The sequence below is a fragment of the Colias eurytheme genome, chromosome 8 (assembly GCF_061535395.1).
Source record: "Colias eurytheme isolate Ceu_HAF_F1 chromosome 8, ilColEury1 Martin Lab GWU primary, whole genome shotgun sequence".
Taxonomy (NCBI): domain Eukaryota; kingdom Metazoa; phylum Arthropoda; class Insecta; order Lepidoptera; family Pieridae; genus Colias; species Colias eurytheme.
In genome coordinates this window covers 683,450-755,538 of record NC_142987.1, presented here as the reverse complement: position 1 = coordinate 755,538, position 72,089 = coordinate 683,450, and the positions used below count along the sequence as shown (strand labels likewise).

At 32.9% G+C, this 72,089-nt stretch overlaps 1 protein-coding gene across 1 annotated transcript; it reads left to right on the top strand.

The window, feature by feature from the left end:
- Positions 1-17,225: 17,225 nt before the first annotated feature.
- Positions 17,226-23,206, top strand: LOC149906237 (C-type mannose receptor 2-like). The gene is made up of 7 exons (XM_090104253.1): positions 17,226-17,271; positions 17,599-17,712; positions 19,592-19,735; positions 20,854-21,048; positions 21,762-21,895; positions 22,460-22,580; positions 22,897-23,206. The coding sequence occupies exons 1-7, from the start codon at positions 17,226-17,228 to the stop codon at positions 23,079-23,081; spliced, it is 939 nt and encodes a 312-aa protein (XP_089960379.1). The 3' UTR covers positions 23,082-23,206.
- Positions 23,207-72,089: the final 48,883 nt, after the last annotated feature.

The window sequence follows — 72,089 nt, the reverse complement described above, 5'->3', positions numbered from 1 at the left end:
TTCAAATTCAAATTTAAATACAAATACAAATTCAAATTCAAATTCAAATTCAAATTCAAATTCAAATTCAAATTCAAATTCAAATTCAAATTCAAATTCAAATTCAAATTCAAATTCAAATTCAAATTCAAATTCAAATTCAAATTCAAATTTGAACACGAACACGAACAAATTCAAATTCAAATTGAAATCACAAACACGAACAGCGAACAGCGAACAGCGAACAGCGAACAGCGAACAGCGAACAGCGAATAGCGAACAGCGAACAGCGAACAGCGAACAGCGAACAGCGAACAGCGAACAGCGAACAGCGAACAGCGAACCGCGAACAGCGAACACGAACACAAACTCTCAAATTACAAATTCAAATTCAAATTCAAATTCAAATTCAAATTTGATCACGAACACGAACAAATTCAAATTCAAATTCAAATTTGAACACGAACACGAACAAATTCAAATTCAAATTGAAATCACAAACACGAACAGCGAACAGCGAACAGCGAACAGCGAACAGCGAACAGCGAACAGCGAACAGCGAACAGCGAACAGCGAACAGCGAACAGCGAACAGCGAACAGCAAACAGCGAACAGCGAACAGCGAAAAGCGAACAGCGAACAGCGAACAGCGAACACGAACACAAACTCTCAAATTCAAATTCAAATTCAAATTCAAATTCAAATTCAAATTCAAATTCAAATTCAAATTCAAATTCAAATTCAAATTCAAATTCAAATTCAAATTCAAATTCAAATTCAAATTCAAATTCAAATTCAAATTCAAATTCAAATTCAAATTCAAATTCAAATTCAAATTCAAATTCAAATTCAAATTCAAATTCAAATTCAAATTCAAATTTGAACACGAACACGAACAAATTCAAATTCAATTTGAAATCACAAACACGAACAGCGAACAGCGAACAGCGAACAGCGAACAGCGAACAGCGAACAGCGAACAGCGAACAGCGAACAGCGAACAGCGAACAGCGAACAGCGAACAGCGAACAGCGAACAGCGAACAGCGAACAGCGAACAGCGAACAGCGAACAGCGAGCAGCGAACAGTGAACAGCGAACAGCGAACAGCGAACAGCGAACAGCGAACAGCGAGCAGCGAACAGCGAACAGCGAACAGCGAACACGAACACGAACTCTCAAATTACAAATTCAAATTCAAATTCAAATTCAAATTCAAATTCAAATTCAAATTCAAATTCAAATTGAAATCACAAACACGAACAGCGAACAGCGAACAGCGAACAGCGAACAGCGAACAGCGAACAGCGAACAGCGAACAGCGAACAGCGAACAGCGAACAGCGAACAGCGAACAGCGAACAGCGAACAGCGAACAGCGAACAGCGAACAGCGAACAGCGAACAGCGAACAGCGAACAGCGAACAGCGAACAGCGAGCAGCGAACAGCGAACAGCGAACAGCGAACACGAACACGAACTCTCAAATTACAAATTCAAATTCAAATTCAAATTCAAATTCAAATTCAAATTCAAATTCAAATTCAAATTCAAATTCAAATTCAAATTTGAACACGAACACGAACAAATTCAAATTCAAATTGAAATCACAAACACGAACACGAGCAGCGAACAGCGAACAGCGAACAGCGAACAGCGAACAGCGAACAGCGAACAGCGAACAGCGAACAGCGAACAGCGAACACGAACACAAACTCAAATTACAAATTAAAATTAAAATTAAAATTAAAATTCAAATTCAAATTCAAATTCAAATTCAAATTCAAATTCAAATTCAAATTCAAATTCAAATTCAAATTTGAACACGAACACGAACAAATTCAAATTCTAATTGAAATCACAAACACGAACAGCGAACAGCGAACAGCGAATAGCGAACAGCGAACAGCGAACAGCGAACAGCGAACAGCGCACAGCGAACAGCGAACAGCGAACACACGAACATAAACTCTCAAATTACAAATTCAAATTCAAATTCAAATTCAAATTCAAATTCAAATTCAAACTCAAACTCAAACTCAAACTCAAACTCAAACTCAAAGTCAAATTCAAATTCAAATTCAAATTCAAATTCAAATTCAAATTCAAATTCAAATTCAAATTCAAATTCAAATTCAAATTCAAATTCAAATTCAAATTCAAATTCAAATTCAAATTCAAATTCAAATTCAAATTCAAATTCAAATTCAAATTCAAATTCAAATTCAAATTCAAATTCAAATTCAAATTCAAATTCAAATTCAAATTTGAACACGAACACGAACAAATTCAAATTCAATTTGAAATCACAAACACGAACAGCGAACAGCGAACAGCGAATAGCGAACAGCAAACAGCGAACAGCGAACAGCGAACAGCGAACAGCGAACAGCGAACAGCGAACAGCGAACAGCGAACAGCGAACACGAACACAAACTCTCAAATTACAAATTCAAATTCAAATTCATATTCAAATTCAAATTCAAATTCAAATTCAAATTCAAATTGAAATCACAAACACGAACAGCAAACAGCGAACAGCGAACAGCGAACAGCGAACAGCGAACAGCGGACAGCGAACAGCGAACAGCGAACAGCGAACAGCGAACAGCGAACAGCGAACAGCGAACAGCGAACAGCGAACAGCGAACAGCGAACAGCGAACAGCGAACAGCGAACAGCGAATAGCGAACAGCGAACAGCGAACAGCGAACAGCGAACAGCGAACAGCAAACAGCGAACAGCGAACAGCGAAAAGCGAACAGCGAACAGCGAACAGCGAACAGCGAACACGAACACAAACTCTCAAATTCAAATTCAAATTCAAATTCAAATTCAAATTCAAATTCAAATTCAAATTCAAATTCAAATTCAAATTCAAATTCAAATTCAAATTCAAATTCAAATTCAAATTCAAATTCAAATTCAAATTCAAATACAAATTCAAATTCAAATTCAAATTCAAATTCAAATTCAAATTCAAATTCAAATTCAAATTCAAATTCAAATTCAAATTTGAACACGAACACGAACAAATTCAAATTCAAATTGAAATCACAAACACGAACACGAGCAGCGAACAGCGAACAGCGAACAGCGAACAGCGAACAGCGAACAGCGAACAGCGAACAGCGAACAGCGAACAGCGAACACGAACACAAACTCAAATTACAAATTAAAATTAAAATTAAAATTCAAATTCAAATTCAAATTCAAATTCAAATTCAAATTCAAATTCAAATTCAAATTCAAATTCAAATTCAAATTCAAATTCAAATTCAAATTCAAATTCAAATTCAAATTCAAATTCAAATTCAAATTTGATCACGAACACGAACAAATTCAAATTCAAATTGAAATCACAAACACGAACACGAGCAGCGAACAGCGAACAGCGAACAGCGAACAGCGAACAGCGAATAGCGAACAGCGAACAGCGAACAGCGAACAGCGGACAGCGAACAGCGAACAGCGAACAGCGAACAGCGAACAGCGAACCGCGAACAGCGAACACGAACACAAACTCTCAAATTACAAATTCAAATTCAAATTCAAATTCAAATTCAAATTTGATCACGAACACGAACAAATTCAAATTCAAATTCAAATTTGAACACGAACACGAACAAATTCAAATTCAAATTGAAATCACAAACACGAACAGCGAACAGCGAACAGCGAACAGCGAACAGCGAACAGCGAACAGCGAACAGCGAACAGCGAACAGCGAACAGCGAACAGCGAACAGCGAACAGCGAACAGCGAACAGCGAACAGCGAACAGCGAACAGCGAACAGCGAACAGCGAACAGCGAACAGCGAACAGCGAACAGCGAACAGCGAGCAGCGAACAGCGAACAGCGAACAGCGAACACGAACACGAACTCTCAAATTACAAATTCAAATTCAAATTCAAATTCAAATTCAAATTCAAATTCAAATTCAAATTCAAATTTGAACACGAACACGAACAAATTCAAATTCAAATTGAAATCACAAACACGAACACGAGCAGCGAACAGCGAACAGCGAACAGCGAACAGCGAACAGCGAACAGCGAACAGCGAACAGCGAACAGCGAACAGCGAACAGCGAACAGCGAACAGCGAGCAGCGAACAGCGAACAGCGAACAGCGAACACGAACACGAACTCTCAAATTAAAAATTCAAATTCAAATTCAAATTCAAATTCAAATTGAAATTGAAATCACAAACACGAACAGCGAACAGCGAAAAGCGAACAGCGAACAGCGAACAGCGAACAGCGAACACGAACACAAACTCTCAAATTCAAATTCAAATTCAAATTCAAATTCAAATTCAAATTCAAATTCAAATTCAAATTCAAATTCAAATTCAAATTCAAATTCAAATTCAAATTCAAATTCAAATTCAAATTCAAATTCAAATTCAAATTCAAATTCAAATTCAAATTCAAATTCAAATTTGAACACGAACACGAACAAATTCAAATTCAAATTGAAATCACAAACACGAACACGAGCAGCGAACAGCGAACAGCGAACAGCGAACAGCGAACAGCGAACAGCGAACAGCGAACAGCGAACAGCGAACAGCGAACACGAACACAAACTCAAATTACAAATTAAAATTAAAATTAAAATTAAAATTCAAATTCAAATTCAAATTCAAATTCAAATTCAAATTCAAATTCAAATTCAAATTCAAATTCAAATTCAAATTTGAACACGAACACGAACAAATTCAAATTCTAATTGAAATCACAAACACGAACAGCGAACAGCGAACAGCGAATAGCGAACAGCGAACAGCGAACAGCGAACAGCGAACAGCGAACAGCGCACAGCGAACAGCGAACAGCGAACACACGAACATAAACTCTCAAATTACAAATTCAAATTCAAATTAAAATTCAAATTCAAATTCAAATTCAAACTCAAACTCAAACTCAAACTCAAACTCAAACTCAAAGTCAAATTCAAATTCAAATTCAAATTCAAATTCAAATTCAAATTCAAATTCAAATTCAAATTCAAATTCAAATTCAAATTCAAATTCAAATTCAAATTCAAATTCAAATTCAAATTCAAATTCAAATTCAAATTCAAATTCAAATTCAAATTTGAACACGAACACGAACAAATTCAAATTCAATTTGAAATCACAAACACGAACAGCGAACAGCGAACACGAACACAAACTCTCAAATTACAAATTCAAATTCAAATTCATATTCAAATTCAAATTCAAATTCAAATTCAAATTCAAATTGAAATCACAAACACGAACAGCAAACAGCGAACAGCGAACAGCGAACAGCGAACAGCGAACAGCGGACAGCGAACAGCGAACAGCGAACAGCGAACAGCGAACAGCGAACAGCGAACAGCGAACAGCGAACAGCGAACAGCGAACAGCGAACAGCGAACAGCGAACAGCGAACAGCGAACAGCGAACAGCGAACAGCGAACAGCGAACAGCGAACAGCGAACAGCGAACAGCAAACAGCGAACAGCGAACAGCGAAAAGCGAACAGCGAACAGCGAACAGCGAACACGAACACAAACTCTCAAATTCAAATTCAAATTCAAATTCAAATTCAAATTCAAATTCAAATTCAAATTCAAATTCAAATTCAAATTCAAATTCAAATTCAAATTCAAATTCAAATTCAAATACAAATTCAAATTCAAATTCAAATTCAAATTCAAATTCAAATTCAAATTCAAATTCAAATTCAAATTCAAATTCAAATTTGAACACGAACACGAACAAATTCAAATTCAAATTGAAATCACAAACACGAACACGAGCAGCGAACAGCGAACAGCGAACAGCGAACAGCGAACAGCGAACAGCGAACAGCGAACAGCGAACAGCGAACACGAACACAAACTCAAATTACAAATTAAAATTAAAATTCAAATTCAAATTCAAATTCAAATTCAAATTCAAATTCAAATTCAAATTCAAATTCAAATTCAAATTCAAATTCAAATTCAAATTCAAATTCAAATTCAAATTCAAATTCAAATTCAAATTCAAATTCAAATTCAAATTTGATCACGAACACGAACAAATTCAAATTCAAATTGAAATCACAAACACGAACACGAGCAGCGAACAGCGAACAGCGAACAGCGAACAGCGAACAGCGAATAGCGAACAGCGAACAGCGAACAGCGAACAGCGAACAGCGAACAGCGAACAGCGAACAGCGAACAGCGAACAGCGAACCGCGAACAGCGAACACGAACACAAACTCTCAAATTACAAATTCAAATTCAAATTCAAATTCAAATTCAAATTTGATCACGAACACGAACAAATTCAAATTCAAATTCAAATTTGAACACGAACACGAACAAATTCAAATTCAAATTGAAATCACAAACACGAACAGCGAACAGCGAACAGCGAACAGCGAACAGCGAACAGCGAACAGCGAACAGCGAACAGCGAACAGCGAACAGCGAACAGCAAACAGCGAACAGCGAACAGCGAAAAGCGAACAGCGAACAGCGAACAGCGAACAGCGAACACGAACACAAACTCTCAAATTCAAATTCAAATTCATATTCAAATTCAAATTCAAATTCAAATTCAAATTCAAATTCAAATTCAAATTCAAATTCAAATTCAAATTCAAATTCAAATTCAAATTCAAATTCAAATTCAAATTCAAATTCAAATTCAAATTCAAATTCAAATACAAATTCAAATTCAAATTCAAATTCAAATTCAAATTCAAATTCAAATTCAAATTCAAATTTGAACACGAACACGAACAAATTCAAATTCAAATTGAAATCACAAACACGAACACGAGCAGCGAACAGCGAACAGCGAACAGCGAACAGCGAACAGCGAACAGCGAACACGAACACAAACTCTCAAATTACAAATTAAAATTAAAATTAAAATTAAAATTCAAATTCAAATTCAAATTCAAATTCAAATTCAAATTCAAATTCAAATTCAAATTCAAATTTGATCACGAACACGAACAAATTCAAATTCAAATTCAAATTTGAACAAGAACACGAACAAATTCAAATTCAAATTGAAATCACAAACACGAACAGCGAACAGCGAACAGCGAACAGCGAACAGCGAACAGCGAACAGCGAACAGCGAACAGCGAACAGCGAACAGCGAACAGCGCACAGCGAACAGCGAACAGCGAACACACGAACAAAAACCTTCAAATTACAAATTCAAATTCAAATTCAAATTCAAATTCAAATTCAAACTCAAACTCAAACTCAAACTCAAACTCAAAGTCAAATTCAAATTCAAATTCAAATTCAAATTCAAATTCAAATTTAAATTCAAATTCAAATTCAAATTCAAATTCAAATTCAAATTCGAATTCAAATTCAAATTCAAATTTGAACACAAACACGAACAAATTCAAATTCAATTTGAAATCACAAACACGAACAGCGAACAGCGAACAGCGAACAGCGAACAGCGAACAGCGAACAGCGAACAGCGAACAGCGAACAGCGAGCAGCGAACAGCGAACAGCGAACAGCGAACACGAACACGAACTCTCAAATTACAAATTCAAATTCAAATTCAAATTCAAATTCAAATTCAAATTCAAATTGAAATCACAAACACGAACAGCGAACAGCGAACAGCGAACAGCGAACAGCGAACAGCGAACAGCGAACAGCGAACAGCGAACAGCGAACAGCGAACAGCGAACAGCGAACAGCGAACAGCGAACAGCGAACAGCAAACAGCGAACAGCGAACAGCGAAAAGCGAACAGCGAACAGCGAACACGAACACAAACTCTCAAATTCAAATTCAAATTCAAATTCAAATTCAAATTCAAATTCAAATTCAAATTCAAATTCAAATTCAAATTCAAATTCAAATTCAAATTCAAATTCAAATTCAAATTCAAATTCAAATTCAAATTCAAATTCAAATACAAATTCAAATTCAAATTCAAATTCAAATTCAAATTCAAATTCAAATTCAAATTCAAATTTGAACACGAACACGAACAAATTCAAATTCAAATTGAAATCACAAACACGAACACGAGCAGCGAACAGCGAACAGCGAACAGCGAACAGCGAACAGCGAACAGCGAACAGCGAACAGCGAACAGCGAACACGAACACAAACTCAAATTACAAATTAAAATTAAAATTCAAATTCAAATTCAAATTCAAATTCAAATTCAAATTCAAATTCAAATTCAAATTCAAATTCAAATTCAAATTCAAATTCAAATTCAAATTCAAATTCAAATTCAAATTCAAATTCAAATTCAAATTCAAATTCAAATTCAAATTCAAATTCAAATTCAAATTCAAATTCAAATTCAAATTTGAACACGAACACGAACAAATTCAAATTCTAATTGAAATCACAAACACGAACAGCGAACAGCGAACAGCGAATAGCGAACAGCGAACAGCGAACAGCGAACAGCGAACAGCGAACAGCGCACAGCGAACAGCGAACAGCGAACACACGAACATAAACTCTCAAATTACAAATTCAAATTCAAATTCAAATTCAAATTCAAATTCAAATTCAAATTCAAACTCAAATTCAAATTCAAATTCAAATTCAAACTCAAACTCAAACTCAAACTCAAACTCAAAGTCAAATTCAAATTCAAATTCAAATTCAAATTCAAATTCAAATTCAAATTCAAATTCAAATTCAAATTCAAATTCAAATTCAAATTCAAATTCAAATTCAAATTTGAACACGAACACGAACAAATTCAAATTCAAATTGAAATCACAAACACGAACAGCGAACAGCGAACAGCGAATAGCGAACAGCGAACAGCGAACAGCGAACAGCGAACAGCGAACAGCGAACAGCGAACAGCGAACAGCGAACAGCAAACACGAACACAAACTCTCAAATTGCAAATTAAAATTAAAATTCAAATTCAAATTCAATTTCAAATTCAAATTAAAATCAAATTCAAATTCAAATTCAAATTCAAATTCAAATTCAAATTCAAATTCAAATTCAAATTCAAATTCAAATTCAAATTCAAATTCAAATTCAAATTCAAATTCAAATTCAAATTCAAATTCAAATTTGAACATTTTACATTTGTCAACATTAGGTAAGATGCTTGAATACCAGTAGATAATAATTGATGATTCTTTTTTTATTTGAAAACTAATGCCTATTTCAATTTTGTCCAGTTCTGACAGTTCATTTTAAGATGGTTTAGCTTATTGATTCAAAATAATTATTCGTAGTCACAAGTCGCTTTCCGCTGTCTGTGTGTCTCTATGTTTAGATCTTCAAAACGGCTAATTAGATCTAGTGATTGTATTTGTTACACAAATGTGAAGATAAATATGTAAATAATGTAAAACTGTTATTGCTTTAGCCATACTCTTTTATATTTACCTTGCATCATTTAATAACATGAATCTTGTGTAGACCTTTGTACAGGCTGAGTGTATTGAATGCAAACTTATGGAGCAAATTGTTTGATGTCTTACGGAAATGAAAATATTCTTATAAATTATAAAATAAATATTCTTATAAATACGAGCGTTTTCTTTCTTCCTACTGGTTACATACTTGTAAGTTGAAAATATTGTTTCATATTATTTATATTAGATACTAATATATCTTATAAAGAGGTTTTTTATGTTTGTAGGGGGTAATCTTAGGAAGTATTTGTACAACGATGAAGTAGGAAATGTTATGGTCTGGTAAGATCGGTAAAATTTTTATTGAAATAAATATTTTTGACTATTTCCAACCATTCAGAAATACTATAGAGCTCCATATTTCCTTATTACAATATTATGTCATATATTAATTTTGCAGAAAAACATTAGCAACACAATCTTGGATTGATGTCGTTCAAATTATATTAAGAAGCGCGGTCAAAGTATAGAGTATCCTTACAAAATATATGATAGGAATATTTCCTTTTCACTCAAAGAAGACGTATGTAATAAACCAAAATACATTTATCAGAAGGGCAATGTGTAATGTAATTAATGTTCTAAGAATTCAAAAGAAACATTAGCTGTTTGATGAAATGAAGCCATTATTGCTAAATACGTTTTGTATGAAGATATTATTATATTTGTATATTTCCTTCTTTCAAGTCTTTTTTGAGTCTATTAAACTTCTACTTATACCTTTCATTGTTTTATGTAAAAGTTTTATTTAAGACGTTGAAAAATTATTAATCAATATAATACCTATATAAGAATATCTGACACTTGTTGAGCTCAACTTAGCTATATAGTACAGACTTAACTACTGGTTTTATTGGATATTTGAAATTTTGTAGCATTCTTGCTTTTTAGTATAAGAGAGCTCGTATGAAATTCCGTTAGTTTTGAAGCTAAATCGATAAAATATTGTTTGACCAATCAATGTAGAGTGAAGGAACAAATCTGGCTTGATGTTGTTGATTGAAATTTATTAGATTTTCATGTATACTCCATCCCAAAATAGAAGCTATTTGAAAATAACTTACAAAAACCATTGACAAGAAACTTTCTTTATAAGGACAAGGATCGCTGAATTAGCCGTATAAACAAAATTGTAATCATTAGTTGAAATATTAAAAATTTGGTCGAAATTGGCGTTTAAAAATTTCAGTCACGCGAATGAATGAATGTGGAAAATAAATCCATTATTACCGTTTATTTCACGCTTAAAATTCAACACAAATTAATTTCTACGCTCCATGTAACTTGAAGCTAAAATAAAAATTTCAGAAATAAGACTTTATTTTTAAATTTTGCTATTTTATTGTCGTTTATTAGATCTGTGGGAAGGAAACGATTGCACTTCTAATTATTTTAACTCGTATTTTATTTAGGGAGCCATTTTTATTATTTAATCGGATAACACTAATATGATTTTAGAATCCGCATCTGTTGTTTAAGATTGTCTGTTCTATTGTATCTCCGTAATTGCTAACAAGTTTAGATTTAAACAAATTTTTGTTTATATTTAAATTAATATTATACCTATACAAAAATAATAATATCCTTAAATAAATAAATAAATGTTTGCGTATCAAGTATCAACTATTGGTTTCATTGTATTCATTGCAAATTTTTTTTTCGGTCTGTCACTTAAAATAGTGCCCACATACAAAATTAAAAGTGATAATTATAATACCCAATGACCCTTTGACCTTCCATAACCTAATTATTTCTATCAATGACAAGATTGCGATTTTTCTCGGTGAATATTGTTTATTTTACCGGTATTATTATTTATCGTTATACAGTAGAGATAAAAAAGCATTTTACACGAGACGATACAGTTTTTTAAATACTGATAATTAATTATTTTAGAGATATGGACATCATGACCATGCATGCAAAATTATTAATTTTTTAACAATTTCTGTTCACATAAATAAAGCTATTAATATACATAAGTATATGGCATAATGGCATATGGCATAATGGCATATGGCATAATGGCATATGGCTTTTTGTCATAAACTTTTGTATTTATTGTAATTTAAAAGCAAATTACATGTTAGCATTGAACTTAGGAAAGTAAATAATCGTGTACATAATTTAAAAATCTCTTCATGCAGAGTTTTATCCAAATACATCCATTGTTTATTACATCAAAAAGCATCAATGGATACGATTATCGTGTTGTATCGTTTATCGTTTCATGTAAAAGTATTAATAATAAGTTTATATTACACTGTTCACTATCAAAATATTTAGTATTCGCAATGAAGAACTTAGTGCTAATTATTTTCTGTGTTATCGGCTCTCTCCGTATGTAATTATAATAACCTATTAAATTGCATTAGTTCACGTTTTCGTAGCCAGCAATTTTTAGTAACTTGTGAAGAAACAAATAATACTTATTTTATATTTTCATTCTTAATTTAATTATTATTAACAAAAACATAATATTTAGTTTGTGAATATAAAACTAACATTTTTAACCAATATTTTTATCACTTTTATATTAAACTGTTTTTAGTGTAGTTTGAGAAAGTTATTTTAATTTATTGGTTTATAATTTTTTTTTCTTGTACCTACTATATTTTTTTCTCTATTTTTATGGTACTCTAGATGGAAAAAGGTTCAGATGTGACTATCGATATTCTCAAGGTGCCCAGGGTTACTTAAAGTTGCACAGAATACCAGCCAATTGGAGAGAAGCAAGATTAAGATGTCACCTTGAAGGTAAGATTTATTAAATTACTAAAGTCACAATCAAATTAAACAACTTGTTCATATTCATTTGCAAATATGAAGAGGTCATAAAGACCTCACTAAAATTGAAATAAACATATTATTTTAAAAAATAATCTAAAATTATATAGCGTTTAGAATAAATACTGTAATTTGCGTTAATTGTAAATTTTTACGAGTGACTCTAATTCAACTCTAATAGAGTCAGTCACAATCTGTCTGTTTGTCTCGATTTCACGCTTGAACCACTGAACCGATTTTGATATAATTTCGTATGTAGATTGAGGGCAAAGTTAAAAAACTTTTCACCCGATCTCTCATCCGATTACAGAAAAAAAAGACGGGTTGCACTCCGGGAGTGCCGGCAGAAGTGAAAACTTGATTATTAACGTTGAGCATGTTTGATATTTTGGTATGGTATCCGTCTTACGCTTTTTCGATCAGGTCACGTGTCCTGACCTGATTTTTCCTGAAAAACTTGACGACTTTATTTGTTTGCAGGGAACCTTGAGGGAAATGCCAGATAATTTTGAAGCTCGTGTGGTATTCGGGAGATTATTTTTCCGTCCCAAATGTCGGCCAATAATTTCATAATTGAATTCAACCTGTCAGTTTGACGTAAACGACCAGAGAAAATTTTCAAAAAATTATCAGTATAATACCATGTAGGTTGTACCACGTGACGTCGAATAGTGCAATTCTATTGGTCGATATTTGGGTCGGAAAAATAATCAGGACAGGTCAATCCAAATTCAAATTCAAATTCAAATTCAAATTCAAATTCAAATTCAAATTCAAATTCAAATTCAAATTCAAATTCAAATTCAAATTCAAATTCAAATTCAAATTCAAATTCAAATTCAAATTCAAATTCAAATTCAAATTCAAATTCAAATTCAAATTCAAATTCAAATTCAAATTCAAATTCAAATTCAAATTCAAATTCAAATTCAAATTCAAATTCAAATTCAAATTCAAATTCAAATTCAAATTCAAATTCAAATTCAAATTCAAATTCAAATTCAAATTCAAATTCAAATTCAAATTCAAATTCAAATTCAAATTCAAATTCAAATTCAAATTCAAATTCAAATTCAAATTCAAATTCAAATTCAAATTCAAATTCAAATTTGAACACGAACACGAACAAATTCAAATTTAAATTCAAATTTGAACACGAACACGAACAAATTCAAATTCAAATTCAAATTCAAATTCAAATTCAAATTCAAATTTGAACACGAACACGAACAAATTCAAATTTAAATTCAAATTTGAACACGAACACGAACAAATTCAAATTCAAATTCAAATTCAAATTCAAATTTGAACACGAACACGAACAAATTCAAATTCAAATTGAAATCACAAACACGAACAGCGAACAGCAAACAGCGAACAGCGAACAGCGAACAGCGAACAGCGAACAGCGAACAGCGAACAGCGAACAGCGAACAGCGAACAGCGAACAGTGAACAGCGAACAGCGAACACGGAACAGCGAACAGCAAACACGAACACAAACTCTCAAATTGCAAATTAAAATTTGAACACGAACACGAACAAATTCATATTCAAATTCAAATTTGAACACGAACACGAACAAATTCAAATTCAAATTGAAATCACAAACACGAACAGCGAACAGCGAACAGCGAACAGCGAACAGCGAACAGCGAACAGCGAACAGCGAACAGCGAACAGCGAACAGCGAACAGCGAACAGCGAACAGCGAACAGCGAACAGCGAACGCGAACACAAACTCTCAAATTACAAATCCAAATTCAAATTCAAATTCAAATTCAAATTCAAATTCAAATTCAAATTCAAATTCAAATTCAAACTCAAATTCAAATTCAAATTCAAATTCAAATTCAAATTCAAATTCAAATTCAAATTCAAATTCAAATTCAAATTCAAATTCAAATTCAAATTCAAATTCAAATTCAAATTCAAATTCAAATTCAAATTCAAATTCAAATTCAAATTCAAATTCAAATTCAAATTCAAATTCAAATTCAAATTCAAATTCAAATTCAAATTCAAATTCAAATTCAAATTCAAATTCAAATTCAAATTCAAATTCAAATTCAAATTCAAATTCAAATTCAAATTCAAATTCAAATTCAAATTCAAATTCAAATTCAAATTCAAATTCAAATTCAAATTCAAATTCAAATTCAAATTTGAACATTTTACATTTGTCAACATTAGGTAAGATGCTTGAATACCAGTAGATAATAATTGATGATTCTTTTTTTATTTGAAAACTAATGCCTATTTCAATTTTGTCCAGTTCTGACAGTTCATTTTAAGATGGTTTAGCTTATTGATTCAAAATAATTATTCGTAGTCACAAGTCGCTTTCCGCTGTCTGTGTGTCTCTATGTTTAGATCTTCAAAACGGCTAATTAGAACTAGTGATTGTATTTGTTACACAAATGTGAAGATAAATATGTAAATAATGTAAAACTGTTATTGCTTTAGCCATACTCTTTTATATTTACCTTGCATCATTTAATAACATGAATCTTGTGTAGACCTTTGTTACAGGCTGAGTGTATTGAATGCAAACTTATGGAGAAAATTGTTTGATGTCTTACGGAAATGAAAATATTCTTATAAATTATAAAATAAATATTCTTATAAATACGAGCGTTTTCTTTCTTCCTACTGGTTACATACTTGTAAGTTGAAAATATTGTTTCATATTATTTATATTAGATACTAATATATCTTATAAAGAGGTTTTTTATGTTTGTAGGGGGTAATCTTAGGAAGTATTTGTACAACGATGAAGTAGGGAATGTTATGGTCTGGTAAGATCGGTAAAATTTTTATTGAAATAAATATTTTTGACTATTTCCAACCATTCAGAAATACTATAGAGCTCCATATTTCCTTATTACAATATTATGTCATATATTAATTTTGCAGAAAAACATTAGCAACACAATCTTGGATTGATGTCGTTCAAATTATATTAAGAAGCGCGGTCAAAGTATAGAGTATCCTTACAAAATATATGATAGGAATATTTCCTTTTCACTCAAAGAAGACGTATGTAATAAACCAAAATACATTTCTCAGAAGGGCAATGTGTAATGTAATTAATGTTCTAAGAATTCAAAAGAAACATTAGCTGTTTGATGAAATGAAGCCATTATTGCTAAATATGTTTTGTATGAAGATATTATATTTGTATATTTACTTCTTTCAAGACTTTTTTGAGTCTATTATACTTCTACTTATACCTTTCATTATTTTATGTAAAAGTTGAAAAATTATTAATGAATTCATACTAATATGCGAAAAGTAGCTCTGTCTGTCTGTCTGTTACTCAATCACGCCTTAACTACTGAACCAATTTGCATGAAATTTGGTATAGAGATATTTTGATACCCGAGAAAGGACATAGGATAGGTTTTATCCCGGAAATCTTACGGGAACGGGTTTTTCTTTGAAAACGCGGGCAAAGCCGCGGGCGGACAGCTAGTATACCTATAAAATAATATCTGACACTTGTTGCCTTAGCTCAACTTAGCTATATAGTACAGACTTAACTACTGGTTTTATTGGATATTTGAAATTTTGTAGCATTCTTGCTTTTTAGTATAAGAGAGCTCGTATGAAATTCCGTTAGTTTTGAAGCTAAATCGATAAAATATTGTTTGACCAATCAATGTAGAGTGAAGGAACAAATCTGGCTTGATGTTGTTGATTGAAATTTATTAGATTTTCATGTATACTCCATCCCAAAATAGAAGCTATTTGAAAATAACTTACAAAAACCATTGACAAGAAACTTTCTTTATAAGGACAAGGATCGCTGAATTAGCCGTATAATCAAAATTGTAATCATTAGTTGAAATATTAAAAATTTGGTCGAAATTGGCGTTTAAAAATTTCAGTCACGCGAATGTATGAATGTGGAAAATAAATCCATTATTACCGTTTATTTCACGCTTAAAATGCAACACAAATTAATTGCTACGCTCCATGTAACTTGAAGCTAAAATAAAAATTTCAGAAATAAGACTTTATTTTTAAATTTTGCTATTTTATTGTCGTTTATTAGATCTGTGGGAAGGAAACGATTGCACTTCTAATTACTTTAACTCGTATTTTATTTGGAGAGCCATTTTTATTATTTAATCGGATAACACTAATATGATTTTAGAATCCGCATCTGTTGTTTAAGATTGTCTGTTCTATTGTATCTCCGTAATTGCTAACAAGTTTAGATTAAAACAAATTTTTGTTTATATTTAAATTAATATTATACCTAAACAAAAATAATAATATCCTTAAATAAATAAATAAATGTTTGCGTATCAACTATTGGTTTCATTGTATTCATTGCAAATTTTTTTTTCGGTCTGTCACTTAAAATAGTGCCCACATACAAAATTAAAAGTGATAGGTCGATAATATAAAACGATTTTGGGTTTTCCGCTTATCATGGTTACCATGATTAACCGGGATAATTATAATACCCAATGACCCTTTGACCTTCCATAACCTAATTATTTATATCAATGACAAGATTGCGATTTTTCTCGGTGAATATTGTTTATTTTACCGGTATTATTATTTATCGTTATACAGTAGAGATAAAAAAGCATTTTACACGAGACGATACAGTTTTTTAAATACTGATAATTAATTATTTTAGAGATATGGACATCATGACCATGCATGCAAAATTATTAATTTTTTTAACAATTTTTGTTCACATAGGTAAATAAAGTTATTAATATACATACATAAGTATATGGCATAATGGCATATGGCTTTTTGTCATAAACTTTTGTATTTATTGTAATTTAAAAGCAAATTACATGTTAGCATTGAACTTAGGAAAGTAAATAATCGTGTACATAATCGAATGATTTATATGCTTTAAAAATCTCTTCATGCAGAGTTTTATCCAAATACATCCATTGTTTATACATGATAAAAAGCATCAATGGATACGATTATCGTGTTGTATCGTTTATCGTTTCATGTAAAAGTATTAATAATAAGTTTATATTACACTGTTCACTATCAAAATATTTAGTATTCGCAATGAAGAACTTAGTGCTAATTATTTTCTGTGTTATCGGCTCTCTCCGTATGTAATTATAATAACCTATTAAATTGCATTAGTTCACGTTTACGTAGCCAGCAATTTTTAGTAACTTGTGAAGAAACAAATAAATACTTATTTTATTATTACATTATTAATAAATATTTTCATTCTTAATTTAATTATTATTAACAAAAACATATTTAGTTTGTGAATATAAAACTAACATTTTTAACCAATATTTTTATCACTTTTATATTAAACTGTTTTTAGTGTAGTTTGAGAAAGTTATTTTAATTTATTGGTTTATAATTTTTTTTTCTTGTACCTACTACCTACTATATTATTTTCTCTATTTTTATGGTACTCTAGATGGAAAAAGGTTCAGATGTGACTACCGATATTCTCAAGGTGCCCAGGGTTACTTAAAGTTGCACAGAATACCAGCCAATTGGAGAGAAGCAAGATTAAGATGTCACCTTGAAGGTAAAATTTATTAAATTACTAGCAGTCCGCCCCGGCTTCGCCCGTGGTACATAATATTTACGTTTTCTCTACAAAAACAAAAGAAACAGAAACATCCTCGTACTTCAAGGAATATAATAAAAAAAGAATTATCGAAATCGGATTCGGACATTTTGCGATTCATTTCTATAATATATAATAAGAAGATTAATCAAATTTAATAACTTGTTCATGTTCATTTGCGAATATCAATTTTATGACCTTACTGAAATTAAAATAAACATTATCTATAGTACTAATATAATAAAGCTGAAGAGTTTGTATGTTTGAACGCGCTAATCTCAGGTAATACTGGTCCGATTTGAAAGATTCTTGCGGTGTTAGGTAGCCCATTTATCGAGGAAGGCTATAGGCTATATATCATCACGCTAGGATCAACAAGAGCGGAGCAATGCGGGGCACAGCTAGTTTTAAATATGAATCGAAATTACACATGATTAGGAAAAGTGATTTCGTCTGTGTTAATTATATATTTTTAAAAGTAACTCTAATTCAACTCTTAATAGTCACAATCTGTCTGTTTGTTTCGATTTCACGCTTGAATCACTGAACCGATATTGATATAATTTCGTATGTAGATTGAGGGCAAAGTTAAAAAACTTTTCACCCGATCTCTCATTCGATTACAGAAAAAAAATTAGACAATACTCCTCCATAAAACATTTAAGCAATATTATATAGAAGTATAGATAGATCACTACATAGTATAAAACAAAGTCGCTTTCCCTGTCCCTATGTCCCTATGTCCCTTTGTACGCTTAAATCTTTGAAACTACGCAACGGATTTTGATGCGGTTTTTTTTAATAGATAGAATGATTCAAGAGGAAGGTTTATATGTATAATAAGATCCATTAAGTAGTGGAGAAGTACTGTTATTTTTGAGGTTTCTAATGTGATGTCGTAAAAAATTACATTTATTCCGCTTACATTGCAAACGCAGGCTGAACCCTACGAGTTTTATCAAAATAATGTACTAAGTATTATACACATTGAAAAGGTCTACAGAAAAGTCCGCGATGGTATATGTCTATCTCTTATGGATAACCCACAATAACTTTTTTTTGTCATTTACTTTTTACGACAAATAATGGCTAATTTTCGAAGCGATTTTAACCATAACAGCATTAATCCTTAACCAATTAAATACCATGGATACATTGTTCATTTAATATAGATCTATATGGCCCTTTACACCGTATGATTTAAGTGAATATTTTCGAAGATATTACAGATTTAAAAATTGCAGGACGTAGCGTTTGCGGCCGCCCGGCTATGTATTAATTTATACCCGTGCGATGCCGGAGGCCGGAGCGGGCCGCTATATTTTTATACCTATAAAACGTTCACAATTTTTCTGTAGTGTATTTAGTATCAGCATTGCACCCGTGCGAAGCCGGGGCGGGTCGCTAGTTACTTATAAATTACTAGCTTTCCGCCCGCGGCTTCGCCCGCTTTGCCTACAACCTAATAAATTATATACTAACCTAAACCTTCATCATATAGGAACCTTCTTCGAGTCTCACAGAATCACTCTATCTAAAAAAACCGCATCAAAATTTGTTGCGTTTTAAAGATAAGATTAAGCATACATAGACACAGACAACGACACAGCGACTTTGTTTTATACTATACCAGCGGTCCGCCCCGGCTTCGCCCGTGGTACCTACATGTCTAAACTATCCTATCTCTCCAGTTGGATCGAACTGCACATGGTGTGCGAATTTTATTATAATCGGTTAAGTGGTTTAGGAGTCCATTGAGGACAAACATTGTGACACGAGATTTATATATATTAAGAAGATGTATTGATAGGTAGATATATGAATGTGACGTTTACAGGAGCCAAAATAGCATCACCTCTGGACCAGAACCTGAAGCAGGCGATGGTCTCCATGATGGATGTGACTCCAAAGCTGAAGTGTAACGGAATCTTCACCGGGATACACGCAACATTCTCTAGAGGAGATTTCTTCTCAGCAGAAGGTGAGAGAATAGTAAAAAAAATATTTGAAACTTTTTTGGGGCAACCCTGTATCGATAAAACTTGGTGTCGTCAACCCTGACTCTTATATAAAACGTTTCGTAAAATGTTTTTTCGAATTTTTTGAGACTAACTCTCAATGTTCTGGTCTTGTTCTGGTATATTATTATTGTAAGAATTGAAACGCTTCTACGAAGTAGCGAATAATTTTACCTTTACTTTGTTTTTCTTTCATTACATGCAATTAATAAAAATCTGTTATTTTCATATCTACACAGGAATTTTTTTTTCTTCATAAAGTAATATGAATTAAAATTTACATAGGAAAAAAGTACATTGTGAATTCCCTGTTTCATAATGTTATAAATTACTTTTTCTTCGATGACAGAACGTGTTTTTTATATTATTAGCTGTCGTGGCAATTTTTATTCTGCAAGCATACCTTCACAAAAATCGGTCAAGCCGGAATAATATATTATACTTATCGAAAAATATATCTATATTATATAAAAATGAATTTCCTTTTGTCACGGCATCACGCGTGAACGGCTGGACAGATTTCGATAATTCTTATATTGATGTATTCGTTATTGTCAGGTAAAGGATCTTGTGAATGAAAAAGTTAAGAATTTGTGCTAGAAATAATAGAAAAATGAGTAAACAGATAGGATAACCATCTGTCGGGACCGCTTGTTCGTTTTCAAAGTTCCCCCGGGGTTATCACGATTTGACTTCCACGTATCGTGTTATATTTCTTTGACCTCAGATATACATTAATTATGTTTATTTTTAGATCGGGTATTCCCATCTGTTATTTTTATGTATATGAGGAAGGTTACTTCTTAAGTGAAGCAAGACCGATAAGTCTACTCGATGGAATGTATTACAAAATATTTCCTGTTGGCAGTAAATTAGATCTTTTTATCACATCAAATGTTGTTTATAGAAGCCATATACATTAAACATACTCTGAAAAAGTTATCAGATCTCGTGTAGAGCAAAGCGTCTAACTCTACACTTGTAACTTTACACTTTTAACTCTACTCTTTTAACTCTACAAGCACCTTAACAAACTCCTTAGTTAAAACGGCTTAGCCAATTATAATTGACAAAATTTCAGGAGTTCCTCTCTCCAAGATCCCGCACACTTGGGCAGATGGTGAACCAGATAACTATGAAGATAATGAGAGCTGCATACTGATGACCAGCGCTGGTGAATTTGCTGACGTTAACTGTTCTGACACATACCCCTATATGTGTTATAAGAAAATGTCTCAGAGCTTGATCATGAGTGCCTGTGGTACTACTGATCCAGGTAATATCTAGTTCTTGTTAATGTGAAGGTAACAATGTCAGATGAAAAGATGGTTACTATACAATATACATAATATATCAAGTACTTGCTTCGCCTTTGCATGATATACACCTACTTTTTATAGTGGTAAATGGTAAAATTATGTTATGATGATTTAATAGTTCTTCTAGAAGTCTAATTGAATATACTATTGAGTTTGAGTTTGAATGCTACTTTTTAAAGTGAAACTTTTATTACATCGTCTCAAACTGTTTGGTCTGTGTAGCGCATGTCGCGTGTATCGCGGCTGCCGAGTAGGTATACCTACTCGGCAGCCGACCGTCACGCGACATGCGCTACACAAAGCAGTGTTCGGAACCGTTCGAACAGTTTCACTTTTACCGTGGTTTCATAAAACCACACAACATTTTTATTTCTACTCTTCTTTCTTTCTTTATTTCATGCTATATGTATATTGTTTAAATGTTTAAAAATACTTATGAATAAATACTCAATTTTTCCCTTGATAGACTTATTCCTCTGTAAATAAAATAATCTAGAACTTCTTTGGAAATCTCATCCATCGTTGGTGTTCCCGGACCATTACGAAATATGCAGATCTATAAGTTTAGAGTGCATAGGCTCTTGTAGGCAGACCTGTTCCTTCATAGATCTCATCACCGTTTAACATTAGTACATCTAGTACAAAAACTGTAATTACAATAAATTTACAGAATACAATATTGACATGAGGACAGGCAGTTGCTACAAGTTCCACACAGTTCCTCGCACCTGGTCCAGGGCTTATATGACCTGTGCTGCTGAAGGCGGATACCTTGCTATAGTTAACAGCGAAATAGAAGCACATGTGAGTAGTAATATAGCAGGACTACAGAGTTCTGTATAAACTGCTTTTAAAATTGATGGTACCTGTAATTAAAATACTTATGTAGCAATATCTGCAGAAACTGCTTTCTGAATTGATGGTTACGTTACAGTATCTGCAAAAACTGCTTTGGATGATGGTACCTTATAGTTGTATACGTAGTATATTATTATTAGTCTGTGCTTATAGTTATAATGAAAAAAAAGGAGTCTCCTTAGTAGTAGCTTAGTCTGATGCTTTTGTTTGTTTCCGAAAGATGTCGTGTTTATTATGTTTGAATTTGAATTTATAGTTTTCTATTTAATGTAAAATATACATGTACTAATATTAGTACATAATACATTTTACATTAAATAAAACTAGTCTTGAACAATTTTCCAAAATTTTATAACATTTAACTCTAGAGCTTTTTTTCACTGTTTTTGTTTTAAACTGATTCACATTTTCAATATTAATTTTTAAATACCTTACCTTACCTAATGTTTCCTCCTCCATACTTACCATCTTTTAAGTTAATTTAAATTAATATTTCGATTTCTATTCCAGGTGATCAAAGAGCTATTCGCCAAGTATCCAGGTAGCAAGATGCGTGGAAACTTCTGGAAGGACGTCGCTTTCCTGGGCTTCCATGACTGGGGTGAACACGGAGAATGGCTGACCATAAATGGTGAGAACTTCTTATTATTATGAACAGAGAGGAATGAAAAGCTGATTTCAAGATTCGTCCAACCCATTATTATATTATATTTGCGAAGTTTCCAATATTGCTAAACTCTTAATGACTGATAAATCGCGATTTTAAATAGTGGATTAACACGGAACAAATTTAAATATTTAGGAAACTTTTTTCAAGGATTCTATTGTTTTACGAAATTTTGTATTCTTTTGGAAAATTTTCGTTCAGTATAAATCATAATAAAAAGAGTTTAGAAACTTAATTATAATATTTCTATATCGCTTGTACTAACAGTATATTCTTTCAGGTGATACTCTACTCCAAGCTGGCTATGATAAATTCTCTGGTGGGGAACCAAACAACGCCACAACAGGGGAGTTCTGTGGCGCCACCTACCGGAACGGCATGTTTGACGACCTCTGGTGTGAGAATAAATACGCGTTTATATGCGAAAAGGATCCTGGCAGCTTGGCTTGTAATGACGATATTTAAAGTATTAGAAAAATTTATTAAATCGTCAATTAGTAAAGTGGAAATAAGAGTGCATTATATTTTCAAAACTTGTATAAAAAGTGCAAAAAATCATGTTAGTTTTTATTTTATATTTAAAGCTATTTTAAAATTATAATACATAATCCCTACTAATATTATAAATGCGAAAGTAACTCTGTCTGTCTGTCTGTTACTCAATCACGCCTAAACTACTGAACCAATTTGCATGAAATTTGGTATGGAGATATTTTGATACCCGAGAAAGGACATAGGATAGGTTTTATCCCGGAAATCCTTCGGGAACGGATTTTTCTTTGAAAACGCGGGCGAAGCCGCGGGCGGAAAGCTAGTAGGTAATATATTGTTCCACATTTTATCACGCGTAAAACGCTTTACCACAGATAACTTACACGTCGATTTACGGAAACAAGGTCTACGACATTTTTCAAATAGAAGATCGTGCTTATAATATAAACCCGACCCCTTCTGATGCATTCAAGTGTAAACAAAGAAACTTGAGTCGTCCTCAAATGCTTTAAAATATTATGCATAAAATTTATTGTACTGATATCCAGTAGCTATGTAAGTGACTAAATAAATTTGTTATCAAAAGCTCTTGTAGTTTTACTTCACCGTATAATATTTAATACAACCAAAAGCTGTTATTACTCCAAAGAGGACATTAATAAACCCATAAAAGCAATAAAAAATATTATGATATTTTTCAAACTGCCTGTTTCTCCAGACTAAAATGCTAAAATGAACTGACTTTCAAACAGTTTGGAAATCTTCTTAAGTTTTAATCTTTTTATGAACGCCTTATCTGTGCGAAATAAAGCATAGTCCTCTACCGCGTGCGTCTGTTTGTCTGTTCACGATAACCTCAAAATCAGTAGCACCGATTTTTATTGTTTTCACGAACGGATAGCGTACGTCTCAAGCAAAGTTTTAATATACTATTTGTTAAGTTTAAGACAACAAAATCATATCGTAAATAGGTTTTTGACCTCGTAAAATGCACAGTAAAAGACAACATAAAGTAAATATATTTACACCCAAATAACGTCGGCAAATCCTAGCTTATGATAAAGTCTGAAAGATTTATACCTAATATTGCTTACCGTATCAAAATGTCGAGTCACAGAAGATTTGCCTTTTCTATTATTTGCTTTTCCAGTAAATTTATTTTATCCGATTTTACTGGAAGGAGGGTAATGTTTGAAATTAAATTTAATGTCTTGTTTTGCAAATATTTTATATTGCAGTCTGTAATAAAATGAAAACACAAAACTTGAGAAATGCGACCTTTACGAGCATTTGAAAAACCTCATAATAACAAAGTATTGTTGATTTCACAAAAAATAAAAATCTTTTTCCATACAAAGTAAAACTACTTCTAATTCTTCACAATAAAATTATCATTTTATCGATAACTATTATGTTTATGGTATGAAATTACATTAAAATTTATTTGTTTGCATGGTAAAAATGTATGAAAATAGTTTCTCTTAAAGTTTTCTGCATTATAAACAAACTAATAAACAAGACAAGTATAAGTGAGGTCCCATGTCCCCAAGTGGGGTAAGGGGTCCCCAAGTGCATTATACATCTGTTTCACTGATCGATTTTATTTTGGGACAAGTAGGTGATCAGCCTTCTGTGTCCTGCCAGACTGAGACATTTTTTTTCTTCGTCTCCACCGGGAATCGAACCCAGGACCCCTCGGTGTTACGCTCACGCGTCAACCACTGTATCCAGGAGGCGGTCAAGATAAGTATTATGAACAGGAAAATACAGTTTTAAAACTATCTGGATGTATTCCCTATAAGTTTCAGTGACCGATTTTTATTAACAATTTTTTATCACTACATAGTATAAAACAAAGTCGCTTTCTCTGTCCCTATATTCCTATGTATTCTTAAGTCTTTAAAACTACGCAACGCAAGGAAGGTTCGCAAGGAAGGCGAAACCGCGCGCGGAATGCTAGTTTAGCATAATAGGTATAACTTACAAAAAAGTGCCTTTGAATAAATAATACGCACAAAACAGTGTAACATTGTAAAATTATTTAAGTTGAAAAAGGCAACCAATATACTAAGATTGTGAGGGGATTCTAAAGCCTGTAACACAGTTTTTAACTAACACAGGCTTTAATTTCCCCAAATTATTTTTTTTAACTGTATTATTTTGAAACTTTTTCAATAAAGATTTTCAATAAAGTGTTTACTTTACTTCCAGGTAACTCTCAGTTCCATATTGTCAATAAATCAGAAACACACTTTATTTTCACAGACACAAATTCACTTGCAAGAAAATTTATAACTAAACTAGCTTCACGTCAGGACGTCTTATTTCCATTCCGTATTTTACTCGCATTTTATTTTCTTGACAAAATACCTCTTTTCAAGTCTATTTCTCTTTCAAATTTCATCAATATCAGACAGACAGAGATATTTTAGCATTTATTAGTATTCGTAGAATCCTTTTTTTGCGGGACACACAGTTAACGTTGCTTTTTAGGGTTCCGGAATGAAATGGCAAAAAACTGAACCTTTATATTGTTTATTTTCATGTCAAACTGTGTCGACTAAATGTTTTTTTCTTTCGTTCCAAAATGTATTACAAAAAATTGGTTGTCTGTAAAGTCAGTTTACTGACGATAGTTGAACGTGACAACGTCCGATTATGCTTCTTTGTCGCTCGTTCCGCGCTCTCGCTCGCACTTCAAGCCTTACATGGAACGCCTCAGAGCGAGGTAACGCCGCGTGAGTCATGTTTTTTCGTGCGTGCAGCTGGCTCTATCTAATTATAAGACGTTGTCACGTCAAAATATTCTGAATAAAGTCCGTACATTCACATTACAATGACTGCATTCTACTAGGTCCAGGATCGTTAATAATTGGTCTCCTTATTGGTGTATCTTCATGACAATCGAAGGCACTGAGTCCATGTTTCTTATTGTACCAGAGAATAACCAGGACGAACGTGATGCAGAGGATTATGAAGAATATCAGCATGAAGAGGAAGTAGAGCTGAAACAGAAAAAGTTTAGTTAAAAATATGTAAAAATACGCTTTAATAGAACTCATGAAATTATATTGTTACCAATCCTTGACATATGTACAGAGTTTGAACTAAATTTGTGCGTTTACAGCTGGTCAAAATCGGCTCTTACTTAAAATCATTCAGGTGAATGTAGCAGAACGTATTGGTAGCATTGAGTTACTATGTACTACGTACTAGAGAGGACATCGCTACTACACTGTTAGTCTTAGCGTGATAATAATATATTATCTTATATATAAAAATGAATCGCAAAATGTGTTGGTAAGCGCATAACTCGAGAACGGCTGAACCGATTTCAATAATTCTTTTTTTATTATATTCCTTGAAGTACGAGGATGGTTCTTATGTAGAGAAAACGTAAACATGTACCACGGGCGAAGCCGGGGCGGACCGCTAGTAGCCTATAATATATGGTCTTCCTCTATAAATGGGCTATCAAAAACCGAAAGAATTTTTCAAATCGGACCAGTAGTTTCTGAGATTAGCGCGTTCAAACAAACAAACTCTTCAGCTTTATAATATTAAGTATAGATATTTTTAGTATTCAATATACAACTTAATGTATAAAGGAAATTCACTAATATAGAACCCTCTTTTCCAAAAAGTCGTTTACATCTCACTTCATTTTCCTCATTTCCCTAATTTTCATGCATATAATTCTTCCGCAATTATGTTCTTGCTTATACAAAAATATGACCGCAATTTTTTGCAAACTTCAAAAGGCGAAATGACGGTTTCCCGATGAGGTAATTTAAATGATTTTCCTTTGATCGTAGTTAAATTGACAAATAAGACTTCTTACAGATGAACGGCAAGTTGTGAACGGCAGAGGCTACTTCAGCCGTCGCCACCTGTCGACGGCAGCCATCGACATATTGACTGCTGACGTCGACGTGCCGACGATTGCCGTCGACGTGTGGCAACGGCTGAAGTAGCCTCTGCCGTTCAAAACTTACCGTTCGTCTGTTAGAACCTTAGACTATATAATATATATACTACTGTAGGTTAGCTGAACTCTAAGGGATGCAGGTGTGCGCATGCGTGCCTCTCAATGATGTCATACATTTATACTTGTTTGCACTCTTAAGTTTATGAGGCCACGTTTATGTTTATCTATTTGCTTTAATTTAGATAAATAGCTCAGTGGCTATATTAAATTCACTTGGTTGAAGCGATTTGTAGAAAGTTTTTTTTAGATGCGAGATATTACACAGGATGCTTATTTTTATCTACGTTTTAAACAATCTGATTATTTCTTATTATTTTTTTCTTTTGGAAACTTTGTTTAATAAATAAATAATAAATATTTCAGTATCTTAATTTATTTTTCACAAACAAAAAGTGTCCTGAAGTTTTAACTCTTATTACCCGACTACGGCAAAGCAAAAGGAGGGTTATGATTTTGACAGGCTATGTATGTATGTATGTATGTATGTATGTATGTATATATGTATGTATGTATGTATGTATGTTCATCTGTTCCCTCGTAACTTCTAAACTACTTATCAGAATTCGACAAATGACATATCATTAGAAGCGTCTTAATTGTCCGCTGGTTATAGGCTATATGGGGTTTCACAAAATCTAATGTGGCGCCCTCTAGCGGACAAAACATACAGCGTAAAAAAATAAAGTTCAGATAAATATGCCGTGTTTGGTATCATTTGAAAGCTTTTTACTTGCACATTTTGAATATATATATATATATATATATATATATATATATATATATTACTAGCATTTGCTTGTGACTTTACCTGTATTCATGGGCTGATTGCATATAATTCACATCTTTTCGTTCATAGCTTCTTTATTAGTTCATCAATTTAACTTTTGTTTTATACTTTTTCAGCGTCGTTTTTTGTCGTAGTTGGGTTTTAGTTGTTTTACTTTTTATCTTGTTTTATACGAACAATAAATATAATGTCAAGACATTTTTTGATGAAACTTGATTTAAAAATACACACACTCGATATCTTTCGTACTTTAAGTGTCTTCCTTCTTGACAATCTTCACAGAAACCACTTCATTTTATTCACAATACACTCATAATATATTTAACTGAAAAACAGTTTTATATGGATTATTTAAAATGATATTTCAGAAATGTAAGAAGTATTCTTAACCCATTGACCACCGTAAGGCCCGATCGGGGCGCGACACAATAGATTTTCTATTGTGTCTGTGATTCCGAGGACTGATGGATTAAATAATTTAATAGGTAAGTAAATTTGGATCGAGTATAGTTTACCGGATTTAAATCGTGATTAAAATATTATTAATCGTAATATTCAAGCTTTACTGATAGCAACAGTAATCATACTAGACGTAAACAATGAAAACACACAGTAATAAGAAATAGTATCAAAACATAGCGTAGGTACCTTTTTTAATTTCACAATTTGAGTGCAACATAATAATATTTCTTCGACCCTATCTACCGCCATGAAACAAACGCATTTTTGGTCCTCCGCGTCCGTTACAAACACATTTTAACGGGTTTAAAACACAGTTAATTGTTTATATAACTGTATAAACATACAGGCAACAAATACAACAAATTAACTGCATATTACTCCACTCAAAAACTGTTTAATTTTTTTTAATACGTACATAATATTTATAAAGAAAAAAATCACAAAAAACGTACCCCAAAATAAGCGAACAGGGTTGCGTAAGGGGACATGGTGTTTACAACTTCAATGGAAAACTGACTGGCTCTTGGGGCACATTGCCAAATATCTCTTCTCCCGTAGACTTTGTTATTATTTTTATTGATTATCACCTTCACTATGGTTTCCCGTGGCGTTACCTATGGTGTCAAAATTTTCTTTTTAAAAATCAATCATAATAATTTAGAAAAAAACAAGTACTTGATTTTATATTGACTACTAGGTTTCCGCCCGCGGCTTTGCCCGCGCAGTCAAAGAAAAACCCGCATAGTTCCCATTCCCGTGGTATTTCCGGGATTGCGTCATTTTTCTGGGATAAAAAGTAGCCTATGTCCTTTCTCGGGTATCAAAATATCTCCATACCAAATTTCATGAAAATTGATTCAGTAGTTTAGGCGTGATTGAGTAACAGACAGACAGACAGAGTTACTTTCGCATTTATAATATTAGTATGGATGTAAACATGAAAAAAATAAAACTGTAAATTAAAACTACTGTATTTGTATTTTGTATAACGTTATAATACAGAACGATTCAACAATCCACCCCTATAATGGGAAAAAACGAATAATTTTGTTTAAATGTGATGTTATTTCTTACTTATAGAGTGTAGAGTCAAGTTAACATTATTTTAAAAATGTTAACAAGAAACAAATTGAGATTGAGTTTCAATATCAAGTATATATAACCTTGTGTCCCAAATCTGGAAATACAAGTCCATAACAAATTCGGATATAAATCACATGTTTTCCATAAACCAGAAAATGTTATTGGAAAGCTTCAAACCACTCGAAGAACTCATATAAATTTGTAATTTTACGAGAACTCCCGTAAAACCAGCGTAATACTAGCACTCAAGTGAAAAGAGCAGATTTCGTCGTTAAACAACGGAAAAATCTTTTCAAAAGCGAAATATCATCACGTAGAGTGTCAGGGATAATGTTTTATTAGAAAATTCCTATTTAAATTTATGTCCTCTAACTTTAAATAATGGCTGGACAGACGAGCGGTGGAAACGTCGAGAAATTTAATAAAAAATTTTGTTACATAAAATAAATAGTTTTTAAAGTGAAACTTTTATTACATCGTCTCAAACTTTTTGGTCTGTGTAGCGCATGTCGCGTGACGGTCGGCTGCCGAGTAAAAGTATAAAGCAGTGTTCGGAACCGTACGATAATAATTATCGTACAAATACGATAATTTTGTGCCTAAGTTTCACTTTTACCGTGGTTTCATAAAACCACACAACATTTTTGTCTTCATTTATAAGCTATATATATTTTAACCTTGCTGTGCCCTGTGGTTTCACTTGTAGGCGGTTAAGCGTCAAAGCCAAAGCTAGAGATTCGATTCCCGCCTTGTGAATATTTTAGTATCCCTTCACAGTATTATCATGTTTGTCGTAATTCAAAACTTTATATTATGCTGTTTTAAAGTGCAATTTTTTTATAATACTAACTTGATGATACGTGACTTTGATGATATATAATGCGTTTCATCCGTTTTTCTCTCTCATGTACATATAATAATCACTCAAGTTATGAAATACATAACAAGAAATGAAATTTCCAATTTTAATTATTAGTTTAGTAAACGATTAGCGCCTTTTATACTCTTGATGTCTGCATATATTATAATTTATAATATGTAAGTGTATATATTTGGTACAATAAAATTTTAGATATAATATATCCGCTCGTAAAACTGCTCGTTTACACAAAACGCAATAAAATCTCTTAACTCTTAAGTCTTCTCGAGTACTATCTCAAAACATCTCATATATAACGTTCATCATAATCAGTGGAAAACAATATGTGATTTAGAGCAAATAAATCAAATTCTATTTTTATATAAATATGTACTGAGAATTGAAAACAATTAACAATTTAATTTGTGTGTACGAAAAGGATGAACCGACTCTGTTGGATTGTGACAAGCTGAAAAATAACAGCAAGAGGTCGTATTATTTAGCAAGCTTTAAAACCTTAAAGTTGTTTATTTCTTTGGCTACTTTAATTTTATTTATCCATAATATTAAACATAAAAAGAACAGGTATTTATAAAGTTGTTTTGCATAAATATTAAATTTATTTTCGAATGTAATACTTGAGAGCGGAAAAGGCTTTTAAATCCTTTGAGAATTATAGTTTAACGAAACTTGTCTAAAATAATACCTTCGCAAAACATTTTCCTAAACATTCTCGAAGTTTCATAAATGTATAATTTTCTCACTTTTTAGCTTAAAAGAAACTACATATATACCTAAGTTATATTTTATGCAGAACCTGTCAGGCGCAAACATGAGGGGTTGAGACTTTAGATGTAGGTGTTAGCAAGTGTAGGACGCACTCAAATTGATTTCTTGTTTATATAAAACTAGTAGTTTACCCGGCTTCACCCAACCAACCCACCAGGATGTTAGTGAACTTAGCAGATCAGTTTTAGCAGATCAAAAAAAAATGTGAGTTCTTATCGCGTGCAGTTGAGTTCTACAGTTCCTGATACTTTTTAGAAATAGTTCTGGCGTTTTTACCTTAAAGAACGACATTTGAAAAAATGATCTGCCAACTTCCCGTAGCAGATCTTTTTAGCAGATCAAAAAAAAAAAAATGTGAGTTCTTATCGCGTGCAGTTGAGTTCTACAGTTCCTGATACTTTTTAGAAATAGTTCTGGCGTTTTTACCTTAACAAACGACATTTGAAAAAACCCGACCTGGACCCGGCTTAACGTGATGCTAAGACGTAATGCTACGACGTGATGCTACGACGTGATGCTACGGCGTGATGCTACGCTGTGATGCTACGGCGTGATGCTACGGCGTAATGCTACGGCATGTGTTACGGCGTGATGCTACGGTGTGATGTTACGGCATGATGCTACGGCATGATGCTACGGCGTGATGCTACGGCATGATGCTACGGCATGATGCTACGGCGTAATGCTACGGCATGATGCTACGGCGTAATGCTACGGCATGATGCTACGGCATGATGCTACGGCATGATGCTACGGCATGATGCTACGGCATGAAGCTACGGCATGATGCTACGGCATGATACAACGGTGTGATGCTACGCCGTGATGCTACGGCATGATGCTACGGCATGGTGCTACGGCGTGATGAAATATGACATAAATAAATTTTCTAGTGTTTCATTTTACGCGAGTATTTCAAAAAAGTATCAGGAACTGTAGAACTCAACTGCACGCGATAAGAACTCACATTTTTTTTTGATCTGCTAAAAATGATCTGCTAAGTTCACTAACATCCCACCAGGCTTGGATGTGGGATAAATAAAATAAAACCGGCCAAGTGCGAGTCGGGCTCGCGCACAAAGGGTTCCGTAGCAGCAAATATAATAAATTACAGTTAAATCAACCTATCTCAAAAACTATAAGAGATACTTTGATCAAACCAAAAATCGTTGAAAGAGTTAATTAGCATGCATCACCTCTATTTTTTTTAGAATTTTATACCCCGTAGTTATAAAAATAGAGGGGGGGGGACATACTTTTTACGACTTTGAGAGCTGATATCTCAAAAACCGTTCACTTTAAGAAAAATGTTTTTTAGAAAACTTTATATCATTTTAAAAGACCTTTCCATTGATACCCCACACGGGTATGTACATCGAAAAAAAAAATTTCATCCCTCAGTTACATGTATGGGGGGCCCCACCCCCAATTCTTTTTTTTACTATTTAGTGTCATATTTTTGTAGCGGTTCATACAACACATATTCCCATCAAATTTCATCACTGTAGTACTTATAGTTTCCGAGTAAATCGGCTGTGACAGACGGACAGACGGACAGACGGACAGACGGACATGACGAAACTATAAGGGTTCCGTTTTTGCCATTTTGGCTACGGAACCCTAAAAAGACGTGTGGCACTCGGGGACTGCCGCGGAAAAGCTATTGCATGCTTTGCCTTCAAGCCACACCTCCGAGCCCGTCGGAGTGGGAAGCGTGAGGTTTTTTCGTTACGGAATTTCTCGATTCTGTCCCCGCGCTCAAGGCCTGCGATAGAAGCTATGCAATAGCTTAAAAAAACGTAATAAAAATATTTAAAATTTAGCCTGTGGTGTTCAGTCAAGACTCTAAAGTGAAAATAATGTTTAAAATCTGTCCAGTTATTTTTAAATCACAAACAAACAAGTGAAACATATTTCAAATACATTAAATATTCTAAAAAAAAGCTTTTTTCTGTAAAAGTCATATCAGTTTAAATTAAAATAATAAGCCGCCCACCCTGGCCCCGCCCTAATTGAATCGGGAAAGAAAACGTAACCTCCGAAACATTGTAGTTTTGTATTGGTGAAGAAATTTTCAAAATAACGACTCTAGATTGCTTTACCATCGTTGTCTTTGTTTACGTGAATTAAACTAAATTATTAAGCTATTGCATAGCTTCTATCGCGGGCCTTGAGCGCGGGGACCGAATCCAGAAATTCCGTAACGAAAAAAAACCTCACGCTCCCCACTCCGACGCGCACGGAGGTGCGGCTTGAAGGCATGCTATGCAATAGCTTTACCGCGGCAGTCCTCGAGTGCCACACGTCTTTTTTTTAAGTAAGGTTTTACTTTCAGCATTTAGTTGGTACAATCAAAGAAAAATATTTTTATAAAATACTCATATTACTATTATAAAATACATATTGAATTGAAAATCCTTTTGAACTCAGCAAAAAATATGTAAAACATTCCAACGAAATTAATAAACAATCACGTAGAGATTCGATTTGATATTTACATCGCAAACAAATATCAGATTATATCAGACATCCACGAATCAATTACACATACTAGTTGACGCACGTAGCTTTGTCTGCTTTTATTTGCAATATTTATGGAAATAACTTTTTTTTCAGTTTTATTATGGACTATTAATTAACATAATAATACAAAATAGTAAAAAAATAAACACTTGAACATAATGACGCGATCTATTCGTTGACAGCGTCGGATTTAATAATATCACTTAAATAGTATAACCCATCAAAGTCGCTTTCTCTATCTCAATATATGCTGAAATCATTAAAACTACGCAACGAATTTTGATGCGGTTTTTTAATAGATAGAGTGATAGAGTGTGAGTAGAGTTAATAGATAGCAGGTGAAGCCGCGGACGGAAAGTTAGTAATGAATAAATTGCGTTTTAGATCTGTTAAATTATAGTCTTCATTTCTAAAGGTATAATACATAAACACAAGACAATACAGTTAGGTAAAGTCGTTGCGAATAAAATGCAGAATAAACAATCTAACAAATAAAAATGTTATTATATAGCTATTATTTATATTATAAAAGTGTTTGTTTGTCTGTCTATCTATCGCAAACAATCAATATTACGTTAAATATCTCATGTTACTTACCCACGCAAATAAAAAGTTGGGAAGAAACACGATACTTTATGCTAGACATAGGTACCTACTCTTTATATAGGTAGATATCATATAACATTATTTTTAACGTTAATAATGAAACGAGAGCCAGGGCGGGTGGCTAGTTTATTTAGATATGAGTTTCGTACTTGTTGTAGAGCGAAAAAAGCTCCCGAATTTAGCACACTTTCTTTCATCTTAACAGCTTTTTCAATATTGACAGACATTTTAACTCGACAATTTTGGCGCTTCCAAGGGTCGTGGTTCCCTTAAAATCTTAACCACATGACAGGAGCCTTTAAGCCTGGTCACTTTTAATTAAAATATAAAGTGTCTGACATCGCCCACGGTGTACGCGATAGCTCAGTCAAGCTCGGATCGTCGCGGAGGAGTGTCGTGACCGCACACCAAACTTTGGCAGATTCGGGCGCGAATTCCGAATTTCATTTACGAATTTCTTTTGAATTTTTTTTCTGACATTTGACGTTTTAATTTTTTTTCTATAACGAAGCAGTGGCATCGCACTTTAAGTGACTTGTCAATTTGGTCGAGTGTTGTGAAGTGTAAGGGTGACACTTTGGCCCGTCTTTGCTCATTAAAAGTGGCGTTTTCGTGTCAACAGGATGTGATGTAAGTGCTTTTGTATTCTTTCTGTTGGTTTGTGTCAAGTTTGTTTGACGTTTTTTGATGGGACACTAAAAGTTGCAACTCATTTCCTTTTGCAACAATGGGGGTATCAAATATTTTCAGGAGTTGTCTTCTAAAATTAATGGAAACATAATTTTGTCTAAGTTTTAGGAGAAACATGAATATTAAAGTTAGTAGTTTAGTTCTCAAACAGCTTTAACAGTATCCAACTGAAATTTTCATAAATAAATATAATTATTTCAAGGGATCCAAAATAAAAAATAAATAAATAAAACAACTTTATAATAACAATAATAAAATTTGTATCCTATTAGGTATTTATAATTGTTTTAGAGAATTTTAATAATAAAATAAAGTTTCTTGAAGTTGCTTCTACTAGCAAGTAAATTAAACATCATATTACTCTATTAAATATACACAATTATATTTTATAAACAAATAAAAAAAGGAGAGTAGATATTGTTGTTTCCTAATGTTTTTAGCTTTAGCTAAATTTTTAGCTCCAACTAAATTTTAAGTTAGATTATGGCTCTACATAATTTTCATTTTTAAAACCACTGAATCAGTGGTGAAAAATTAATAAGGCGTTTGATTTCGTAGTTAATAATACTTTTAGACCGCATTTAAATTACATCAAGTATTTTCCTTTCATCTCACAAACGACTTTCCGAATATAAAAGTAATTTATTTTTAATTTAAAGGTAATTATTGTATTTATGGTGAATAAATGATTATGATTATGATTATGATTATTAAATTTCAATTGGATTTCTTTTATAAAGTACTGAATTTTATATTTTAAATATTTAGTTAATTCAAAATATTATTTCGAAATAATTAATTAAACATTAGTGTGCAAGAAAAGTATGCATGAGTTAATTGAAACTAGAAAAAAACTTGTAGATAATCATACTGTATGCCAGCTGCAGCGTGATAAAGAACGTGCTTTTAAAATAGATATATCTTTATTTAAATAAAAGTTCGTATTATTTACACTACTCGAGAACAGCTGGATCATTTTTGTTAAATTTTTTTCCGCATTGGTATAGATAATAACTGAGTATAGTTTGAAAAACTGACACAGAATACCCGGGTCATCTAGAACGAGAGGCTAGTATAAAATAAATTACATTTAGTTTTTACTATCTCTGCACTCCGGCTACGCCTATGGTACCTACAGTGACGGAGATACAAACTCAAACCTTCACAGGCTCAACACTTTGCTGAAAATCATCTCATGATCAAATGCATACGATTCTTTCAACACGCTTATATTATCGACTGGCCGTTTGGCTTGGTTGGTAGTGACCCTGCCTTCCAAGCCACTGGTCGTGGGTTCGATTCCCACCCGGGGCAAATATTTGTGTGATGAACATAGATGTTTGCTCTGTGTCTGGGTGTTAATCTTCTTATATATAAAAATGAATCGCAAAATGTGTTGGTAAGCGCATAACTCGAGAACGGCTGAACCGATTTCGATAATTCTTTTTTTATTATATTCCTTGAAGTTCGAGGATGGTTATTATGTAGAGAAAACGTAAATATGTACCACGGGCGAAGCCGGGGCGGACTGCTAGTTATCTATATAAGTATTTATTTAAAATTATATATGTATGTTTATCAGCCATCTGGTTTCCATAACATAAGCGGAAGCTTAATATGGGATCAGATCGTACCGTGTGTGAATATAGTCCCGAAATATATATAAAAAAAATATATCTTCACCTGTATGTTTGTATGTAACCGCCTTTTTAGACTCGATTTTTTTAATTTAAACTTTTTTCACATAATATCAGGTATCGGTGACAATTCTATAACATCACATCATTAAAGCGTATTTTAGTTTTTTTTAAGCTATTTATATTAGCAGGTATATAAAGATCTATCCGGTAACTGTAAGGTCTGATACATTTGCTCCAAAGGGCTATTATTAATTCTACTTGACTTAACCAGACCCGACCACATGGGGGATTTAGAACTTAGCCCCAGAACGTCTAAGCTTAATTAACTTCATAATAATTTGAGTAACCACTTTCTAATTAAAACATGTATTGTTTAAATACATATTACAGCAACAAATTAACTCCTACGCACATTTAGTTTCTCAGTTTATAAATAAATCCACGTCTTTGTATAAATAACATTAGTTGGAACTATTTACAATTTACTTTTCCTGTTTCAAGATGGACGATCAAATATTTTAACGTTTTAATAACCCAAATAAATACTGTTTTAAATAACGATAGTATATCTATTAAATCACGAATATAAATACTTCTTAAATTATTTTATTTATGTTTAAAAGTTGTGTATATTTTTGATGATACTTCATTCTATAAGATTACGAAAATGTCGATCAGTAATAAACATAATATTATGTACATGATAAATAATACCTCTTTTTTTGGGTAAGTCAGTTAATCAAATAAATTTAGCTGTCTAAAAGTTAATTTAGATGTAAATTGGGTGAAACCGCAATGTGCAGTTTTGCACGTTTAGCAGTAATTCAATAGTTTCAGTTAAAATTTCTGCATATCGGTGTTTATTAACGACAGAACAATAATTTCATTTATGCAATTCAATTTTTCATTTCTGCGGGGCAGGCAAAACTTTAACGTACTAATTCATATTAAAAATGCCCTATTTGACGGCTTGTTCGACTGCACGTATCGCAATGAAATATAATATATTCGACAAATCGATTAATAATATACAAATAACTACATAGTACAAAACAAAGTCGCTTCCCAGAGTCCATCTGCCCCTATGTATGCTTAAATATTTAGAAATACGCAACGGATTTTGATTCAATATCTGCTTGGAACAACTCAACTAATTTTGTGATAGGATTTTTTAATAGATAGAGTGGTTCAAGTGGAAAATTTTATTGTATGGGTTAAGTTGAAGCTTGTTTAATATTTTATTTAAATAGTACTAGTAAGTCCTTTAAAAAAAAAATAGTAGTACCTACGTTCGCTACATCTCGTAGTATCTGTACATAATATAGGCTATATATAGAGTATATTATTATGGCATAGCTATATTGTAATACTAGCTTTCCGCCTGCGGCTTCGCCCACGTTTTCAAAGAAAAACCCGCATAGTTCCCGTTCCCGTGGGATTTCCGGGATAAAACCTAGCCTATGTTACTCGTGGATAATGTAGCTTTCGAATGGTGAAAGAATTTTTAAAATGGGTCCAGTAGTTTATGAGCCTATTCATTACAATCAAACAAACAAACAAACAAACAAAGTTTTCCTCTTTATAATATTAGTGTAGAAAAACCCGTTCCCGTAGGATTTCCGGGATAAAACCTATCCTATGTCCTTTCTCGGGTATCAAAATATATCTATACCAAATTTCATGCAAATTGGTTCAGTAGTTAAGGCGTGATTGAGTAACAGACAGACAGACAGAGTTACTTTCGCATTTAGAATATTAGTATGGATATTATGGCATAGGCTCTATATTACATAGCTATGTCAGAATATAATCTATCTCAGATCCATTCATCCGATCTAGCGTGATAACGTTATAAACATATTCATCCATCCAAACAATCATAATCAACTATTTTGTATTTACAACTAGCTGTGTCCCGCGGCTTTACCCGCATCTCTCCGCTACTGTTGGTCTAAGCGTGATGATATATAGCTTCCCCTCTTCCTTCCTCGATAAAAGGACTTGTGTTTTCAAATCGGACTCATGGTTCCTGAGATTAATGCGTTCAAGCAAACATACAAACAAACTCTACAGCTTTATAATATTACTATAGATAATTTATACCATCAGTTGTTTAACGTATAATAAATCGTTTTTCGTTAATTTAATGAAAACGAATAGCATTTGTAACACATGGCGCGAAAAAATAATGATTGACAGATGACATGCAGGGTTGACAGCATTTAATAAAGGGTTGAACAAATTCGCGACTCACATAATGTACCTAGAGATTGGAATTCAATGTGAAATGCTTTGGAATTATATTATCTTGAATTTAGTATGATTAGAAAAATATTATGTACAATTAATCTATTTACTACAAAATACATCCCACCAAAAACATTTTCATGTAAAATGTTGCCAAGACGAGCCCATATGACTCGCACTGTCAAAAAGTTATCAGATCTCATGTAGAGCCAAGCTTCTAACACTACACGCCCTAACTCTACAAGGCCCAACTTCACAAACTCTACACCTTAGTCAAAATATGTGGCTTGGCCATTTCGCTACATTCACATCGGCGTAAGGTGAAAAATTAATTCACTGTTCATTACTTTTGTGTTATACAATAGTTCTTGTAGTAACGAACGGCCAAGCCACATATTTTGATTAAGGTGTAGTTTGTGAAGTTGGGCCTTGTAGAGTTAGGGCGTGTAGTGTTAGAAGCTTGGCTCTACATGAGATCTGATAACTTTTTGACAGTGCGAGTCATATGGGCTCGTCTTGGCAACATTTTACATGAAAATGTTTTTGGTGGGATTTCATTTCTTTTTGTTGTTGTTAGTTGTTTGTAACAATTTTTTTTTTATTTTTCTAACAAGGAGTACCTATACATATATATATCTAGGGGAACCAAGTTTTAGATTATTAGATTAGACCTCTAGCGTCATCAAAATTTAATTTAAAATTATTTAAAATTACAGGTCTCATACAAACTCCCATCCCCTAGTTTAAGGGGTTGGGGGATGAAAGTTACAAGTTTTATAATTTTTTTGTTGTTTGTGTGCTAATACTAGCTTACATACAAAATTTCAGCTTTCTAGGACATTAGGAAATACCTTAAGAATTTTGATGATCATCAGTGAGTCAGTGACGAAATTAGCGTTTTTTAGATATAAATAAAATCTGAAGTATAAAAGCTAATGTAATTCAAACTTAATATGTTCAATAAGTCCGCTATTGACAATATATCCCGAAAATTTTGTTGATCTAGCATAATCCAAACCCAAGTTATGAGGGTTCAAAAAAACGTCGAAGCGCTTCGAGAAAAGGTAGGTAGTGCCCGTGCGCTTCGTCGCTTGGCTCGTCTTGGCGTCTTGGCGGGGGCACTACCGTGCCCCCAGATGTATGCGGAGTTAATTTGCCCTTAATCTTAATAATTAATAATTATAATAAAATATTACAAACCCTATGGCCAGTGTCATGACTTCCTAATACAGTAGTTGCTAACAAAACACTTTTAAAACTTTTTAACCGACTTCAAAAAAAAATGTAAAAAATATTTAAACTATTTATTATTTATTTAATTTAAACTAAATTAACTTTAACCAAGACATAACGCAAAATAAATAATTCACAATCGAATGAATGAAAAAGAGTATTGTTTTAAGATTGCTTTTTAACGACATCCCCAGCTTTCTCACAAAATTACTATTAGTGAAAAGCAATTTCACTTAAACGAATTCAATACCTTTGTTTTATTAACCGACTTCAAATAATACCTCTACCTGTATATTCTTAAATGTTTCCAACGAATACTACTGATAAAAAATAAAAAAATGTGTGCGTGTACTAGTGTACCTACACACGTAAAAAGTGAAACTTATTTTTCAAAAAATAATTTATTATAATATGCAACTTTACAGAAATACGTAAATAACTATTTTTCACTTTATTTTATAATCACGCGTGGTAGGGATAAGAAAAAGATGCGCGTAACGGAAAAATGACACGCGTAACGAAAAAATGTTACACTAAATATTTTTCCAACCCCGATAAAGAAGTTTCACTTCAAAAAATAAAGAAAAGACGGATAAAAAAAAAACTTTAACTTATGTAGTACCTATTGAAAATGAAAAAAAAAACATTGCATTTTCTACCTACATAAAACTAACTTTTAAGTATTATAACGTTGTAACTATTTAGTAATCTGTGTTGTTATTTATAAAAAGTTAAAACACAACTACAATAAATGTAGTCAAACAACAAATGTTCACTGGGCGAACTGCAACACTAGGGCATGCACCCGGGTTTACCCGGTTCCGAAAAACCCGGGTAAACCCGGGTTTTTTGATGATCTTGAGAACCGGGTCTGAATAGTATGAAACCCGGTTCTCCCGGTTCCGACCAAAATATTAAAATATAAAGTATTATTTATATTTTGCTGCATTATTTTAACAAATTTATTGTATCAGGCAACGTCAGACTCATGTGCATCGCGAATTTTCGTGCCACGCCTCAAACGTGGCTCCGATTGGTTGTCTAACCTTAGATGCTATAAGTTTCCTACGGTTGTATTACCAAAAAAAATTAGGCTTCGAAAATGACAAAAATTAGGCTACAGAAATATTTTTATTAGATTTCTCGTGAATTTGAAAAGCTGTTAATTTTACTGATTCATATTTAATGATCCAGTCATGTTTTTGTTTTTGGTATCAAGCTGAAATTTATATCGAATACTCAAGTCTTCGGTCCCTTTTATGTGAAAAAGTCGAGCTCACAAGTCAACGCATCAAAAGATACAGCCGTAAATGCTGAAAATTTTCGAAAATTTCGACATTCGCATGGGACTTAAAACCTACAGCTGGGTACTTTTCATGTTTTTATGTGATATTATGATAACAAGAGCGCCGAGACAACCGTCAAAACGCTAAGGAATAGAATACGCTATCGATACAAATTGACATAAGCGTATGATGTTTTGCCTAAGGATTCGGTCACACTACCAACGACGACGACGACCACGAACAAAATTTTCATCCAGTCGAAATTAAATAAATTGTGCAAAACACAATTAAAAAAATTTTTTCGAGATTAATGGATAAAAAAATAGGTTTTTCGTAGAAACGGTAGCTCCTAGAAAAAAAATTATTTAACCTTTTTTATAGATTTATTTATTTTTATTTATTTATTTATAGATGCACCAACAGTAACTCAATTTGTAACATTATATAAGTAATCGTACATAAAGTCTTAATCTAAATTGGCTACTAATTACAGGTACATACAGCATTACTTGAGAATTGTATTGAATTAAGTATTTAATTTAAATAATTATACACAGAAAAAAAAATGTCAGATATAGAGCAATGTGAAAACAATATTGTCAAAAATAATTATAGGAATTCAATTACATTTTTACAGGAATTCAATAACAGTGTCCATAGAGATAATTTTGATAATTTTGTTCTTGAAGGACCAAAATGAGTCGTGAAAGATGTCAACATCATTATTTATATTAATCTTATTGAAAGCACGCATTAGTCTGTTCATGGGGCTATACTTCTTTAAGTTTGTACGAGACGAAGAGGCAGAAAAGGTATTAACTATCGCATAACGTGGGATTGAACGGGGAACAGTTAAATTAATATAAGTTAAAAGATTGGTGTTTAGATTGCCATTTACGATTTTATGCAAAGTATAAAGATCCAAAAGGTGACGACGATTTTCCAAAGAAATAAGTTTGAAATGCTCTAACCTATCATTGTATGGGGCCCTATAGTTGATGTGAGCATCCTTAAAAGCTAAAAATTTTGTGAATGCCTTTTGTACTTTTTCTATTCGTGCAATGTGTCGTTGATAGTGAGGGTTCCATATTGCACTAGCATATTCCAGCACACTGCGGACGAGAGAATTGAATAAAATAACCAAAGGCGCAGTTCTGTGAAAATCCTTAGTATTCCTTTTGATAAAACCCAACATACGCCATGCTTTTGAAATAATATCCTCAAAGTGATGTGAGAAAGTAAGTTTAGAGTCAAAGTATACACCCAAATCGCGAGCAACAGATACTTCCTTGATAAGTTCCATGTTAATGTAATAATCTGAATTCAATTTTTTAATTTTTCTAGAGAATTTAATATGTAAACACTTGTCAACATTAATTTCCATCCTATTATCAATACACCATTTATGAACAGCATTTATGTCTTGTTGAAGTAAAAATGCATCTGCTAAACTATTTACCGTCCTGTACAATTTTAAATCATCTGCAAAAATTGCACATTGACTATATTTTACACAGTCTGAAATATCATTAATAAAAATCAAGAAAAGGGCCGGGCCTAGATGCGAGCCCTGAGGGACACCAGAAGTTGCAACAAATTCATGGGACGTATAACCTCCCACGGTAACTCTTTGTATTCTATTGTGAAGATAAGAACGAAACCAATCCAAAAGACGCCCGTGGAATCCATAATTTTTTAATTTTTGTAAGAGAGTGAAATGATCCACCCTATCGAAAGCACTACTAAAGTCAGTGTATACAGCATCTACTTCACTGCCACTGTCGAGATTATTGCAGATGTAAAAAGCATAATGTAGCAAGTTTGAGACCGTTGAGCGGTTTTTACAAAAACCGTGTTGAAATTCGTTAATTAGATTATTGAAGTATGGCATAATAGTGGAAAGCACCAAGCGTTCAAATACTTTAGAAAACGTGTTCAATATAGATATAGGACGGTAATTTTTGGTGTCATTCTTATCTCCTTTTTTGTGAATAGGTATAACATTAGCAAGTTTCCATTGTTTAGGAAAGAGTGAAGAATCAAGAGATTTTTGAAATATAATTTTCAGAGGAAGTGACAGATTTGTGTATGTTCTAGTTATAAACAAGGGTGGTACACCATCAGGCCCGGCACCTTTACTAGAATCAAGAGATTGGAGTAATTTTGCTATATGGTCCTGACTCAAGGCGATATTGTGGATAGAGAATTGGGGATACTTATCCTCAGTATCAGAAATAAAATTCTTATCACTCTTGGAATAAATCGACTCAAAATGAGAAGCGAAAAGTTTGCAAATACCCTGCCCCGTATCAGACGTTACATTGCCTAGTTTCATTTCGGATGGAATATTTGATGAACAACCTTTTCGGTTATTTATAAACGCCCAAAATTTCTTAGGGTTTTGTATAATAGATGACTCAATACTAGAAATGTATTCCTTGTAACGGATCTTAATTAGATCGCTTATCCTTTTGTTTAAGATACCTACCTCTAGCTTGTCCCTCGGATTGTGATATATTTTTAGCCTCTTGCGAATTTTTTCCTTCTCAGATATTAGTTTCTTAAGGTCAGTTGTATACCAAATTGGGTATTTATTACTTTTAATAATCCGTTTGGGTACATGAGCATCAATAGTTTTATAGATAATATTATAAAATTTAGAAACCATGATATTGACATCATCACAAGGCAAAAGTTCCTGTTCCCATTCAATTTTAGACAGTTCAGAGTTAATAACACTGAAATCGGCTTTAAAAAAGTTGTGAATTTCAAGCGGTTTGTGTCTCAAATAATTACATGTAATCGAAGCTATTTTTATACAGATTGCGGGGTGGTAAGGATCTAGTTTTGATAAGGGAACAGTAACCTTTGAAACGTTAATGTTACAAAAACGTCCAAAAACTAAGTCTAACGTCCGTTGTTTAAAATTTTTAATACTGTTAAATTGAATAAGATCATTTTGAGACATAAAGTCAATCAGTGATGTCCCTAAAATATTGGAATAATTACAAGGACGTAATAAGTCATCTTCTAACTCCCAATCAATGAAACCTAAGTTAAAGTCGCCAATTACCAAAACTTCACTAGAATTAGATTGAATTACATTATTGATATTATCTAAAACACAGTTCAAAATATCGGGACACACTGGCGGTGCTATATAAACCGCGCATATTAAAATATCTTTTACCATACCATTAATCTTACACCTAAGTGATACCCAAAGATCTTCGTGGGGACTTTCAAAGTGTCGAAATCGAACAGAATGGATAGATTTGGATACAGCTATAATAACTCCACCTCCTTTGATTTTTGAAGATTCCGTAGATTCTCGATCTCTTCTATACAATATGTAATTTTCATTAAATACTTCTTTGTCATAGATAGAATTATCGAGCCATGTTTCAGTGCCAATTATTACTTCGTAGTGGTTTTGTAGTGACATAAGTCTTATGTGATCCAATTTCGTCTTCATACCCCGAAAATTTTGATAGTAAATATTGAATGTTAATAAAGAAAAAAAATAGGTCTAGTTTGATTTTTATTTTTTTTTTTTAATCTTTATTGAATTTTTGCAAGACACTCGAAATTCTTTATCTGAACAGATTGGGAATACTCGTCCTTACGAGTGAAAATCCTTCCATTCCTTACCCACACGAAGCGAATACCTTTTTCTTTTGCAACATTTCTAGTTTTTGCATGCAGAGATTTATAAAATGGGGATAAATGTTCTGATATATATAACATGATAATTGAATGAATGAATATGATGAATAGATAATTTTATGATGTACAATTTTGGTTCCAGGTGATTGTATGATAAACTTACCGTCTCGGCGAAAATCGCAAAAAATACTATTTTTTTATTAATTGACCTCGAATTAATTTTTTTCCGAGTACCGTAATGACGGGAGATTTAAATATTTTATTTTGAATAAATTTTGGCAAGATTTGAATTTTGGTCGTGGTCGTCATCGTCGTTGGTAGTGTGACCGAACCATTACCAAAATATCATGAGCTTATGTCAATAATTAGCGTTAGTAATTTCTATTCCTTGGCGATACTGACGTTTGACTAAGGGCCAAGGTACTTTTATAAGACTGATAAATAAAGAGAAGTATTGAAATTTTGTTTCTTTATTAATTTAATAAAATAAGACACAAGCCGCGTAAAATAAAGGCCTATCAGGTACTTTTACAGTTAGGGCGTGTCCACATGTACACGGCACGGCGCCGTCAACGCGCAACGATGCGATGTCGCGGCGCGGTGCGTTGCCGCGTCGTAGAAATTAACGTTGCCGTATCGTAAAAATTCACATCACTATGCCGCAACGTTACAGGGCACGGCAGCCTTGGCAGAGAAGTGGCAGTCTGTAGCACAGTGTGATCAGATTTAACAAAATTCTGCGATTTTAGCAGAAAATGACCCCCGCAGAAATTCTGCTAGTTGCTTGGTTAATCTGCTAAAATATGCTAAACATTTAAAAAAATCCTGAATTTCTGCTCTGCTGAAGGGTGGCCAAGGCAAACACACCAACAAAAACGTTACATAAAATGGAAATGATAGATTTTTCTATGTTTCTAGCACAACTATTTCAATGAAACCTAGTTAACTTACAATAAATGTTGAATTATGTTAAGATTATTAAGATTCTGCTAAAAATTGTCAACTTTATCTATTGTGCGGCGTATTATGCTAGGCCCTAAATCAGGGTTCATATTCTGCTAAAATCGCAGAATTCTGGTAATTCTGATCACACTGTGCAGACTGCCACTTCTCTGCCAAGGCTGCCGTGCCCTGTAACGTTGCGGCATAGTGACGTGAATTTTTACGATACGGCAACGTTAATTTCTACGACGCGGCAACACACTGCGCCGCGACATCGCATCGTTGCGCGTTGACGGCGCCGTGCCGTGTACATGTGGACACGCCCTAAACTTTTGTTTAATTTCGTATTTTTTCCGAAGTATTATAAAAGAACCGGGTAACCCGGTTCTACCCGGTTCTGAGCTCGATTTGGAACCGGGTTTCAAAAACTTGGAACCGGATCCGGTTCTGCATGCCCTATGCAACACAGTTAAAATAAAGAAAAATCGTTTATTTCAAACCGCGCTAGAATAAGTTTAAACTTAAATGTAACAGCGTAGTGCTGAAAAGAATATCTGCAACATATAGCGTAGTTTGAGTACTTTTTTTAATGATCCCCTATAGAGCGGTAAGTTCATTCAAAATATAAATGTCATCGGAAATGTATGTAAACCGCCATTGTATATAATTCCTAGGAAATGTATACATTTGCTTGGACATACTGAATGTAGGTATGTATAGTATAATTTTTAAACAATAATTTATATATTGTTCATATATAGCTCCGGAGTTGTCAACCTTTCTCTTGTTATGGAACTAACCTAGGAGTTGTCTACAATTCCTAATTTCATTTTTTTCCGGTAATATAATATATATATATATATAACATAACTTTTCAAATTAGAAAATGTATTTATTAACGCTCTACGCGGCTTGCTCGGACGCTATTAACCTATGTAAATCGTGAAAGTAATTAATTTGGTAACTTGGTTCCGTCATATCCTTGTTTATACTAAACTAGCGACCCGCCCCGGCTTCGCACGGGTGCAATGCTGATACTAAATTCACTCATGATTCACTACAGAAAAATTGTGAACGTTGTGTTGTTGTGGCATCGCACGGGTATAAAATACCTACCTACAAAGCCAGGCGGCCGCAAACGCTACGTCCCGCAATTTTTAAATCTGTAATATCTTCGAAAATATTCACTTAAATCATACGGTGTAAAGGGCCATATAGATCTATATTAAATGAACAATGTATCCATGGTATTTAATTGGTTAAGGATTAATGCTGTATTGGTTAAAATCGCTTCGAAAATTAGCCATTATTTGTCGTAAAAAATAAATGACAAAAAAAAGTTATTGTGGGTTATCCATAAGAGATAGACATATACCATCGCGGACTTTTCTGTAGTCCTTTTCAATGTGTATAATACTTAGTACATTATTTTGATAAAACTCATAGGGTTCAGCCTGCGTTTGCAATGTAAGCGGAATAAATGTAATTTTTTACGACATCACATTAGAAACCTCAAAAATAACAGTACTTCTCCACTACTTAATGGATCTTATTATACATATAAACCTTCCTCTTGAATCACTCTATCTATTAAAAAAAACCGCATCAAAATCCATTGCGTAGTTTCAAAGATTTAAGCGTACAAAGGGACATAGGGACATAGGGACAGGGAAAGCGACTTTGTTTTATACTATGTAGTGATGTTAATAAATATAGGTATAATAACTTTCCATGAAATCATATTATATATGATGACTATTTATTAGCTAGAATCAACAAAACAAAGCAAATAGGTACTTCAGCAATACTTAAATGAATCAGAAAGAAAGAAAGAAGAAAGAAAGAAAATACGTTTATTCGGCAATCAGTAAGACACAATCATCACAAAACATTAATAAAAGCAAAACAAAAACATACAAAAAAGAAATGGAAAACAATAATCAAATAATTATTTCTTAACAATTATTTTGCGCGTGATTTCACAAGCAGACGAATCCTCGGGCAATATCAAGTATTTCTATAGCTCCTGTGTTACTCTGATTTATAACCTATATTACCGTAAAGTTTCATTTGGATGTTGTTCAATAGTTTTTTCGTGAAAGACTAATAAACATACATCCATACATCCACACAAACTTACGCATTTATTTTATTATTAGTAGGATAGAAGAATCTCAAAATATACTGATAATAAATAGCAAATACTTTAGTATCACTTATTTAGGCACATAAAATAATAAAATAAAAAAAAGCATGTACAAATGGCGGTCTCTCTAGGGATCAAATCTATATCTTAACAATTATTCCTATATCCACACAGGAAGGAACTAAAATGAGCAAATTGGTAAGAGTGAAGGTAAACAGTGAGATGAGAAAAGGGTCGCACTTAGCTGTATCAATATGTACAGGACAAACGACTGAATTAATACTTGAGCGTTCTGGATTTGTAAGGATAGCTGGACTCTCTGGTGCCACTCAGATTGAAGTAGGATAAAAAGATAATAAAAAAGAGCGTGTGTGCCGAGCACACGTGTCAGAAGTGTGTGAAAATTCTTTGGCAAGATTCGAGCCTAAAAAATTTCACTGCAACAAGATTTACAGTTACAAACTAAATAGGTAATAAAACATACAAAAACAATTTATTTATTTATTTATTTATTTAATTAAAACATTAAAAGACAAACATGATGATGAAATTGAAGGAAAAGTGGCCAAATTGTAAAGTTAATCCTCAAAACTTGGTTTGATAGAAGCCAAACCGGAGACCCTGTAGATTCGTTAATGTCTTAACTGAGGATTAGATTGGATGATTTATCCCTAAATTACAATGACAAAGCAAACAACGTCACGGTCATAAGCTAATTCCATAATCCCCAAAAACTTCCCGTAAAGTTGAGCAACTTTTATCAGTTTTAGACAATATTGAATTAAAAGACAATCCGTCATTTCAACTCCAATACGTCTTCGGAAGGACACAAACAACTTATGGAATACATTGCCGCGCGGTTTCACTCGGAAAGTATTTCTATATAGCTCATATGTTTTTCTTATGTGAAACTTATATTACTCTAAGGGTCCGTTGACACAGACCGGGTCGGAGAGCATCGGCGCGCATTTTTCTTTTCACACAGACCGAATCTTATATACGCTTGGAGTTGGTCGGAGCGGAGCCGCCAACTATTTCACATAGACCGGCTGGAAGCTATCTGAAAGCGGATGCGCATGCAATCGGAGCCGAACGGCTGCGCGAACGAGAAAAAGTACGCGATCAGAGCCGGTCAGCTCCTCTTATTATTTCACACCAAGCGCGTTCAAGCATTCTTAATGTCAAAAGCAGTGCACACGCAAAAATAAACCCTACTACAAATACGTGATAAGAATCTGCTCTCCTCTCCGAGCCGGTCTGTGTAAACGGACCCTAAAGTTTCCAAATCTGACCAGTAGCTTTTTCGTGAAATAGTAACAAACATCCATCCTCACAAACTTTCGCATTTATAATATTAGTAGAATTCTATACCTCATTTATTATTATGGTAATATTATCAAAATCTATCTAGTAGTTTCAAACAACTTTTCACACAAACTTTCCTATTTATAATATCACTAGGATTCGCGAAGGTCCACGCTTCTGTCAAAATAGGTCAAACTTCCAGTAGTTAACATTAAATAAACTTTCTACCAAATATCAAACTACCCTCCAAGGATAAATTTGGATGCAATGTTTTTGCTGTTTGTCAGAAGTTTTAAAGAATATATAAATTGCTGGAACGTGACTCGAATATATAAATCCATGGAATGTATTTGGACGATAAAAATAATTTCGCATAAAACGCTGAACGAAAGTATCTTCATGATATGATTTTTAATATTATTAATACTAAGTTTGAACGTGTCGGAATTTGTGTTTATAACTCAATCAAAAATTATGCAGTCATTTCAGTTAATAATAAACTAGCTTTCCACCCACGGCTTCGCCCGCGTTTTCAAAGAAAAAGTATATAGTTCTCGTTCCCGTGGGATTTCCGGGATAAAACCTATCCTGTGTGTTAATCCAAGTTACCCTCTATATGTGTGCTTAATTTCATTGTAATCGGTTCAGTAGTATTTGCGTGAAAGAGTAACAAACACACACACACACACACACACACACATCCTCATAAACTTTCGCATTTATAATATTAGTAGGATAGGTATTAAGTGTGGGTTCTTATTAACGAAAAAATTACATAAATAGTAACAACTTAGTTAAAATCTGCAACACAAAGCTGAAGAGAGTTTGTTTGGTTAAACGTGTTAATCTGAGCATTTATGGGTCCGATTTCAAAAATTCGTTCAGTGTTAGATAGCCTATTTCATTCCCATGACCGGCTATAAGAACGGATTAATGTGGATAAAACCGCGGGACACAGTTAGTAATCTAATGAAACACAAAAATACACTACCATATTTTGCTGTTAAATTTATAAAATCACAGAAAACTGTTATAACCGAATAAGTGCCTAAATTACGAATTAATTCATTGATAGTTTTGATATTCCTTATCCAAGATAACAAAATTAGACTTCGTCTTTTATTCCTCGCAACCATCTGCCTACTTGTCTTATGAAAAATACAATAGCTTCTATAAACTACACCGACGCAAGCTGTAAAACTCTTATTTATAAGGGCTTGGTCCCATCTGGTTGTTGAAAAATTAAAACGCCATTTCTGTATTTATTAATTCTCTAAATTTTGAATTTAATCTCTAAATGTTTCTATTGCCTCGACGTTTGTTTCCTTATTTCTTCTAATCAACATTTATTTCCCTTTGTGTTATTTTTCATTGTATTTTTAATAAACATAAAATTTTAAGTGATCTTTTGTTCGATGTTAAAATGTAGGTAACGATTAAATGTTAAAAGAAGAATAAACAACATTTATGAAAATTTTCTTCAATGGAATTTTTGAACGGCCGAATATTCTGGAAGCTTTTGATATTATCACAATATAAATAGAAAAGCGAATACCAAAGAAGAATTAAAGGTTGTAAATAATGGCTATAATATTTAATTTAAAATTTTCCTTTAATTACATGGCAGGGTTTCCTCATGGAAAAATTATTCTTATATATAAAATTCTCGTGTCACAATGTTAGTCTGCATCATCCACCGAAACGGGTGGACCGATTCTCATGAAATTTTCTGTGCATATCGGGTAATTCTGAGAATCGGCCAACATCTATTTTTCATATGTACCACGGGCGAAGCCGGGGCGGACCGCTAGTTATTTATAAAGTACTCTGATCATGATTTTCTTTGCAAATTTTAAAGACTATAACCTTATTTAAGTAATACAATTCAAATATAAACGCGACTCGGGAACATTTAATTTTTTATTCTTCGATCGTATTTGCAGAAAAATGGATAAAAAGCATATAAATATGAACATAAGAGGGTTCCATATAATTGCTAACTCAGATATTAATAAAACTAACTAAAATATTTACCGTCACATTGGCTATCGTATGCCAGTGGTGCATGCCCCTTCCAAAGAAATATTTCCAGCTTTTCGATCGCTTGTAAAAATTATATAATTTTAAGGGATGAACAGCACATAACGCTTGTCACAAATGTATGATGATGTACTCATTACGAAAATTATTAGTAAAATGCATTAAAACTCGAAAATATTTTTACAAAGCACGTATTACCAGGAAAAATCTGAATCAGTATTAGTATTACAAAAATAAAACACATAAAACATTAAATTGTCTTTACTATGCATTATTAGGGTATATCCACATTACAACCAAAGTTTAAACAACGTTATAGTCCCCTACAAACTTAAAGATCGCTTTCGAACACTACAATGTGGCCATACCCTAAACAGTCAATAGTTAAGACATCCTCATTCAACGTAACTATTTATTCTGAGACATCAAAAGAAGTGTTTGCCATAAAAGAAAATGTTAACGACGTCATAATGAAGGCGTCGAAGATTTTTACGACACAAAATGAATTGTTATATCTTGAGCGCTATAAAATAGGGTAAATACATTGTAAATACGCTTTTTTCAGGACGTATTTATTAAAAAATACATAATACACTTTCATACATGTGAAAATCGCATAACTTTGTGAGAATTTTGAACTTTGGAAAAATCTTTTGTAGAAAACTAAAACTTTAAATTGAGGATATAAAATAAGCTTTATTGAAGAACAATTTATGTTTATTAACCGACTTCAAAAAAAGGAGGAGGTTATCAATTCGGCCGGTATGTTTTTTTTAATGTATGTAAACCGATTACTCCGAGCTTTCTGAACCGTAATTCTTTTTTTGTTTGATGTGGAAAGGTGTCGAATTGGTGCCATAAAAATTTTATTCGGATAGGCCCAGTAGTTTTTATGCTATGAGCATTTTTGTCTGATCGCGATGACTTGATTGAAATGTAGCAAGTAACTTTGATTCACTAAAAAGTATTGAATAAAAATAACTAATTAAAACACAGTGGAAAAGTTTGAGTGGAAAATTGTGGGTGGAAAGTTGTGAGTGGAAAAAAATGAGTGGAAAATTGTGAGTGGAAAATTGTGAGTGGAAAATTGTGGGTGGAAAATTGTGAGTGGAAAATTGTGAGTGGAAAATTGTGAGTGAAAAATGGTGAGTGGAAAATAATGAGTGAGTGGAAAATAATGAGTGGAAAATTGTGAGTGGAAAATTGTGAGTGGAAAATTGTGAGTGGAAAATCGTGAGTGAAAAATTGTGAGTGGAAAATTGTGACTGGAAAATCGTGAGTGAAAAATTGTGAGTGGAAAATTGTGACTGGAAAATCGTGAGTGGAAAATCGTGAGTGAAAAGTTGTGAGTGGAAAATTGTGAGTGGAAAATTGAAATTGTGTGTGGAAAATTGTGAGTGGAAAATTGTGAGTGAAAAATTGTGAGTGGAAAATGTGAGTGGAAAATTGTGAGTGGAAAATTGTGAGTGGAAAATAATGAGTGGAAAATTGTGAGTGGAAAATTGTTACTGGAAAATCGTGAGTGGAAAATCGTGAGTGGAAAATTGTGGGTGGAAAATTATGAGTGGAAAATTGTGAGTGGAAAATTGTGATTGGAAAATTGTGGGTTGAAAATTGTGAGTGGAAAATTGTGAGTGAAAAATTGTGAGTGGAAAATTGTGAGTGGAAAATTGTGGGTGGAAAATTGTGAGTGGAAAATTGTGGGTTGAAAATTGTGAGTGGAAAATTGTGAGTGGAAACGTGGAAGTGGAAACGTTTGAGTGGAAAAGTGTGAGTGGAAAAGTATGAGTGAAACTATTCGCTTCTGGCATTCGCCGGCCGCTGCCGCGGCACTAACTTAAATGACAATAAACAAGTTCTTGGAATATTCTGATTTTTTTTAATATTTTATGGACTCTCTATATTTTATACGATCTGGCCAAATGTGGATGACCAAATCGTGAAACGTTGACGATTTAACGATCTAATCAAACTAAACATGAAATGAGCAAATCTACGATATAGCCACGACGCATACATGATATTTACATAATTAAATAGAAAAAGTTTGTTTGAACGCGCTAATCTCGGGAACTACTGAACCGATTTGAAAAATTCTTTCGGTGTTAGATAGCCCATTTATCGAGGAAGGCTATATATGTAGGCTAGGCTATATATCATCTCGTAGGCGTAGGGTAGGCTATATATTATCATCTCGCTAAGACCAATAGGAGCGGAGCACTGCGGGTAAAACCGCAGAACACAGCTAGCTATTGTACAATAATTATTGTTAATATTAACTGTGTTAACAATGTTGTTTAATCTTATATATAAAATTCTCGTGTCACAATGTTAGTCTGCATACTCCTCCGAAACGGGTGGACCGATTCTCATGAAATTTTCTGTGCATATCGGGTAAGTCTGAGAATCGGCCAACATCTATTTTTCATATGTACCACGGGCGAAGCCGGGGCGGACCGCTGGTCTCTTATATATAAAATTCTCGTGTCACAATGTTAGTCTGCATACTCCTCCGAAACGGGTGGACCGATTCTCATGAAATTTTCTGTGCATATCGGGTAAGTCTGAGAATCGGCCAACATCTATTTTTCATATGTACCACGGGCGAAGCCGGGGCGGGCCGCTAGTATAGATCTAAGATAATAGAGCAAATACATTTCAAGAAGGATTCGATTTATAAAAGAAGGATTATGTATGAAAGAGATGATTGAATCGAAGATTTTTCTTAAGAAGGAATTCATTCGAACCAGTATTATATTAGTAAAAAGATATTTTTATATGAACTATGTATGTCGAATAATAATAGATCTTTTATTGACGAATGATTTCCTAAAATTTTCTACCATTTTGCTCAATTGGTCGTATTAAGTAATCCTATCTGAAAATATTTCTAGACTTCTAATAATAGAATTTAGAACACTTTTTCAAGATAGATACTTTTTGTTAGACTAAAAATGAATTTAAAAAAGAGCGTGTACCGAGCGCACGTGTCAGAAGTGATACTTTTTGGGCAAGATTCAAACATACTAAAATCGTCGCCACATCATGACGTGACGTTATTGCGATGACGCGAAGTTGAAATTTTACTCTCAACTCGCCTAAAAAAATCGTCTCAAACTTTTTGGTCTGTGTAGCGCATGTCGCGTGACGGGCGAACCGTACGATAATTATCGTACAAATACGATAATTTTGTGCCTAAGTTTCACTTTTACCGTGGTTTCATAAAACCACACAACATTTTTTACTTGAAAAATACTTTAGTATTATTCCCTTTATATGTTTAGCTATTATCTTAATATACCTATATAAATCTCGTGTCACAATGTTTGTCCTCAATGGACTCCTAAACCACTTAACCGATTATAATAAAATTCACACACCATGTGCAGTTCGATCCAACTTGAGAGATAGGATAGTTTAAACATGTAGGTACCACGGGCGAAGCCAGGGCGGATCGCTAGTAGTAAATAGGTAGATATGTTTTATCATAATAGATGCAATGAAAATCAAGTGCGGACGAGGATGAGCTTATGTCATCCGAGTTTAGTATAAAACCGGGATTAACACATTAATTTAATCTCGGTTTAACCCGGACTAAACGGACGGACGGAACCTTTATATTATAATGTATATTATAAAATACTAGTGGTCCGCCCCGGCTTCGCCCGTGGTACATATGAAAAATAGATGTTGGCCGATTCTCAGACTTACCCGATTAATGCACAGAAAATTTCATGAGAATCGGTCCACCCGTTTCGGAGACTAACATTGTGACACGAGAATTTTATATATAAGATTATATCGTTTGTCCAATTATGGGTTAGCTAATGGTATAAATACCGTTATAAACGCGGTTTAAATGCAATTTTGTTAATAATGTAACATAATAAGATCTAATATATAAAATTCTTGTGTGTTTGAAGTTAAACTGCTCCTAAACGGCTTGATTGATTCTCATGAAATTTTGTGTATATCACAGGTAGGTCTGAGAATCGCAAAACATCTTTCTTCATATCCCTATGTGATAAGAGTAAGAATTTTCATAAGATTGTAAAATATATTGTTTTTGGACAGAGATATCAACCTAGACTGGTTAATTAGATCGCGCATTATCAAATTTAGTATATATAAAATATTTAATCATTTTAATGAAACAAATCTTAATATCATTCCACTTTTTGTTGTCAAGCTCCACTCATTTTTGGTCTAATGAATATTCATAAAAGGTTACGAAAATTTATTTTGATTTTGTCCTTTATATATAAACTATAAAAGGCACCCTTTTATAAGTATGTTAGAGGTCAGAAGAACAAAGGATCTATTTAGGGTCTGAATAATCCATACTAATATTATAAATGCGAAAGTAACTCTGTCTGTCTGTCTGTTACTCAATCACGCCTTAACTACTTAACAAATTTGCATGAAATTTGGTATAGAGATATGTTGATACCCGAGAAAGGACATAGGCTACTTTTTATCCCGGGAAATAGGATAGGTTTTATACCGGAAATCCCACGGGAACGGGAACTATACGGGTTTTTCTTTGACTGCGCGGGCGAAGCTGCGAGTGGAAAGCTAGTTGTTTTGTCTGAATGTCTTTGGATATTAAAGTTAAACATTGGATTTAGCATAATGAGAAATTGATTACAGTTAAGATACCATTGAATTTTAAAGCTTAGTATAAACGTCTTACGTACAGTTTAAAATGGAATGGCATGAATGAAGCTCAGATATAAATCACTTACTGTTTATTAATATTGTATTTATTCAAATTCAAGTAATATTATCTACTAGATTTCCGCCCGCGGCTTCGCCCGCGTTTGCAAAGGAATACCCGCATAGTTCCCGTTCCCGTGAGATTTCCGGGATAAAAACTATCCTATGTGTTAATCCAAGTTACCCTCTATATGTGTGCTAAATTTCATTGTAATCGGTTCAGTTGTTTTTACGTGAAAGAGTAACAAACATCCATACATCCATACATCCATACACCCTTACAAACTTTCGCCTTTATAATATTACTAGGTACCATTATATTATAATTTTTCTGTATGCTTTCATGTAAACGGGATAAGTACGTTAATATACAAATAAATAAACTTCTGCCTGCGGCTTCGTTCTCATTCAAAAATCAAAATTTGAATCTTTTTCACTCTCATAACTATATACCTTCATGTGAATATATTATATCCGCCCCGGCTTCGCCCGTGGTACATATTTTGCAATAAAAGGTAGCCTATGTCCTTTCTCGGGTATCAAAATATCTCCATACCAAATTTCATGCAAATTGGTTCAGTAGTTTAGGCGTGATTGAGTAACAGACAGACAGAGTTACTTTCGCATTTATAATATTAGTATGGATTCTATTATCTGTTGACAGTACCTAGTTTTACATCATTAATATTAAATATCTTAATCCCAAGCTTTCAAGAATCATCATCATCACCAGCCCATATACGTTCCCACTGCAGCTGCTACACGGGCCTCCTATGAGGGTACAGGCCATAATCCACCACGCTGGCCAAGTGCGTGTTGGCGGATGACACATGTCGTCGAACTTTTGATTCTTCGACATGTCGGTTTCCTCACGATGTTTTCCTTCACCGTTCATGCAGTGGTGATGTTAACATGCGTAGATAAAATGAAAAACCTTATTTCCTGCGCACTCGCCTGGTCTCGAACCCCGGACTTATCGATTAGAAGTCCAAAGTTCACTGAGCCACCATGCGAAATCTATCCTAAATACCATGCTTAAGTTGACTAGTAATTTATTTATTTATTTATTTATATTTTAGGAGAATCTACAGCTGTATCCTTAAAGTCACATAATATAATACTTACAATAAGCCATTTACAGATTCTCACGGCTAGAATAATATTAATATATAACAATTACAAATGTGAGCGATTACGTACACGAATCAAATGCTTAAAACCAATGCTATTGTAACACTAATTAAATTACATATCAACTCGACCACCAAACTGACGAAAGAACTCATTAGCTAACTGACGCTTAATGGAGTAAGAACTGCTGCAGAATAAGTCAAAATCGAACTGTTTTGATAGCTTGTTAAAGTTATTGCTTACGCGTAGAATAAACGAGTTTTGACGATAGTTAGTGCTGACTGCGGAAGTAAAGATAGGATTATATAGGTATTACGAGATTAATAAAATATTATTGAAGCTCTATTAAACTTTGTCCTCTATCTAACCAAGCGTATGTTTTTGAAAGGAATGTCTGCATTATATAAGTGTACTTGACTAGAGGACTATTGGAATTGAGCCAGTTAAAAGATATAAAGAAAATCGTTTTCAGCTTCCTTTATATTTCACTTGCAGTTTTTAAGTGCACTGCACAAACGTATTGAATTTGAAAGAGTTGTCAACACGTATGTACTTGGGTGTTAAGTTAATGTTTTTCACATTATTTTGTTTATACTTTTCTGATAACTGTAATTGAAAATTTGGTTGCATCTTAAATGTGCTTTATTTAAGTGAAACTTCTTTAGTCGCGTTGAGAGTGAAATTTCAAGGTCGAGTCATGGCAATACCGTCACGTCACGTAAGGCGAGGATTTTGGTATCTTTGAATCTTGTCAAAGAAGTTTCATTTCTGACGCGTGTGCTTGGCACACGCTCTGTTTTTATTATAATAATATACTTTAAGTGTTCAAAATATTGGGATAGATATTGTTAATGTTTAAAATCCATTATTTCTAAATAACAAGAAAATAGTAATCGATATTATTTCTTTTCATATTTAACGAAGCAAAACTCTTTCAGCAAATGTACAAGCCATTAATAGTTTTAATGAGTATTTGTAATAAAACTAAGTGCTTGTTTTAAAGTATATTTTAGTAATTTCTCCTCGAAAGTGCTTATTATCAAAGTCTATTTGAATGTATTTATTTATTCAACGAAATAAATGTTTGAGTGCGAATACAAAATTATTAAAAGTTAATTTTCTTACCACTTAATATTGTTATTAAAATCACATTCCCCAGCTTTTGTTAATAGATATCAAATTCGAAAATGTATGCTATAACTTTTACAATGTTTAAAATATGAAATACTAGCTTACCACCCGCGGCTTCGCCCGCGTTTGCAAAGGAAAACCCGCATAGTTCCCGTTCCCGTGGGATTTCCGGGATAAAAACTATCCTATGTGTTAATCCAAGCTACCCTCTATATGTGTGCTAAATTTCATTGTAATCGGTTCAGTAGTTTTTACGTGAAAGAGTAACAAACATCCATACAAACTTTCGCCTTTATAATAGTATTAAGATCAACTAATAATTATTAAGATTTAATTCAAACTTAGTACACTTATCAAGGGTCGGTGACAATACAATAACTCCATGAGTTTATCTCATAAGTCATAAGCGTGCTTTTTAGTTTTTTTTCACTATATTTATTTGACTTTTTAACGCGATAATGTTTTTAAAATCGTTTTAGTCGGGTGACAATATGTTCAGAAACTTGTGTCACACCAAAACCTCACGAGCGCGATCGCAGGTATAACGAGAGAGAGACGGACCGATCTCCCGTCTCATCTCGAGCGCTGCCACCAATAAGACGTTATCACGTAAACATCTCGATCGTAAACCTACTTTACCAACAACCAATTTTTACTTTTTGATAAATGAAGCGCGTCAAAAAAGTTTTCATTCTTTATCCGAACCGCGAGGGACTGGAACATGCGTCCTGAATCTGTGATCCCCGACGAGTACAATATGGGGGTCTTCAAGTGCAGAGTTTCTAGGGAAGCGCGTTCCATCTTAGACCACATCTCAGCTTAACATCAGGCGAGATTGTGGTCAAGCGCTTCCCTAGAAACTCAAAAAAAAACAACTAAAAGGGTTATTTTTTATAACAATCAGCGCACCAGACCTTTCCACTTTTGGACGGCCATGTTTATGTATAAAAGTTTATTCCATTAGTATTTTGCCTACAGACTATAATCAATAAACAATAATTAAAAGCACTTAAGCCTAGATTATGTCAGGGATTGACATGACAGTTACGAGTGCTCCATTATGGATTTTTCCATAACAAACCTGTACCAAAACAAGGGTAATGATAAGCTTTAATAGTTTTGTAAACACACCTCTTATTATATACACTAAAATTATAGAGAGAAATGATGTTTTTCTTTGTAATGTGTGAATTCAAAAACAACTGTATTAAACTTAAAATTAATGAAAAATACAGAAAACCCAATAGTACCTTAATCTCAATTAAACTACAAATTTAAAAGACAATGAAATAAAACATTTACAGCCACTTAATTTTTCAGCCATAAAAGACAGAAAAGACGAGGAAATAAAGTCGAATAATGTACGAACAGATCCCTTGAGATTGTACTGCTGATTTCAACTTGTCCCAGGGCCAATTAGCGGAGCGGAAAACTAAATTTATCATTAATTCTTTTTTAATTAGGAAAGTATAATAAAAAATCGTTTGCGATTACACAGAAGGTCCTACTAATAAAACATGTGAAAGTACACAGTACACCGTACAATGTTTTTGCTTTTGTACGCGAAAATAGATAATCGGTTTAGGATGTAACTTAGCAAAGAGATAGTTCAGGTATTATTTATTTATCTATATTATATATAAAACTCAAAGGTGACTGATATAGTGATCTATCAACGCACAACCCAAACCACTGGACGTATCGGGCTGAAATTTGGCGTGCAGGTAGATTTCATAACGTAGGCGTCCCCTAAGAAAGGATTTTAGAAAATTCATCCCCCAAGGGGATCAAATAGGGGATGAAAGTTTGTACCATGAAAAATTATCTTTGCCACGCAGGCGAAGCTGCGGGCAACAGCTAGTTTAAGAATATTATGTTCTTATCTATATTTTAGCTATCACACACGTATGGCTAAGACTTATATAGTTTCGTAAATCTTAGTTTTTTTTAACACAAAATTACGATTATAACTGAGTAATACACTCAGACCAATAAAAAAGTAATACAAATAATAATTTAGGTAATATTCCGACTCAACAAACGGAGCCACATCAAGAGGCTAGTAGATAATTTCACGGTTTAAAAGAAATACTAAATTTTACAAAGACATCTTAATTAAACGAATAATTTAGGCGTGTTTCTCAAGTCGAGGTCAATTCCAAAAATAAGAAAGATAATAATATTATTATGAAGCATCGACCGCTTCAGTTTTAATAAAAGTAATATTATTTTGTGTCTCATTAAGTAAAAAAGCTCCGAATTTATTGTCTCTCTTATTTAGAAATTAATTTTAAGCTATTGCATAGCTTTTATCTCAGACTTTGAGCTCGGCGACCGAATGTAAAAATTCCGTAACGAAAAAACCTAACACCCCCCACTCCAACCGGCACAGCGATGCGATGCTATGCAATAGCTTTACCGCGGCAGTCCTCGAGTGCTACACCGCACACGTATTTTTTTATAAACAAAAGGTCACCATCCCAAGCCCATACGTTTTATTTAAGAAATTAGATCGCATATTTTTTAAGGTCACACTATAAATAGACTTTCGCTGCAGAAATAAAAGATACTTACGTTCTAAGCTATAAATAATTTAAAATCAATAAATTCATTAAACTCAAAGACCCAGTGGTTTTGTTGTTTCATTTTCTTGTTTTCATATACATTATATTAAGCATCGACCGCTCCAGTTGGCTAAAAATAGCTAAAACACAAAATATAATTCTGGGAAAACATACAATAATGGTAGGTAGGTAACATAAACCTACTAACATTTTTATACGTAAGTCAGAAATGATGTTATATTATGTTAGTATGCCTATGCCTGACCGCCTCCTTGGTACAGTGGTTGGGGCTTGAGCGTAGAACCGAGGGGTCCTGGGTTCGATTCCCGGTGGAGACGAAGAAAAAAAAATGTCTCGGTCTTTCAGGACACAGAAGGCTGATCACCTACTTGTCCCTAAAGAAAATCGATCAGTGAAACAGATGTATGAATAATGCATCTGCCCCTTACCCCACTACGGGGACACGGGACTTCACTTTTATGCCTATGCCTGGCAGAGATTGCTGTTAAGTAATAAGGCCGCCTCTTGTACAAATGATGCCTGTTTTGTCATAATATTATTTTTTATATTCTTAATTTGTACAATAATGTGTTGTATAGCGTATTACTGCTGTAAGTATATACGATATTATCCAAAAATATGAAACCTCTATAACGCAATCCAAGTTTTTCCATTACTAAGAACAAATACGACTTCCTAACAACTACCAACAATTTATTTGGCAATTCAGCCTAAAACAAGATTGATTGATAACGTTTGTATGAAATATTATATTTGTTTTTTTGTCGTTTTTTTATTTTTATTTTAGTACTTTAATAAAAACGATAACCTACTAACCCATTCAACGAATCACAGAATATGACTTGGGATTTAGTAATAAGAGATAATTCTAAAAATAATTTAAAGCCTATTATTTAATTCAGTAAGGGAATAAAACACAAATAATTTATATAAATCATTTAATCATTAATACAAAAAAAAATATCTAATAACTACTAATAAATAAAAAGATTTTAAAGGATATCAAAAACTTTTTATCACCTCACCATGTGGATATACAGATCATAATTTTTATAAAATAATTAGCTTTAATTATTATCTAAGAAATTACTTTTACCAATATATATACTTATACTAGCGGTCCGCCCCGGCTTCGCCCGTGGTACATATTTACGTTTTCTCTACATAAAAACCATCCTCGTACTTCAAGGAATATAATAAAAAAAGAATTATCGAAATCGGTTCAGCCGTTCTCGAGTTATGCGCTTACCAACACATATTGCGATTCATTTTTATATATATCTATACTTATACATATTATAAAGCTGAAGAGTTTGTTTGTTTGTTTGAACGCGCTTATCTCAGAAACTACTGGTCCGATTTGAAAAATTATTTCTGTGTTAGATAGCTCATTTATCAAGGAAGGCACCTATCACGCTAAGTCCAACAGGAGCGGAGCAATGCGGGTGAAACCGCGGGGAACAGCTAATAATTAGATAGGTATCGCTATAGTTAAGTTAAAAAGCAATTCAAAATACTTCATCACATCACATACGAAATTAAATAAAAGACAATTATATATCCTACGGCTTATACATTTAATATATTATTACTCTTTATAATTAAATCAAAGACACAAAGACTCCTTTTTCTCAAATTTCATTAGAGAGTCTTCTTATTATAAGCACTTTGAAATTTACTTATGCTACAAAGTAGGGTTGAAAGAGATTGCAAAGAAATTGCTCGAGCGGCTCAAGTAGTTTAAATTAATTTAACGTTAGTATAATTAACTTTTGATATGAAAGTTTCTTCTTTTGAAAATAAAATCGTATTTGGTACTCAAGAATGACTGTTTTATATGATTTTTGAAGTGAAATTTCTTTAACGGGGTTGGAAAAAAATTTAGTGTTACATTTTTTCGTTATGCGTGACATTTTTCCGTTACGCGCCATCTTTTTCTTATCCCTACCACGCGTGATTTGACGTATTTCTGTAAAGTTGCATATAGTAAATTATTTTTTGAAAAGTAAGGTCATAAAGAAGTTTCACTTCTTACGTGTGTACACTTGTACACGCACACATTTTTGTTTTATAATTTTGAGATTGGATTTTTCTCCGTTTTTATTATGACAATTAAGATAATTAACAAAACTTTGGTGGTAGTAATTGTTAACCCTGTAATATAACTACGATTATTTAGAGATCGCTTCGGGTTTAAGGATTCACACTTGCTAACATTTCACATGCAAATTTAACTTCATTACGTCTTAACTCTTAATACTTAAACAATGGAATACCTAAATTAATTGTATCACAACTCTGTAAATTGAAAGAAAAACGTATAAATACTTACCATTCTCTTTAGACTTTGGAAATTGAATAGAATAATAAAATAATAATATACTTAAAGAAATTTCCCTGAAAATATACAACATCAAACGGCTGCAAGTTGCAACACTGCATAAAACTCAAAAAACATATTGTGTAGGAAAAGAATTTAAATTTATAGGTATGCAATAATTCGCCGCCTAATCAACTAAGCGACTAAGGGCTGATTTTTCAATCTTTGGTTAAAACTTATTCGTCGAATAATGTATAAAAATACCATTTTAAAAACGTATTCTAATATTAGACGGAACGGACCAGGCATTGAAAAATCGGCCCTAAATAGAATGTATAACTTTTAGTCAGTTTAAACTTTAAACAAATCCACACTTTAAACTCCAGCTATTACGAGACATTCTGAATATTATACATGAATTGTAGCCGACAAAGCAATCAGGTCCATTATTACCACCAAAGCAACTGATTGGTTCATATCCGTCTTATTGAGCACAAATATCATTCGCCCAATATCCTAACAATTTTGTTATCTTATTCAAATTCTGATTCTGTACTTTTATACAGTTAATGTAGTGAATTGAATCGTTATTCATACTAAAGTTATAGTAGGATAAATAACCAATACAACATTTTAGAAAATTATAATATGGTAGATTCTGATAAGCAGTTTCATAGTAGGTATATAATATACAAGTAAGTGATAATTAAAAAAATCAATGTGTGTTTTAATATAAATATATAGGTAAGTAGAGTTAATTTGTATAAGTTTAGACAAAGCTTTTTAATAAATTGATTTATAACTCTAATATTTACAATTATTATTTAATAGTATTAATAACACAATAAACTTTGTATCAGAGACAACAATCCAAAGGAAATAACCAATCAGCAAGAGTTTAAAAGACATTTCATATATTATTATTCAGCGATCAATTGCTAGCAAAGGTCGCCCGGAAGAGATCGCTTAAGTTAATAAGTCGACCTTTTCTATATTATTAACGTCTAGAATTGAATTGATCAGATCGTTCAAATAAATTGGTACTATGGTACTAATATAACTAATAACATATCCATACTAATATTATAAATGCGAAAGTAACTCTGTCTGTCTGTCTGTTACTCAATCACGCCTAAACTACTGAACCAATTTGCATGAAATTTGGTATGGAGATATTTTGTTACCCGAGAAAGGACATAGGCTACTTTTTATTGCGAAATATGAAGGTACCACGGGCGAAGCCGCGGCGGACCGCTAGTTTCAAATATGTAACTCAAACTACTACTGCACTGCTTTACATCAATAAGTATAGTTTAGGGCTAAAATAAATTATCTAAATAAACCACAAAAAATTATAGTATCGATATTGACTATGTACATTTATTAATTTATTTTCAAATCAAGTCAATTTGAAGGCCCAATAAAATCTTACAGTTTCTTTCTTCATACGAATTAAGGAAAATAACAACTTTATATTGTGACTTTATTGTGATGTTTCTCAAAATGTTGATGCAAATAATAATATGTGATAAATATTCACTCAACATAGGTACATTATAATTATCATCTATTCTCACTTAAATAAAACTGTCTGGTCTATTTCATCGTATATTTCTAACAATACAACTGCTAGAATCAATAATCACAGACAAAGCAATCAAATGAATAAACATTAATAAATCTTGAGAACAATATCCCTCACGTTTCCGACCCTCACGTCAATAGTTTGTTTAATTAGAAATATTATTATACGAATAAAGAAATATGTCTTCATATGGCTATGTTCTGATGTTGAATGTCAATCAATCAAAACAATATATCCAATTAAGGTGTTTTATGGGAAATTCCCTTTCTTCCTATTATATATTACTTTTGCTATGTTATAATTATATTTGTGAAGCGATTAGCTCTCTGTATACCTATATATATCTACTTAATATTAGGTATGCATTATGTTATAATATAGGGGACAAAATTTTATCAAGACCACTTATTGAAGTGAAACTTTCGAACTAAAACTTCTTTAGGGACGTTGGGAGTAAAATTACAACGTCGCGTCATGGCAATACCGTCATGTCATGGAGAAAGGCGACGATTCTGGTATCTTTGAATCTTGCCACAGAAGTTTTACTTCTGACGCGTGTGCTCGGCACACACGCTCTTTTTTTCAGGCATTTGACTGCAACTCCACCTCATGGTAAGAATTGATGCAATCTATGAAAGCATGCCTAGTTAGAGCTTATTCACTCTTACCTTGAATAAATTTAAATCATACTCTTCTAAACACAAAATAACTAAATTTATCTAATGTTCTATGCCTTGTACAATCGCTGATTTAGATTTCCATCCGCGTTTTGGTTTCCAAACAATTGCACAATTCTTGGAGCCTCCAATAGACCCTCTTCAGCAAAATACGATTTTGTAGACAACTCATTTTATTGAAAGTTTGGAACAGTTTCAAATTTGGCCACTTTCAAGCGTCGTAACTAGCTATATAATTTTGAAACTACAGATTGTACGGCAGCAGAAATAAAGTTTAAATCACATAATATGTTCCCTGTATTATCAAGCTACACCCTAAGCTCTACATTATTTATATAATTAGTATTCTAATAATACTAGCTGTGTCTCGCGGTTTTACCCGCGTGGCTCCGCTCTTGTTGACTTTAGCGTGATGATATATAGCCTATAGCCTTCCTCGATAAATGGGCTATCTAACACCGAAAGAATTTTTCAAATCGGATCAGTAGTTCCTGAGTTTAGCGCGTTCAAACAAACAAACTCTTCAGCTTTATAATATTAGTATAGATTTTATTTTAATAAAATTAATAATATTTTATTAGATATAATATTTTATTTTAATATATTATCTATGTGGCTGTAAATTGTGTTTTTGTAAATAAATAAAAAATGTAAATAATGCCTCTGGACAATATTCCAGAGGTGGCGAGAAACCCTGAGATGGCGGGTGCCTTTAAAAAAAAAATAAAACATATTAGTATAGATATACATAGGTACAGTAGCACAAAAATTATTTAGTATGATATTAAATATATGATATGAAAGAGAATGAAGAGACATATTCATTCAAAGAGAAAAAATATCTGAACAAAGAAAAACTCATTTAAATTACACTTTATTGTCAACATTCGTACCCTGCTCCACGTTCCACTTGACCTAATTTTATATTATAAGAACTGAGATAAACATATAATACAATGAAAGATTTTGGTATGTTTGTTTGTTATGATTTAATACAAAACTTCTTGTTCTTGTTTTCACTAATCTTTCGTTTTGAGTAACTAAGGCTATATTTATTATTATCCTATCTCAGGTAAAGCGGAAAGAAGCGACTAGTTTGAAATAAACTCAATATAAAGAAAGAAAGAAAAAATATAAGACTGCATAGTCTTCACACGTAGTTTCTATAGCTGTTAAGGACCTTATACATTAATTAATTAACACATCAAAAGGGCTCCTAATCTCCACGATAACATTCGCAGCTCTGCCACACTTTCACACATCAAACGATGTCACAATGAAGAGATTCTTAACAGAAATAGTTAGAAAGGTTTCAACTATCTCGCCTCACTTACCTGAGCCTCGCGGTTAAACATACCCGTAAGGGCGCTTTTCCAATAGTCGTGCTATGCAGCTATGCTGCAAAGATGTAATAGCTGTGAAACTATGACCGATTCCCATCCGATACCACTGTTAAGCTATGTAGCGACTAAGATGTGATGAAGTAAATAAGCGAAGGATATTCGCAGCTCGAGCTATGCGATGTATCGATAATAGACTCCGCTCTAAACATATAGCTACACCACTCACGACCGTCTAAGTATGCATCTGTAGCATGCATCCGTAGCACACATACGTAGCACGCATCCATAGCTCGCATTCTGCCATATATAAAATAAAAATCATATTTAAGTTGTATGTTAGGTGGAAACCGATACTACTAAGACATGATTTTTATATGGCAGAATATGATTGGTGGACATCATACGCGTCAGCAACGTAGCGTAGCATCTCTAGTGGATAGCACCCTTACTAGTATGTCACTGGGAAAATAATAACACAATATACAGATACATACAGTAAGGAAACTTCATACAAAATGTTCGAAATGGCTCCCCCCCCATCAAGCGTGTTTACGAGGGTATTCAGGGGGATCGATAGTAGCGGGTGACACATCCACAGATTTTGAATATAGTATGGAAAAAAGTTTAAAGTGATGTCAATTCACATTAAATAAATATCGATTGTTTCAGTTTGTAGCCCTTTCAATAAATATATTTGTAAATACCGTATCTGACTACAAGTTAAAAAGAGACTATTTTTTAATTTCTATAGATATGGCAGCATGAGTTTTAAATTAAGTTGACATATTTTCTACCAAAATGATAGCTACAAATAGTCACTATTAGGAGTCCAGTCTGTTTAAAGATCGCATCTATTTTTTACGCAATCTAAAATGGAAACCTTAAAAAATCTTGTTTAAATTTATGTGCATAATTACGTAAATATTAGGGAATTTCTTGATTAAATATTATTTTTATGATGATGTTAGTGGCATCCACTTATTATGATTTGATATAAGTAAGGTTAAATTATACTTTTTTATTGAGACTCGTGATGTCATTACTTTGTCAAGCACTTGCCTGACAAGCGATTTTATATTTTTAACCGACTTCTAAAAACAAAAAGGTGGTGGTTAATCTATGTTCGACTGTATCTTTTTTTTAATTAGACATGTGAACCGATTTTAAAAGAATCGGAATCTCAAGGAAATGGAAATAAAACTGACTTCCTGAAAATGTTAATATATTTATTTATTTTATTTATACCTACTGGCTACTATATTGTTGCTATGTTTCCGATAGCGGGTACGTCTGCGTAGTCAAAGAAAAACCCGCATAGTTCTCGTTCCCGTGAGATTTCCGGGATAAAACCTATCCTATCTCTCAAGTTGGATTGAACTGCACATGGTGTGCGAATTTTATTATAATCGGTTAAGTGGTTTAGGAGTCCATTGAGGACAAACATTGTGACACGAGATTTATATATGTATATTAAGATAAGATATACTTACATATATTATATTTTATGCATAATACTTTTCCATTCTTACCTTTCATTGTTAACTGGAAGTTTAAAAAATGACAACTCTGTATTTGATGAACTTGAATTCAAGCAGCCGAATACTGCGCAATTAGTACGTGGCATTTTTAAAATGATCGCCGAAATCAACTTCTCTACAAGCACGTGTTCAAATTAAACTGAAATAATATATTTCAACAAAATGTTAAAACATAAATACATAAAAGATAGATTATTATAATTATTGTATTTTTATCGATACGTGGCGTCTCCACTTTGTCAAGCACTAAGCCTGTCAAACTATTTTCTTTTTCTTCCTAAAACAAAAAGGTAGAGGTTCTATGCTCGTATAATAATAATTTTAATTTATTTTTGCATGTTTTGTGTTTTTTAATTTATATAATTTAATTTATCGTTTTAAAAATTATTTTAAGTAGTAGGTATACCTACATACAAGTATTGTAAATTCTGGTTTAAAATAATTATTGAATATATGTATAATACAAATATCAAGCATTATAAATAATTTAGGTACATTAAATAGCCTTCGGCGTCCATAACAAAACAAGATTTCGAAATATAGCACTGATAAAAACGTATTTACTTTTACAAGCTGTTAATTCGGATTGTTTGATGTTTCTTCTTGTAAATTCATATTTAGGCTACACCATTTTTGTATTTTAACGGGTTTTAATCTCAAAATTACCACAAAATCAACTGTGAAAAAAAAGCAAACAGAAATATACAGACCGAATTGATAACCTCCTCCTTTATTTTTGAAGTCGGTTAAATATCAAAAAGTAACAGCCCTATAGCTATACGTCATAATTTCATGGGGGGGGCTTAGTTTCCTAACTGTATGTACGTAGTATATATCTGTCAACTGTGATAATAATTTAACACATGCATTGAAATATAAACCATATACTCTTGGGTTAAGGTTGGAAATAAATCGTCACAGCTCGTGCAGACTTAATGACTTGGCAGGAATGTTTATTTCATATCTCTAGTGTTTTCTTTCAGTCACATGTGAAGTTGTAGGAGTAAAAACATGAACTCATTATTTCTGGAATTCTTCAATTATAGTCAAGTACTTGAATAAATATAAAGAATAACTACATAATATAACTGAATATAAGCCAGCGTTTAATGTATGAATTTGTTTCATTTTATTTAATATTGCTTAAAATGTTAAGGCCATATTTTTTAATAGATAACAGCTGTAATCTTTCAAAACCGACAAACGCAGAGATTAGTGACTACGCTCGGCTCTAACAAAATAAATCGCATGTAAAAACTGTAAAAAGTTAATTTCTAAAACTTGCATGTAGTTTATATTATGGAAATGGCTATTGATACTTGAAATTAAACCGCAAAAAATCCAAAAGATTTATTAAGATAAAATTAATTTGCTTTAAAGCGTAGAGATTTCAGCTTATAATGTCTAAAGCTTATGAAAATGGCTCCATTGTGCATAGCATGCCCTGGTTGGCCGATAATCTTCCGTTTTTAACTGACCTCCCAGCTTCAGAGTATTCGATTAAACTATTATAGTAGCTCTTCTATAGCTGCGAAAGAGGTCAAACTAACAACTAGTCTCATATACAATAATGTTTGGAAGCTAAAATCGAATAACTTATAAAATAGAATAGTGATGTTCTTATCGTGATATAGATATCAAAAATCGCATTCATTTCGAGAGAACATCCTAATTTTTTCAAATATTTGAATCATTAAATGCAAGTAATGTTTAATATAACGATATTTCTCGAATTAAAAAGGAATCGATTGGAAATGATTGAGTGAACATTAAAAATACGTTTGAAATAAGTTTTTATATCTTTGGTACTTTACTATTTCAGTTATTCTGCCTATCAAACCCAATACTTTCATGGTCTTAGCCAATTCTTTAACCACTATACCAAGGAGTTGACGTCACTCCGTTTAAAACGAGACACCATTTATGAGCTTGTACTAAGGCATGTACATTGTACGTGACAACGGAGTGACAACACATTTGTCCCTCTAATTTTGTGCCCTTGAAAACTAAGTGCAGACCGTGTTTAGACATTTGCCCTATATTCTAGAGAACTTTAATATCTGGATAATTTGGCTTGTTCTAGATAACTTTACAGTCTAGACAATTACGCTTTCTAAACATCAATAACTTATAAAAGTATAAATATTTCAGGACAATTTTCACACGCGGCACGATCTGATCCCATACTAAGCTTTCGCTTGTGTTATGGAAACCAGATGGCTGATAAACATACATATATAATTATAAATATTTATATAGATAATTAACACCCAGACAAAGAGCAAACATTTTTTCATGTTCCATTCCATTTGTTCATGACGCAAATATTTCCTTTGGATGCGAATCGAACCCACGACCTCTGGCTTGGAAGTCAGAGATAGATTATAAGTTTAGAATAAGCATATTTTTGGAATGTGTGGCCGTATTGCTTGCAATCCTTCTCACCATGGAATGAGTGGCCTATATAATATTTTTTGACTCGTGAAAAAACTAAAATAAATGCCCTATATTACTTTCTTTGCTTCACCAATCGAAAACTACATTATTCAAACTCTTAGTATAGCTAGTATTTTTTTTAAAACATGTTAAAAATGCTTCAAGTACAAAAGGGTTATTTACTTAGGATCTGAAATATTATATTAAAAACATAGAAAAAGTGTCTTTCATCTTGTTAACGATTTGTCTCAGAAAATGTGCACTAAAATGCTTTGTATATGGCCAGTTACACTAAGATTTATATGAATACTAAAAACCATATGAAGCACGTCACGTAATTCGTCACGCCACCACATTGCATTGCGACGTGACACGGCGTGACGCTGAGATATGTTTTCGTTTCTAGCGTTTGTATTTAATTGGTTTTAACTCCCGATGGAAAAAGAGAGTTATAAGTTTGACGTGTCTGTGTATTTGTGTATGATATTGTAACTCCTACATAGATGAACCGATTTTCGTTTAGTTTTCGTGTCCCGCGTACGAATGTTTTTTTTTACACACTTTTTTTAATTAAATGTTGTATCTAATTGGATAACGTTGAACTGCATTTGGAGGTTTTTTCGGGGGCTTAGTGGTTATATAATATTTTTTGTTAGAGATGAATTTCTTTCCTTTCTTCAAGTTATCAAAAACTTCACATATTCCTTTACTTACTTCATTTTAATGTATGTAATCAATTTTTAGTTAAATTTTCGGTCTGTAGATACAGAATTTTCAGTAAAATTTGATTCTTTGTTTCATTAATATATTTGACGATGATTACAAGTAATAACCGTTAAGTTTCAAGCTTTTAAATCAGGTCACCTACAAATTCTAGCAAATTCCACAGAATCTTTTGAGATGAAAAATAATTGTTCAAGTTTAACCGATTGTGCCGTCTTTTTGATTCATACCCTCAGCTTCTCTGTGATTCAAGTATTCGTTTTACACAATTCTGAGACTTATCCTTATGTAAATTACGCACAGAATCGCTTGAAAGTTAGCAATCATATGTTTTAATCTGTGTGCAGTTGAGTGTAATATAAAAAGTTCACATGAAAAGAAGACATTAAGTTTATTTCCCTACGAGGAAACACAATGAACAATATTAACTCTATACTTGCTCTACACACAATTTTAATATTATTAATCGATAAGAAAAAGTTAAAAGATATCCGGAATGTGTTG

Bases quoted from the DNA above. Each gene is read 5' to 3' on its own strand.
- LOC149906237 (XM_090104253.1), top strand. From the start codon at position 17,226: ATGAAGAACTTAGTGCTAATTATTTTCTGTGTTATCGGCTCTCTCC. The intron at 17,713-19,591 runs GTAAAATTTATT...TGACGTTTACAG, and splicing joins ATTAAGATGTCACCTTGAAG to GAGCCAAAATAGCATCACCT. The intron at 21,049-21,761 runs GTAATATCTAGT...ATAAATTTACAG, and splicing joins CTGTGGTACTACTGATCCAG to AATACAATATTGACATGAGG.